This window comes from Myotis daubentonii, chromosome 1, assembly GCF_963259705.1.
Source record: "Myotis daubentonii chromosome 1, mMyoDau2.1, whole genome shotgun sequence".
NCBI classification, from domain to species: Eukaryota; Metazoa; Chordata; class Mammalia; order Chiroptera; family Vespertilionidae; genus Myotis; species Myotis daubentonii.
Window position 1 is genome coordinate 201,086,646 of NC_081840.1, and position 71,901 is coordinate 201,158,546.

Genomic DNA, 71,901 nt, shown 5'->3' on the forward strand with positions numbered 1-71,901 from the left:
GGGAATGACTGGTCACTATGACACACACTGACCACCAGGGGGCAGACGCTCAATGCAGGAGCTGCCCTCTGGTGGTCAGTGAGCTCTCACATGGAGGAGGTCTGCTCAGCCACAAGCCAGGCTGATGGCTGTCAGTACAGCAGTGGTGGTGGGAGCCTCTCCTGCCTCCTCAGCAGTGCTAAGGATGTCCGACTGCAGCTTAGGTCTGCTCCCCGCTGGCAAGTGGACATCCCCCAAGGGCTTCCAGGCTGCCAGAGGGATGTCTGACTGCCACCTTAAGCCCAATCCCCTGGGGAGCAGGCCTAAGCCAGCAAGTGGTCACCCCCGAGGGGTCCCAGACTGCGAAAGGGCACAGGCCGGGCTGAGGAACCCCCTAACCGCGAGTGCACAAATTTTTGTGCACCAGGCCTCTAGTAAGTAACTATAAGTCTGTTATAAACTCTGAACTTCATGTGAAGTTTTAATTTCTATTTCCCCACCTTTGACCTATTAAAGAAGAAAAGGCTGCAGTTATAAATGTGGTCAATTTCTTCCCTATTTTCCACAACTAGAACTTTTTTCCCTACTACTTTCTGACTTACTTTGTTGCCATTGGTCACTCCAGGGTTAATGGGAGTGTGATATGGGGAAGAAGTAAAAAGATAAAAGACTTGACTGGTGCTCTCTTGAGTTACCAAGAGAATCATGAAGGAACTGAGGATTTTCCTACTTGTAAGGTAACGAGTTAGCCTGCCACAGGTTCATGGATGCTGACAGAAGACCCCTGCTTTATTATTGATTGCTTTGCATCAATAATAAAATGAGTCAGACTCCTGAGTCAGAAAGAACGGACTTCACTACTCATGGTACAGTGCAAGCATGAATTTTATATTTATGTCAGTTCTCTCTGTCCCCTAAGCTCTGTGCGGGCCATGCAAAGTGGCCTGGGTGGGAGTACACATGCAGTGGTTCTGTGTCACAGCTGAGGAAACCTAAGTAAGGAGACCCCATTTCTCTATATAAAAGCCTAATATGCAAAGTGTCCCCTCTGGAGCTCGACAGACCAGGAGTTAGATCACTCGCTATGATGCGCACTGACCAACAGGGGGTGGCATAGAATGAAGGAAGACCCTGGCTGGCAACTGGCAGCTGCTAGGGACCCTACCTGTGCACGAATTTGGTGCACTGGCCCCTAGTCTTTTATAATAGCCTACAAACACATCTGACCAACCTTTGTCTCAGAAGGAGACATTGTCTTTGTTACACTGGCCATCAACCAAATATGCCCTCTGCTCTAGCAAGAGACTGTCTCTATCCTCCATGATGTAGAGATCTTGCTGTTTTTTTTAATTTCTGAATATCAGAATCTAAACCAGTGTTTCACTACAAACATTGAACTATAGAAGGATGAAAGTTGGGAAGAATGTATATGGAGGTGGCCATGGAAGTGCCTGGAATCAAGTAAGGACAGGGAGCCCAGGTAGCAAGACCACCCAGTCAGACTACCCTAGCCTTAGCTCCTCATTCTCAAATGTGTCCTCTGGTTGCAGAAAAGCATTAGTGTTATCAGGAGGCTCCCATAAGTTATACTCCATGTCCCACTCTTTTGACTTTTGTTGCTCCCAAGTAAGGACCTTGGCCTCCTCCACCTACCACCATTTTCTGCTCTGTGCTGCTTTGCTCTGTGACGTAATGCTCCCCTCAGGTGATTAGCTGGTTGGAATCAACTCTGCCGGCTGCCTCAATTAGACTTAAGCATTTTAGAGACCAAGTAAACAAAGAAGAGGCTGTTCTCTAATAAATATTTGTTGAAGGAATTCATTAAAAAAATGACTTTCTGTGGCGGGATCGCTGCATCGTGTTCTCATGCATTTTCTCCATTTAGGAAACCAAACCCCAGCCTTCCAAGGGAGGGAGAGAGGGTGTCTGATCACCTCAGGCTAATGAAAGATGCATCCGCTCCGCAGTTGTCTTCGGGCAGCAGATATTACCTGCCGCCTCACGGGAGAGCAAGCTGAAGAAAATGAGAAATGTAATGGGGTATTCAGGACGGGGAAGAAAACGGTTTTCTTCATTGCGAAGAGTTACTTAATTCCTAATCAAGTCTCCAACTTTGACCCACCAAACGATGTGCGGCTTCAGCGCCGCGCAGAAAATACTGGCTCCGGGTCTGTGTGGAGCAGTCAGCATGAAATGTAATGCAATTCAAAATAGACAGGATACACATGCTCCAGAGGGAAGTCATTAATACCCATGAATAATGATAAAGCAAAATGCCATCTGCCAGGATAATGTGGCAAATCTTTTTAAAATTCCAATTAGCCTATAAACCGGGAACAGCGAGCAACTACGCTCCCCCTGCCATGCGAGACAATGTGTCCTTGATGTCTCCATCGCTTCATAAGGAGACGAAAATGTGAGGGACGGAAACATCACCCATGTGTGCATACACTTAGGAGGACGCATTCATTATTCTTTAGGACACGGGTGCTGGTTATGGAACCTGGCGGAACAGAATGTTACAATCTGCTAATTAAGGCCGCATATGTATTTTCATATATATTTTAATCGCGGGGGTGAATTGTGTCTGTTATAAACACAGTATATTAATTTCACTGTAACAATGTGGTTCCTTTTCGTTCTGATATGTATTTGGAGTCTGAGATAATGAAGCATTTCTATCGCTCTGTTATCCCAGGGAAAATTGCCTGGTTTATGATGGATTCCAGGATTCAAGCCATCTTCCTGAACTGCATTTTACGAAGCACATTATAACTATTAAAATCATAATGTCCATTATTAGAACTGTTGTGGTATGGCCTGCAAAGAAATTGTCCTTATAACAAATGCATAAAATAGTTCTACAAGCCAGCTAGTCCATCACTTGTCTCTTGAAATATCTCAAGAAGCAAAGCAACCTATTTCTGAGCACTGACATCTCCCACTGGCTCTTGCTTCTGCATGGCTTAGCCTCATACATACAGAGCGCTGTTTGGCATTTCTGATCCCACTGCCCTCATTAGTCAGTCGGATGCTTTTCAGACATCACTTGGTTTCATTTATAAATATCTTCCCGGCTTCAAAGCGCTATTGTAAGAATCAAAATAAGTCCATGTGAAAAGTATCTTCGAAAAAGCTTTAAAACCCTCCCGAGGTAAAAGTCACTTTTTATTATCATGATGAGATAAAGGAGGCAGGATCATCCACATCATATTGAGGTGAAATTATACTTTAAAAAGAAGAACAAAAAGATCTCTCCCCAGGCGTGGAGCACAGATTTGATGCTAGATTAGGCCGCTATTGTTTAAGCAGCAGGATGATCTGTCTTCTTCCCAGGATAATGCAGCAAATCTTTAATAATAATAATGAGGCCAAGCCAATATCCCACCAGTACCCTCCTTCCAGCTTTAACTCCAAGGAGGTGCGCTTGAATACAGGCTACTTGAACTTGGATAACAGGAGTTAGGTTGGAAGAGGGTGTTGCATTCCAATTATTAACAACACTAGAGCACGATGCATGAAATACATCCAGAAGGTCATCTGGAAGGTTGTCTGGACGGTTGTCCCACTGTTCAGCCATTCAGTTGATTTGCATATTACGCTTTTATTATTATAGATAACCAATTTCCAATATCCAGCTGTTGAAAAGGGTAAGTTGTTTTATTAAAAAAATATAAAATCCTAAAGTCCTTTGATTCGGCATGCTTCAGAATGCAAAAACCCACACGCTCCGGCACATGCCACATCCCAGTGAGCAGTGTGCGGCAGGCAAAGCCTAGAGCTGCCGGTGAGCTGCAGAGCAGGTGACTCCCGTGCAGACCGACAACATTTACTGCACCAGTCACATCGGAAGACTGGTGCTCAATAATAATTGACTTGTGCACACCCTTGGGCCTCGTGATTTTATTTCTGGGAAACTATCCTAACAAAACACTACTCCAACCCAGCCGGTGTGTCTCAGTGGTTGAATGTCAATCTATGAACCAGGATTCACAGTTTGATTCTGGGTTGCAGGTTCAATCCCCACTGTAGGAGGCGACTGATCGATGATTCTCTCTCATCAATGATGTTTCTATCTCTCTCTCCCCCTCTCCCTTCTGCTCTGAAATCAATAAAAATATATTTTCAAAAAGCACTACTCCATGTGCACTTTACTAGCAAAGAACTGGAAAATATAAATGCATTTAATAGGAACATGGCATAAAGTATAGCATATTACATAGTGGGATACTATGCAGTGGATAAAAATGAGGGAAATATATATATTTGTATATATACTTTTATATATATACACACACACATAATTTTCACAGAGATCTTTAAATATCGCATTTAAAATACAAAGCACTGTGGATTCTGGGGATAATGATGTGCTATCAATTGCAGCACACGTGCCCCTCTTTGGGGGACAGTGAGAAGGGGGAGGCTGTGCATGTGTGGAGGGCAGGGGCTGTGCCTTCCTCTCAATTTTGTTGTGAATCTAAAACTGCTCTAAAAAATAGACTATCTTTAAAAAGAAAAGAGAAAGAGAAAAGCATATCACAAAGCATTATCTAAAGTACAATCCCTTCTATGTTAAATGTAAAGCAAAAATAACTTTATTACACTTCACAGCTGTTGTGTGCTTTTCAAATTAAAGGAAAGACCTTACACCAGCAAAATTACGACTCACTTTATTGTGGTGGTTTGGAACCGAACCCCCAATATCTCTGAGGTATGCGTGGGTATGTGGATCAGCAGATGCACAAAAAGAGGGCTGCAAGGATACAAAAACACTCACCGAGTGACTCAGTCCTGCCTCTGGGAGATGGGACAGGGAAGAAGATGTGGTGGAAAAAACTTTACTTTGTACTTGATGCCTTTGTGATGTTTGAATGCTGTCCAGAGTAAATGCAGTCCTGTACTCTTCATATTGCACAGGAAAACATGACACAATAATATGCTATTATACACACAGAGCAGACTGGTGGTTGCCACAGGGGTGGGGGTTAGGGGACTGGGTGAAAGAGGTGAAAAAATTGAGAAGTACAAATTGGTAGTCACAAAATAGCCATGGGATGTAAAGCATAGCATAGAGAATATAGTCAATAATATCGTAATAAGTGTGCATGGTGCCCGATGGGTACTGGAAATATCAGCCGGGACCCTTTAAAGTATATGATTGTCACCTGGCCGGCATGGCTCAGTGGTTGAGTGTCAACCTGTGAATCTGGAGGTCACAGTTCAATTCCCTGTCAGGGCACATGCCCAGGTGTCGGGCTCGACCCCCAGTGGGGGGTATGAGGAGGCAGTGGATCAATGATTCCCTCTTATCGCTGATGTTTCTATCTTTCTCTCCCTCTCCCTTTCTCTCTGAAATCAATAAAAATATATATTTTTAAAAATGTATATGATTGTCTAACTACTATGCTGTACACCTGAAATCAATACAAAATAATAGACAGTAAACTAATTGAAAACTAAAAATAAAAAATTTAAAAACAATAATATGCTATTCTAACAAATAAACAAACAAAAATAGGCTCAAAGGCCCTAGCTGGTTTTGCTCAGTGGATAGAGCATTGGCCTGCAGACTGAAGGGTCCCGGGTTTGATTCTGGTTAAGGGCACATGCCCAGGTTGCAGGCTTGATCCCTAGTAGGGGGTGTGCAGGAGGCAGCCAATCAATAATTCTCTCTCATCATTGATGTTCTATCTCTCTCTTTCTCTCTCCCATCCTCTCTGAAATCAATAAAAATATATTTAAAACAAATAGGCTCAAAGATTAGGCAAGTGCCAACCATCTTTAAGTCAAATGCTGAGTCTGAGAGCTGACTAGCTTAAATAATGTTTACATCTTAAATTTTCTATTGGTTTCATCAAAACCATAATACAGAGTCCTACTGAAATGTTGCTAAGAAAATAAATTGACTAGGATTGCTTTAATTTATATGATTAAACTAAAGACAAAAATATTGGAATCTTAGCATACCTTTAAATTATATATATATCTCATTTATTGAAATATAAAGATCTTCATTTACACGTTTAAAAACAAAAACATGAACGGGGACTTGCAATACATTTTGCACCGGTAGACCCTTCCTATCGAGTTAGTTCTTCTCACACATTCACCACACCACTGTTTCGGGAACACTTACGTATTTTTCTCTTTATTATTTCTAAAATATAAATTTTGGACATTCAAAAGTGCAACAGTTAATGTGCCTGTGGGGAATATCACAGTTAAAAAAATATAAACAAAGGCAGTGATACAGCTTGTCATAAATGTTTTGGCAGTATTCTCCAAGTCTATATAGAAATACATATATACATATTGATGTATAACATCATTGTAGCTTACGTCCCTCTTCACAAAAATAGGACCATTTTGTTACAGGTTGGCAGACCACATTTTAAGGACATCATAGATCATTTTAAAAGTCACAAATTTTGTTTCTCAGGCCAGCTTTGATTGTCTTCATAAAAACAGAAAGCAGGAATGATTGGCAAATTTTCATCTGGGGACTTTGCAGTAGGCCATAAAGGAAACAAATCTGTGATACACTGAAAACACTGTTTTTTTACAAGACAAAAACAACAACAAAATGCAATTACACACAAACTCCGGGGGGAGCATTTGTTAGGACTGGAACCTGCTGGTCTGAAAGTCTTCTCCAGCCTGATGATGTCACGCAAGACTCAACGGAGCATCAAAATGCAAAGTAGCAACAAAAGAAGGCTACACACGGGAGAGCGAGTGATAAACAGAATGCTTGAGCTGTGATTCTAGAAATACAAATGTATTTCAAGTCTAATTGGCTCTACAGGACCTAGTTAGGTTTGCTTTTTAATTGGCCAATCTGGCTCAGTCTTCACGCTATGAAAAAGGTGGATAAGAAAGTTGGAGCTTGCACTGAGATTACACCAGTAGGTAGTCAAGTACCTTGTTATCGCTTTTACTCTTTCAGAGCATCACCTGTCAGGAGCGTATACAGTGATTGCAGTAATCACAGCCCATGTTTCATTCATATGGTGGCAGAGATTAAGCGGTATTGCAAAGAATGCCAATGAACCCACGCCAACCAGTTTGACAGTTTGGATTGATGTGATAATTTGTCTTCCCATCTAACCCCAAACTATCAGAAAAACTTTTCTTTTTTTCACCAAAATATTGGCCTGGTTCTAGAGACTTGGCACATGAACCTGCATCGTTTTTGTACATGCATTTTGGGGCTGAGGGAAGGGGGAGTTCAGCTCCCCCATGCTGTGGGCAGCAGTGCCTTTACTTTTAGAAGACCTGCCAACCAAGATTTAGCACGGTCAGCCTCAGGAAAGACTGAAAAGTTAAATTAAGGATAGCAATTGCTAGATATGTGGCATTAAGTGGCACTGACCCGAAGCCAAAGATTTCAACAGCAGCCCAGTTCCTAATTTCAAATTATTTTTTTCCCATGGCTGTTTCCTGTAACCTACGTTGGTTTTTCCAGGCCCGGCTGATCAGAACAGCCAGGGTGTTTATAAAAATACAGGCTTCTGCTCCCCCAAGATTTAGTCATTCAGAATCTCTGGGACGAGGACTTACCATCAGGGGATTCTGGTTGCCAGTTCCGTTTGGGAACCAAAGATCCAGATGAAGGCACACACAGCCTTCACTAAGCAATGCCTTTATGGGCTCAGAGTTTCAAACTATTTCTCATTGGGGTAAGAGAAGAAGAAAAAGGGCTCATATTCAGGATATTCTTCTGCCTCTTTTAGGGTCTGTAGAATTTTAAAAACATATATGTTGGGATCCACCAAAGTTATCACCAGGCATGAGTAAAATCTCTGCAAATGCCATATTTTTGCTGATGATTGTATTTTCCATAAGAAGTCATGTTAGTCATAGGCTTATGCCTTTATATTGAGAATATTTAGGATTCAAAGGTTTTGCTTATTTGTATCCAATCCCATCACTTCCGAGGGTAGTTAATTGTTTTTAGTACAATGGGTTAGGGGACCTATTTTGTACATAGGTAAAAACTCTGACTTCCTGGAAGACACTACTTTTACTTTGTTCTCTATGTTCAACTAAATTTAATCCACTAAAGCTATTACCATATTTTATAGAGAAACATATGTTATTTAATATAAATGTCAAAAACTGTCAACCTACTTAGTAAGGATTTCTTTAAAAAATTGTGCTTTCTTTGTAGGGAAAACGTGTTACATATTACACATTTAGCATTACTGATAACAGTAGTATTATTATAAACATAGATTACAATATAAAAATGAGATGTTGGGCTTCTAAATGACCCAAATCTATTAAACAAGGTTGGTTAATCATTAGCCTTTATCTCTTTAACGCTAAAAAAAAAAAAAAAAAAAGTAAAATGCTATAGTACCAGTACCTTTTAAGGTTCAAAAGTGGTTTTGCATGTACTTCATTAGAAAGTTCAACAGCAGCTGATACCAGGTTTCAAACAGGAAGTACATGGATGGGTTGAGTGGTCGGTCTCTTCAGAGGTCCAGAGCAGATAGTTAATACAAAACTAAACACATCCTTGGTTAGAGTTATTTACATAATTACAATGCTGGAGTTTTGTTGCAACAAAACTTGTGTATGTTGGAATCTCACCAATGCCTTGAAACACAAAGTTCGTCTTGTGTGGTCCATTATTTCCTTGTCCAACTACCTCCAAACTTCACACGCTGAGATGCTACTGAAGCATTGCAAGAGGCAATGCTGAAGAAGTTCATTTCAAAATATCCCATTCACTCACATGTAGAGGGCTCCCGGAGGCCCTGGGCTGGGAGCTTCTCTTTACACATCATCCAAGTCCTCCTCTCAAACTTTGCATTGCAATAAAGTGGTTTTCTCAATAGGATCCACGGTGGCTCCGGGAGTGGAAGGTACCCCTCGAATCCGCAAGTTAAAGGAAGCTGTCCTCCACCAGGTCTGAGGAGTCTATGCCAATGTCATCCATCATGTCGATGTCCTCAATGGTCTCATCCTCTCTCTTGATGAAGGTGGAACTGCTGGAACCTGTCTCAATGGCACTCTCTTCAGAGGTCTGCGAGCTGGGGAGAAAAAAGAGGAAAGGTTACGGCCACGTACAGCCCAACCTGACCATGGTAGCGTTTCTAGGGTGGCCCCCAAAGGCAAAGGAGCTCTTCCTGCAAGACCCTTAGCATTCAAACTTGGGCTACCCAGTTGGGCAAGATTCTACCACCAAGCCAGACAGCTACTCATCACCCATCACACTGCAGTGGGCCACCTGGAAAATCAAGGTCCGCAGGTCATCTCCACACTTCAGCTTTTCTTCTCTTCTGCTAAACCTTTCATCAAAGTTGCTAATAAGCTGAGACAATGTCTACTTTCCTAACTCAATCCTCCTGGAAGAGAAAATAAGCAATGCCTGGTCAAAAGGCACGGGGGAGGAGAAGCAGAGGGATGGAATCAGGGGCAAACTGCAGCCAGACCAGTCCCTTGCTCTCCTGAAACCTCCTGAATGTGCCAACTGTGTTCTCAGGATGTCGCCCCACTGGCCTGGAATGCCTTCCTTCCCCTCCTCTTGAAGGCCAGGTGAAGGCTCTTTACTTACTAGAGTAGAGGCATAGAGGGGACATTCTAGAGGCAGAAAGTGTCAGGTCTGGAATGGACCACCACCTAGTAGCTATGGGACTTCACCTTAGTCACTTAACCCCTGAACTTGTTCCCTTAACTGTAAAATGGGATGACAATGGTGCCTGACAATATTCCTGTTTGTTAGGGTGATTAAATGAGGTAATAACCGTAAAGCACTGAGCCCAGTGCCTAGAACATAATAGGCGCTCGATAAATGTTAACTGTTATTATTATTGCTAGTATTCAAACCCTCACCTGAATTGAATAGGGCCTAGATATTAGATGATATAGGGAAATAGTTTAATTTTCTTATGGGTAATCATGCGATTGTGGTTATGTAGGAGAGAATCCTTATTCTGAAGGGATGTGTGCTAGAGTTTCAAACGATTTGGTTTTAAACGATTTTGCAAGAATAAAAAATATGAGTATGTATGCATGTGAAATACTCAACACCTATTAGATAGATAGATAGATAGATAGATAGATAGATAGATAGATAGATAGAGCAAGCAATGTGGCAAAATGTTGACAACTGCTAAATCCAAGTGGGAAATATATTCTCTCAATTTTTCTAGACATTTAAAATTTTTCACAAAAGTTTGGAAAATAATCTTCCCTAAATCAGCCTGTCATGATTCCCTGTCTGTCCTTCCTTCTCTGAACTCTTAGTATTTTGGTTCTCCTGCCATGTTTGCTAAATGTTTATGTATGTCTTTTAGCTCTAAGCAGATTACCACCTGCTGACAGGCAGGAATGGTCTCTTCTCCTCACTGTGTGGCAGCAGCACTGCTATATACACAGCATCTAAACCACACTATAGGCTGATCAGCCAGAAGGAGGAGGCTCACACACACCACAGAGGGGCTCAGCCCGGTTGGCTGTTTCCTGCCTGTCAGCCCAGCCTGATTCCTCAGCCTCTGTCCCCCCCTCTCTCCATATCATTTCCAAGCAGAGAACCGAGCCTGGCCCAGTAGAAACCTCTGGGGAACGGTTTGCTGTCCTGCACCCCAAGGCCCCTGTGGCCTGGCGAGCACTTAAAACCAATGGGGCTACTAGACTGAAGTTTCCCTTCACAGCCCCACAGATTGGGCCCTTTCCTCTGGTGAGCTTTTGCCTCGGTGACTAGTTTATATTCCACCCCACACCCCCACTTACACCCTGGTCCTGAACCTCACTGGGAACCCCAGTCCACTTGATAACCATCTAGTCCTGACATCCCCTCTTCCCTGGCAGGCCAGAGTGTTCCTGGGCCTTGCCAATGACTAGGGGCCTGAATCACCCCTTGGCTATTGACCCAACTCAGCTGGGGCGTGCATTTATGACACTTTCTTGGATGCTGTGATTTGGACTGCTGGCCCCCTCCTTGAGGGCAAGCTCCACAGAGAGTCTGTCTCCCTGGAACTGGCCCTCCTGGGCCTGGCATGCTCCTCTCTCTGACAGGCCATCTCCCAGAGAGAAGGCAGAAGTGTGGGCACAGAAGCGAACTCCCACAGAAACTCAGCACCACACCATCCCTGCTGCTCCCCAGGCTTCACGGTGGGTCCTAGAGCTGATGACTGGGATTACACCTGGATCCCGAGCCACAGTGCCCGTCTTACAGCCCAGGACCTGGCTCCCAACAGTCTCTGACCAGAATTCCTGAAGTCTCTACAGCAAGGCCCTGTCTTCCTCCTGCCCTCTCCTCTCCTGAGGCCAAGCATCCTGAGCCTGAGGAGAAGGTTCCTCAGGACACCACGCTGACTCTGCCTGCCTACACGCAGAGCGCCCCAGCTCGGGGATCCCCTCTCTTTTACCGGCTGAATTGTGTGCCCCCCTCCAATTCATATGTTGAATTTGAAATCTTAATATGACTGTATTGGGAAATAGAACCTTTAAAGAGGTAATTAAAGTTAAATAAGGTTATGAAAGTAAGGCCTAATCCAGTAGAACTAGTGTTCTTATAAGAAGAGGAAAAAACACCAGTGGTACTTGCACCCAGAAAAAGACACAAGAAGCCTTGGCCAGTGTGGCTCAGTGTTTGGAGCGTCGACTTGTGCACCGTAGGGTCTCGGGTTCAATTCCTGGTCAAGAGCACATACCTGGGTTGTGGGTTCTCTCCCTGCCCCTGGTCAGGGTGTATGTGGGAGATAACCTGTCGATGTGTCTCTCTCACATCGATGTTTCTCTCTTTCTCTCTCCCTCCCCTTCCACTCTCTCTGAAAAGCGATGGCAAAAAATATCCTCAGGTGAGGATAAAAAAAGAAAGGAAGAAAGGAAGAAAAAGACACAAGAAGAAGGTGGCCATGTGCGATCCAAGGTGAGAGGCCTCAGGAGGAACAAAGCCTGTCAACACTTTGATCTTAAACTTCCAGCCTCCAGAACAGCGAGAAAAGAAATTTCTGTTGATTCACCCCCAGTCTGTGGTACTGTGTTATGGCCACCTGAGCTGACACCATGCTCAGCCCACTGTCAGGACCAGAGTCTCATCGGACCTTGTGTAGTCATTTGGGACTCAATCTGCGTGACTCAAAGGAGGCCAAATGTGTCACCTTAGCAGACGTTCTCATTATCTAATGCGACCACTACCTAGCAACTAGAATCGTTCTCTCTGTCGGATATGTGTCAAGTTCTGCAGTCTAGCCTCCTCTACCCCTAGAAAAATTCTGGGGACACCTTTCTTATGTTATTTATCTCAATGTGACTTTCTAACTTTATTTAGATGCAGAATCCTTTTTACAACAGAAATATTACTCAGAGTCCCCAAACACACAGGAACCAAATAGATGACAGAGCTGGGAGTGTGCCGAGACCCCCTGCTCAGCCTTCCCCCACCCCTGAGAGTTCTACCACAGATCCCCAAAACTTGGACAAACACTGCTTGCTAAAGGAATGTAAACACATTTTGTCCTGAGCAAAGGACAAGTAGAACAGTAAGTCAGACAGACCACTTTGCCCCATCTCCAAATCTCATTTAAACCACACATTACAAAATCAAAACAAAACTCGTTCTTTTAAAATTACCTGGTGCACGCAAATAAACAAGGGCTATCTAAACCTCATACCCCAGCTGGCTGGGAGCGGTCACAATCATAAGCCTCCCAGATAGTAATGCCTGTGCTTCAGTAATTGTATGTAGTCAACTGAATGAGGAAGAAGGGACAAATACTGCGAAGAAAGAGGGGGAAAAAGGAGACTCATAGCAACTTGGACCTTGAACAAGGGGCCACCATCACCTTCTCCTGCCTCTGCTCAGAGGCTGTGCAGGGAGAGCGTGGTTGGGGCATTCCACCTGGGCTGTGTAAACCAACGGTTCTAGTCCTGGCTGTGCATTTGCATCAATTGGTAGTAAAGTAATGGATCTAGGGGAGGATCACCAATGGCTGCTAGTGTCACAAAAGGGGACACATCTGGACAGTAGGCACCTCCTGACAGAAGTACACAGCACCTTCGCTGAAGCATACTCACTTCAAAATCTAACCTGAGCTAGATCAAGTCTCAAGACGAGCTACCAGTTTACAACAGAAATATGAGGCAGAAGCACATGGTAAAATACACTACAGGATGCAATCAGCAACATTTTGAATGTGAGAATTCTACAGGCAAAGGCTCTGGTTTCTTCACAAATAACATGCTAGGAGCAAAGAGAGGCAGGACAAACCTAGAGACATAGCCACTGTGTGACTCTTATTTGGGTCTTGAATAAAACAAACCAAATGTAAAATAATATTTGTGAGGGGATCAAAGAAATGGGAATACTAACTTGATATTAATTTATTGTCAATTTGGGGGGGGTGAGATAATGATATTAGAGTTATTTTAATAATTATAGTTATTTTTAGAGATGGAGCCTTTATCATTTAGAAACCCATACTGGAATATTTGTGGACGAAATGATATGATGTCTAGGATGTGCTTCAAAATACTCCAGAGGGGGCAGAGGTGGAGGAATAGACACAGCCAGGCATGCAGACTGGCCATGAGGTCGTAAACATTGAAGGGAAGTGATGGATACCTGAGAGTTCACAATACTGTTTGAATTGTGCATTTTAGAACTCTTCCATAATACAAAGTTAAAAAGAAAACACAGCCCTGACCGGTTTGGCTCAGTGGATAGAGCGTCGGCCTGCGGACTGCAGGGTCCCAAGTTCGATTCCTGTCAAGGCCATGTACCTTGGTTGCGGGCACATCCCCAGTAGGGGGTGTGCAGGAGGCAGCTGATCGATGTTTCTCTCTCATCGATGTTTCTAACTCTCTATCCCTCTCCCTTCCTCTCTGTAAAAAATCAATATCAGCCGAAACCGGTTTGGCTCAGTGGATAGAGCGTCGGCCTGCGGACTGAGGGGTCCCGGGTTCGATTCCGGTCAAGGGCATGTACCTGGGTTGCGGGCACATCCCCGGTGGGAGATGTGCAGGAGGCAGCTGATCGATGTTTCTCTCTCATCGATGTTTCTAACTCTCTATCTCTCTCCCTTCCTCTCTGTAAAAAATCAATAAAATATATTTTTTTAAAAAAATCAATATCAATAAAATATATTAAAAAAAGAAAACACAAACCAGCCAGAGCACACTTGAGCCCCACTCCCAGAGATTCTAAGTCTTTGGTCTGGGTGAGGCTTGTATATCAGTATTTTTAAAAATCTCCCCAGGTGATTCCAACTGGCAGCTAGAGTTATAAAGCACTGATGTGGCGTCGAATAGCCCAGTCTAGCCTCTCTCGCCTTTCTGGGTGACTAATTAAGGAAACAGCAGAAGAGGCCTATAGCATCTCAATAATCTCAGTTGCTGTGTAAGTTTGATCAAATTACCTGAGGGTTTAGGTCAAAGATTCTCCACCGGGGAAGCACATCCTTCCCTGTCCTATACCTCCCCCAGCCCCAGGGGGCACATATTAGGATCTAATGGAAGTGTTTTCAAAACTGGGGGTTCTATACCCCTTGATCCCCTAAAACAGATTCACCACCGGGAGCCTGATCATCTGGGCAACAGCTCCTGTCTTCAGGTGTGCTGGGGCAGGGGCAGGGGCAGGGGCAGGGGCTGGGGCTGGGGCAGGGGCTGGGGCTGGGGCTGGGGCTGGGGCAGGGGCTGGGGCAGGGGTAGGGGCTGGGGCTGGAGCTGGGGCTGGGGCTGGGGCTGGGGCTGGGGCTGGGGCAGGGACAGGGGCAGGGGGAGCGCTGCTGGAAGCTGAGGCCACACCCACATCTACCTGTGTCTGTTCCTCTTGCCCAGGTCTTCCTCCTCAGGAATGGGGTCGATGTCAGGCAGAGGGATGATGTAGCCGCTGTCAGCACTCAGCCTCTGCTCGTCCAGGCCACCCTCCCAGTCCTTCAGCTTGTCCTCCTCGTTTTTGTAGGTGACGCCAATGTAGGCGTTGTCAGCATCCACGCGCATGCGCGCCACAGCAGGATGGTCGCTCTTCAGGAAATCCAGGTGAACCTTTTCATAACTCTGCAAACATTCATTTCACATCCTTACTGGGGTGTTACTGACCAAACTGCAGATATGTATTTATTAGTTTTAACTGTCCATGTTTCCAAATTACCTTACAGATGTGGGATTTAGACAACTGAAGGAGAGTCAGATATCAATTGTCCCCAGAGATGAGGGACATGAAAAAAGGGCCACCACCTCTCATGACCACGTCAAAATTACAACTAAATTATAGAACAATCAACCTGGAGAAACACCTGAAGACTAGCTGGAAAGAGGTCCTATAACTAAGGATACAAGGAAGAAGCCGTGTAGGAAGGGCACAGATATGAAACAGGCTGGCCTCACACCCATGCGTGGTGGTTACAAAGCAGGAGGGATATCTCAGCTTTGGAGGGCCCCCCTGAGAAGCAAGGGGTCCCAGCCCAACCCTGGGCTCCTCAGCCTAGAGCACCAGTGCTGGGAAGAGGAGCCCCCATAACATCCAGCATGAAAATCAGCAGGGATTCCAGGTTATCTGGGCGAGATGGAAGGCTGCTAGAAACCCAGGTTCCTCTTAAAGGGCCCACACACTCACACAGACTTAGTTTCAGGGCTATGGAATCAGCATTATTTTTAATAGCCAAGACATGGAAGCAACCTAAGTGCCCCACTACAATTGGATAAATGTGAGATATATATATATAATGATTATTTGGCTATAAAAAAAGAGAATGAAATCTTTCCATTTGTGACAGCATGGGTGAATCTAGTGGGTATTATGTTAAGTGAAATAAGTCAAACAAAAAAAGACAAATGCCATATGATTTCACTTATATGTGGAATCTAAAGAACAAATAAATGAACCAGCAAAACAGGCTCATAGATAGAACAAAAGGTGAAGTACAAGTTGGCAGTTACAAAATAGTCCTGGGAATGTGAAGTACAGTAAAGGGGAAACAGTCAATGTAATAACTATGCATCGTGCCAGGTGGGTACTAGGCTTATGGAGGGATCATCTCATAAATTATATAAATTATATAAATTATATAAATTATATAAATGTCTAACCACTATGATATACACCTGAAACTAATATAAAATGTCAACTGTAATTGAAAAAATTTAAGGGAAAATAAAGGGCCACCAATGGCAGAAATCTCCTGCTGGCAGGTCTGAAAGCCCCTTGTCTGAGTCAGTAGCTGTGACTGTGTCCGTCTCCACAAACACCCCCTCTCTGGGACTAGCATGGACACTCTGCCTCATCACATCCATACTCTCTCCACGGCTTGAATGGGTCCTGATAAGAGGTGACAAAGACTTCCACAGGGAGCGCCATCCCTGAAGCCATCCCTAATCATTTAAGAAATCTAACTCAAAACTTAGGAACTTAGATCTAAAAAACATCCTTATTTCAACACTAGTTCCAGTCTATTTCCACCAACATATCTTTACCGACCGAAGCGTCTTTGACCTATGATGAATTCCCTTCTGGTTCCCCAGTGCCTCACTTAGGGGACTTGCCATGGGCAGTGAGATAAAGCAATAGACAAAAGTATTTCACTTCCAGGTCAGTATGCAGCCTCCTATCACTGCCCCTCCTTGAGAAGGAGAAAGAGAAGCAAAAAAGTATGGAAAGTCGATATGGTGACTAATCTGAATCTAAGAAATCCAGTTTATTTTACATGTGTGCCTGGGTTTCCTTCTCAGCATCTCAGCAGAAAGTTGTTTCATTCATTAACATATCCTGCTTGGTTCCATGAAATTACATTTGTTCCTTTGAACAATGTTTCCTATTCCACACAAAAACCAGCTGGAGCCACAGATAACAGCTGAGGTTGCTCCTTCCAGTCAGCTGGCAAAAGCCAGTTCTGCATGGATTTCAGTGCATTCAAATTAGCACTGCAATGGCTGTGGATGCCCTGAGACTAACTGCACAGTAGCTTCAGATACCCAAACATCTGGAGAGTAAAGTGCTTACAGGTGTTGCACCCTTAAGATGAAAGGGGAGCCCTGCAGGAAGAGGAGGGTTTTCATTCACCATGGCAACCAGGGTCCTGGGGAGCACTCCATGAAACCCTGGCCACTGGATCACATAATCTTTCTCCTTTGAAATGTTCCTTTAAAACAGTGTGGAACAGTGCTGCTCGCTCACTCACTACCAGCGTTTGTCTTTTCCCTTTGCTCATTCCTTTCCACCCATCCTAAGGGGCCCAGACAAACCTTTCAATTTTTAAATGATTTTTTCTTTTTCAATTACAGCTGACATACAATGTTACATGAGCTTCAGGTATGCAACATAGTGATTAGACATTTATATAACTTATAAAGTGATCAACCCAATACAGCTAGCACCCATGTGACACCATATCTAGTTATTACAATATTCCCTATCCTGTACTCTCCATTCCTGTGACTGTTTTTATATCTGGTAATTTGCACACCTTAATCCCTTCCCCTTTTCCACCCAGTCCTTCAACTGGCAACCATCAAAATGTTTTCTGAATCTATGAGTTTACTTCTGTTTTTGTTTGTTTATTTTGTTGTTGTTTAATTTCACATACAAGTGAAACATACACCATTTATCTTTCTCTGTCTTACTTATTTCACTTAGCATAGTGCCCTCTGGGTGCATCCGTGGTGTCCCACAGACAAACCTTTTTATACTGTCCAGGCAGCAGGTTCTCCACAATCTCTCTCAGGTGGTAAAAGGAGGGTCTCTTCTCCGGCTCACTGTTCCAGCACTTCACCATGATCTCGTAGCTGGAGGAGCACAGAACACATCATGAGCATAGGGAGGAGCAGCAGGTACCCCTCCCCGCCCCCACCACACACACACACACACACACACACACACACACACACAGGCCCACTGAGCATGAACACAAGGCCCACGGGATGGAGAGAGGCTCACATTTCACTGGTGGCGTGGTCAGGCTTGGCCATCCGGTACCCACTCTTGATCTTATTGTAGAAAGTAGAATCCACCATCATGCCAGGGTAGGGTGTGCCACCTGAAAGCCAAAAAAGAAAGCAACCAGAATTAACAAGTGTGTGGTATGTTTTTGAAACAGTTGGGATGATACAGCAGCTTTAGAAAACATTTGGGGATTCCCGTTAAGTGCTGGTTCTACCAAGAAAATGAAGTGTTATCTCCCTGCCCAAATCTTAAATTTTAGCAAGACTTCTAGGTTGGTCAAGTCCAGAATCCCTAGGCAAAAATTCTGTGTCTCTTAAAAAAAGCTCAAAAGTGCTTTTCAATGGTTCTGACTACTGGATCTATACATACAAAGCAAAATAGAAAAGCAAAAGAATCATGAAGGCCACAGTGAGTCATTTTCACCAGAAATGTTCAAAAAAATGAAAGCAAATGTCAAAATTGGGCCTTGAAATACTGAGATAATTCTCTGCTTTTAACAGACTACGCACACTGGGATGATCCACAGTGGCATCGCATCCAAGGAGGGAGAACTAAGAAAAAGGGGGCCAGTGCTATCATAGCAGAGTAACAGTAAATTCACATGTTTATGGCCAAGGCCAGGTCAAGTTTAGTCTCCTCTCTAAAGCCTTCCAAAACCACTCTAGGGCTCCTTGCTCCTTTCTCAGGACTTCCCGTAGGATTTTAAATCAGGACCCAACAGTTCATCACTAAGTGTATGAGTCTTGGCTCCCTGGATGAACTGTCTGGAGGTCAAGGTGGTGAATCACCCCTCTCTCAGAGCCCTCACCTGGCAGCGGGGGCACCAGTGTTGTTCAGCAGGTGGTGACTGACTGACTGACCAAGCAACTAGGTTTCTCTCCTCCACAGTGATGACCAGGAAGGGGAGCCACACCACCTTCCACCTGAGCATCCAGCACCATGATGTGAGGGAGTGACAACTCTCAACTGGTGAACCCACTTAACCCAAAGCCCAAAGTGAAAAAGCAGCTGATGAGTGGGTGTCATCAGGAGCATTTCCACTGGGAGAAAGTCACTCTGCCGTAGCCCAAAAAAGAGGGGGAAAGGCCAGGGGTGAGGGCACAGCTTCCCAAGACCACCATCTCATCGTGCATGGGCACACACCAGACGTCACACATGCACAATGTGCCATCTAAATCGGCTGCAGTGTGCTTGACTCACACCAGGTGTCTTAACAGTGATGACATCCCAGAGCCTGGAGAAACACAGCGTTTCCCTTCCAGTGTTGTTCTAGAACAGCCCAAACAAATAGAGATGTCAGGCACATACCCAGGGAAAAGATCTCCCAGAGCAGAATGCCGTAAGACCAGACGTCGCTCAGCGTGGTGTAGAGGTTGTCGAAGATGCTCTCAGGAGCCATCCACTTCACAGGGAGGAAGGTCTGCAGGGAAGAGGAAGGATATTAAACCCAGCGTATGCACCGATATCTACAGCAGCAGAGATAGGAAAGGGTTCTCTTTCTATTGGGCTTAGAATAACTTGCACTAATAACATTGGCCCACATGAGCGTCCTCTAGTGTGCGATTCGCTGCTGTACTCCTGGCACTCAGAAGAGTCCCTGGCACCTGGTGGGTGCTCAATAAAAATTTGACGAATGATGGAAGGTCAGTTTGGCCTCTTATGTCTTTCCAAAGAATAACATCCAAAAATATTTAATCCTGAATTTTTACACCAAAAGTGTGAGCCCTGAACGGACCTGTCCCCTATTTTCAAGTGTTCCTAGGAACAAAATTAAGAACAGACCCAGGGATCTGAGAGCCAGGTACATTTTTGAACTTGAAGAAACACTACAAAGAGTCTGACATAATGATAATTTTGCAGCCTCTTTTGTGAGGTTGTCCAACCTTCTGTATAAATACCGAACTAGGCAGATGTATCAGTAGCCACACTAGCATCCTTCAGCCCCCTAAAATCTCTGGGGAGATAACAGACTCAGAACCTTCTTGAACAGACCTTGACTCCACCAAAGTCCACTGGTTTCTGTCAAGGGGCCTGAAGCTACAGGTCACGATCACAGAGCGCACATAACACGCAGAGCCTGGACAGAGCTGTGTCCTCCCGGTGGATGCAGCAGCCCCGTGAGCAGCCTCACAACCAGTGCGGTGGGGTGATTTGGATTTGTACCTACAGGTGGCAGACCTGTCCCCAGCTACTCCATCCACTTAGAGGTGCAGGGGATGGGCAGAAAGGTTCAAGTGTTAGATAGAATGACTCTCTTTAGGGAAACTGTGCCTCTAAGATATATCACCCCAAATGGTTTTAACAGTTTAGGAGTCATAAATGCCATTTGAGAAAAGATCGAGATGCTCTCCTTAGAACTGCATGCAAGGACACAAGTGTGCACAATGTACACATTAATAACTAACACTTACTGGGTGCTTATATGTGCCAGGCACTGTCCTAAGCATTTTACATGAATTCACTGATTCAATCCCCCTCAGCAACCCAGGAGATAGGTATTATTGTCACTTCCCTGCTACAGACAGGGAAAGTGAGGCACAGAACAGTCAAATAACTTGCCCCAAATGCCAGTAAGTGCTGCAGTGGGGGCTCACACCCAGGGCGTCGGCTGCAGGGCCTGTGCTTTTCATACAAACTCTGAGCCCCTTCATGGGACTTGTAGGCTCCATGTTGACATTATGGGCACCCAAATGGCCGGAAGCAACACCTGATTTCAGAGATGCAAGTGAGGGAGGGTGAGCATGCCAAATGGGGCGATGGGGAGAGCACTTACGCTGCCTTTCGATACGTAGTTCGAGTCATGCATGATGTCTCTGGCCAGGCCAAAGTCGCAGATCTTCACGATTTTCCCTTGTGCCAGGAGGACGTTGCGAGCAGCCAGGTCCCGGTGGACACACTGCACAGAAAGAGAAGAAATGGTGTCGGTGTCAACCCATCTGCCCCTAGACAGCATCACCCCTGCAAGACTGGCCGTGTCAGGGTGGCGCGGAGCTGCCTGGTGCACCTCGGAGAGGCTGTTCTGGCATAAAGAGCTCGCCTCCAGGCTCCCATCCCAACCGCTCCCAAGAGCAAGAAAGCGCTGGAGGAAAGCAGACACCTGGTGATGTCGGGCTCCCCACTCTGCTCTGGGGAAGAGAGGAGAGCAGCAGCCATTGCTACTGGCCTCTCCAAGACCTATCTTCCCCGCGCACCTCACTCAGATCTGCGGCCTGGGTCCAAAAAGGCCCTGTCCTGTGAACACACTTACATTCTTTGAAGCCAAAAACTCCATTCCTCGAGCAACTTGATAGGTGAAGCTCAACAAATCCAACAAAGTCAGGCCTTCCGCGTTATCATCCGAAAGGAGGTTTTTGACTTCTGAGTCTGCAGAAAAGGAATGGAGAGTGTTGGTGCTGGCACGAAACTTCACCCTCTGCTGCTCCCACGGGCTTGTCCAAAGAACATGTAAAATGATTTTCTTTTTCTTCTGTTTTCTTTTTTAAATTTCAATCACAGTTTATATTTAATATTATTTTGTATTAATTTCAGCTGTACAGCATAGTGGTTAGACAATCATGTACTTTACAAAGTGATCCCCCTGATATTTCCAGTACCCATCTGACACCATACGCAGTTATTACAATATTATTGACTATATTGCCTATGCTGTCCTTTATATTCTCATAAAAGGATTTTCTTATAGAGTTTCTAGACCTTACAGGTGGGTATCTAAATTATGCAAATTCTAGACAAAATACTTTGGAATTTAGGAATGAGCTTTTCGATGGAAGTGAAGATCTGTTAGGAACTTGACTAACAGGACTAGACTAAAGATATGAATATAGTCAGACATGATTAAAATATATGTTACATATTTAAGGCTAATGACTAAAATGATATAACTGTAGATTTAAAACAAAAAATTAAATACTATGCCAAGGCTCTATCTTTAAAAACAAATATATCAACAGCAACACATATCTGGTTAAAAATATTATATCTGAGATATATATCTCCATAAGAGAACCAATCTAATAGGTTCTCACACATATTTTGTTGTTTGCCTCCCAAACTTTTTATAACCTCAGCAAATCACCTCAGCCACCAATAAAACAAACACACACACTAAAATCTTCCATAATGAATACACATGTGGGCCTTTTGAAAAATATCTTCTAGGAATTGCTTTTTTTTTTTTTCCTTTTTAAAGCCACCTTCATAGTACTTGGTTTATTTGGTGAATATAGCCAACCAGTCAGGCTAGAGGTAGCAATCTTAAAGATCAGTGCCAGTGACTTTGCATTTAATTCCCTTTGTAACTTGTCCACTTTCCCTGGTTAGTCCCATCTGGACCGGTCCCAGGGTTTTCGAGGAAGGAGGCAATCTAGGCCAACAGCTCTCAGTTCTCTCTGAAAATGTTCAGGCAGTGAAGAGTAGCTGCAGCCATTCACACTTTTCCAGCCAGCTAGGGGCAGGCCAGGAAGCAGCGGCCTGCCTGCCAACAGGGCCCGGGCTGAGCATGAATCAGGTTCCCCTGACATCCGGAGCCAGGTCCAGCCTGGGAAGCAATGTAAACTATTTTTAACAATGCAGGAGTGGAGAGGAAGCGATGATTCCGACAGCCCTCACTGGCTCATCTTTAAAAAGGGCTTGGAAGTTTACCCATTTGGCAATGGGGGAATGAATGGAACTTGGAACTGCAGCAATGGAAAATATCATTGTGTACTGAGTGAGCTTTGCAAAATGAGCACATCTTGTTGTAATGGATTGTACCTTTCACTTAAGAACTCTGAAAGCATTCAGAGCATGTTAGTGGTTTTCAAAACAATTTCCATAGCAGCTCAATGTTGTTGTTTTTTTGCATTGACCAATGGGAGGGCTCAGACTCGATAATACAAGATCACAGGACAAGTCAACATCAGGCCCATCTCGTAGCCTCCTCTGCCTGTGATTAGACTGGAACCCTGGAGGGGCCACCCCAGCAGATGTGAGGTGGTCCATCTGGTCTGGGCATGGCTAGGCTCCCTGGAGTTTATAAATCAATTCAACCCTGCCACGTGCCCATCTGTTTTGAAACAGGCAGATCTTCCTTCAAACATTCAGCAGAAATACCCAATGCCCTTGTCAGAAAAATATAACCTCAAACTGTCCACTTTCCAGTTTCTATCACAAATGGGATATTAGCAAAGCTAAAAGCAAGAGCTATTGAACCCATGGTTATCAGAGACTTATATAATTAAATTTTTAAAATAATATTAGAAATCAATATAAGATTGCTAGCTTTTAATTTTGCCAAGTAAGGGCATTGAAAAAAAAAAGTTCAATATCACCATACTTATGTTAAAAGAGAGATAGATAGAGAGAGAGAGAGAGAGAGAGAGAGAGACATGTTAACACCAAGAAAGATCATTATATCAGAATAAACAGTCTTTAAATGATTATATTTAAAGTCTAGAAAATTCATTACATTAGGTCTGTCTATTCTTTTTCTTCTTTTCAATGTACAGGCTGGGCTGTGCAGACCTACATTTAAGGACCATGTGGCCTGGCAGCTCTACTTACCAGGCCTGCTCACCTTCTTCCGAGTAGTTTAAATGTCACATTGAACCCCTGGAAGAGCACAACGCCAAAGAGCCAGCACAGACACTTTTACCTAACACAGACTTCTTCTTGTATGAGGCCGGGCGGTCATACAGCGATCTCTGGATGTCCGAGTATTTAGAAACCTCTTTCCTTTCCAGCATGGGGACGTACTGTGTGGTGTCAGCTTGCTTCATGTCCATGTAGTCACCATTGTTTTCAAAAGATAAAACAACATAACTGTCAAAACAGAAAAAAAACCTTATCCAGAGGCCCTCGAGAGTGGAACATTCAACATTCAGTCATCGATGTGCAGGTGCCTACAGTCTGCAAGGCAGAGTGGTGGGCATGGGAGCAGCAGGGGAGGGTAAAAGCAAACCCATCTGCACCCTCCACGTGGGGTAGTCTAGGCGGGGACGGGAGCATTAATCAATAATCACACAAATACACAAACCATCTCAACTCAGGTGTGCCTGTCTTTATTCTGTTTTCCACTCCACAGGTCATAAGCCTATGCCAGTGGTTGGCAAACTCATTAGTCAACAGAGCCAAATATCAACAGTACAACAATTGAAATTTCTTTTGAGAGCCAAATTTTTTAAACTTACATTATATAGGTAGGTACATTGTTATTAACTTAATTAGGGTACTCCTAAGGCTTAAGAAGAGCCACACTCGAGGGGCCAAAGAGCCGCATGTGGCTCGCGAGCCGCAGTTTGCCTACCACCGGCTATGCCATGTGACCATGTGGCTTGTGCAGACAATCCCACTACTCAATAAATTTAGCACCAATTTGGTGTCCATCGAGTAATTTAATATGAAGTGAACTCATTGTACTTCCTGATGTTACAAAACTTCCTACCTACAGAGATCTTTATAGCCACTTGTGGGTTTCTGCAGTGGGGATCACTGTCATTGGTTTAATTTATAGGCCCAGGTTCAGCAAGGACCAGTATCTTATGCTTTGAAATCCTCAGTGTCTCTCAAAATGCGAGCTCTGAGGCATCCCTGGCCAGTGCTGCCTTTGATAGGTGTTCAGTGGACCACATACAAACAGGATAATGGCTCCCAGAACAATTCCAACTCCTTGCTTTCATTCAAACCTATCAGCAAGGCTCCCCATATGACATCCTGATCCAAAACACCTGCAGATATCCTGTATCTATCGGCACTGTGTCACGGGTGATGGGCTCTAAGTCTTGCTACCTCCGGGCACAGAGCCTGCAGACATGGAGTTGGTCAGGACATGGGTTCTCTCCATTGGTGAGGCTCCTAAAACAATGATTCACAGCAACTCACCTCCGTGTGCTTTCATCAGTAGGATTTAATCCAAAGATGTCCAGCTCTTTCTTTGGCTTCTCTGGGTGGTGGCTCAGGAAGCTGTCCCTATTCTTATGCAAGTAGTTGACCAAATCCCCATAGAAGCAGTATTCAGTGATGATGTAAATGGGGCCTGTGGGGACCAAAAATGGTTAGGAGATGGGTATGAAAATGAAGAACAGAAAAGCCGTGAATGGCTATGTTTGCACTGGCAAGAGATGCTGCTCAAAAACAATGAGCTTTCATCGATTCAGTGGAACCCACTCCACTCCATTCAAGAGATTGATATTCGCTGGCATGGTTGGAGATACAGAGTGTGGGCTTAGAAAGCTGGGTTCCATAGCTTTCACAGTCAGAGGTGTTCTATGAAAACCCGCCCGCCCAGGCCAGGAAGCCTACCTGACTTGGTACAGGCGCCCAGCAGGTTGACAATGTTTAAATGCGGCCCCAGGTGGGTCATTATCTTTAGTTCAGACATGAGAGCTTGTTTTTCACTGGATCTGGCTGTGGCTGTTGAAGAAAAACATCACTTATCAGTTCTGAGCCACCTACTTCCCTGAAAAAGCCAAAAATGTGGCTCATCCTGTGCTTGGATATTACTTTGTTGACCAAGAGTCTAAAAGAGAAAGAGAGAGTGCCTTGGTCTAGATTCTAATACCAGATCCCCAGGCTTGAGGGCAGGAGTGGGGAACCATTTTCTGCCAAGGACAGAAAATGGATATTTGGATATTTATAAACATCATTTGCGGGCCATGCAAAATTATCAACTTAAAAATCAGCCTGCTATGCCCTAACCGGTTTGGCTCAGTGGATAGAACGTCGGCCTGCGGACTGAAAGGTCCCAGGTTTGATTCCAGTCAAGGACATGTACCTTAGTTGAGGGCACATCCCCAGTGGGGGGGGTGCAGGAGGCAGCTGATCGATGTTTCTCTCTCATCGATATTTCTGACTCTCTATCCCTGTCCCTTCCTCTCTGTAAAAAATCAATAAAATATATTTTTTAAAAATTAGCCTGCTATATTTGATCAAACATTTAATTAACTCAGCCCTAATGCCCTGGCAGGGCCAGACCAAATGATTTTGCGGGCCTTATACGGCCACAGAGCCGAGCCAGACATCCCCTACCCCTGCTTTAGGGTAAAAAGAAGTCATTGAAAGTAACAACTCTTGATTTTCCAACACACAGACAACAAAAACAATGTACATAAATCTAATTGACAAAAGAGTCTAAATACACATAAAGCCTAGAGTCCAAAGAACCAAGATCCAGTCCTAAATTTGGCATTTACTCGTTCTGTGATTTGGAGCAGATCATTTAATATCTCCATGTTCAAAACAACCCCCAGGAAGGGACACTTACGTTTGAGCATCTTCACTGCTACTTTCATGACCGGTTGGGACCGGCTTAATCCGTAGGCAGTTCCTTCAACCACCTTCCCAAACGCACCAGATCCCAGTATACGACCTGTGGGCAACCAGAACCATTAACACGCAGACGTCAGGCGGCTCATCAGCTTTATTTACCACAGCCAGCGCCCGTGGGTGCACAGCTGGGTGGTGTTTCCCTGCACGGAGGAAGCATAATGATTCCTCCAAGTCATCATGTCAAGGCCAGAATTCAGCCCACAGGGAAGGAAATTAGTATAATTGCTTTTGTCAAGTAACATTTGCAAGGGAAAGGAAAACACAGACGGGAGAAAGGAGGCTGCAGCCCTCCCCGGTGGGAGCACTCTGTCTACCAGCTCCTGTGCTGAGCGAGACCGTGGGCTCCATTGCACTTGTTTTCTGTGGCTCCTACCCAAACCCCTGGGTTCTCTGCCCTTCTATTTTCCACATGCAAACCGAGGCATCTTTTTTGCATCAGTAAGTCCTTACCCACTGGAAATACTTCAGTATTAAAGATGCCCCTGACTGCTGTGAGTGGCGAAGTGAACTATAGGCTGTCCCCCTGGCTGCCTGTTTGTCAGGAGGACCAGGAACCGCACAGGTAAACCTGCATGGGAGCCCAACACCTTGCTGCACGTTGGGAGACACAAAAAGAAATGGAAGCTGTGGCCCCCACTCTTAAAGAGCTCACAGTCTAAAAGGGATGCTTCCCAGAGCGGGTGGTCTCCGCACATAGAGCCAAGCCTGGTTAAGACTCAGCTCTGGAAGGACACCAGCAACCGACACTGCCTGTGACCGCGGGTCTGCGCTGCTGGAGACCTCCAGAGAGCACTGCGCACCAGCAGCATGGGGACCCACAGGAGCAGAGAGATGCAGAAGTGTCCCTTGGCGCATTAGTGGTGTTGGCTTCTATTGTGTTATGACTCTTTAAATTCCCTCAGCTCCTTGTCCCTTTTTATAAAACAAGGGGAAATATAAGTTTAAAAAGCTTAGTTCCCAGGCAAAGTGCTTGGATTGGGAGTAGCTAGGACAGTGATGGCGAACCTTTTGAGCTCAGCGTGCCAGCATTTTGAAAAACCCTAACTTAACTCTGGTGCCATGTCACATATAGAAATTTTTTGATATTTGCAACCATGGTAAAACAAAGATTTATATTTTTGATATTTATTTTATATATTTAAATGCCATTTAACAAAGAAAGATCAACCAAAAAGAATGAGTTCACGTGTCACCTCTGACACACGTGTCATAGGTTCGCCATCACTGAGCTAGGATGTCTCGTTTGATTTCAAGTTGAATAATTCTCTAAGAATACCTAACCTTGCTGTATTTTGAGATCAGACAAGTGGATAATTAAAACTACCTTTGACATCCTCCAAAGTACATTGGAATATTCCTGATGACACATCTCTAGGTCTAACTTTCATTTCTTTGTCCTGTATTCATTTATTCAGAATGCAATTTTTTTTTAATCCCCTGGACTAGAGCTTCATGTATTTAGACCCACAGGGAAGGAAATTAGTAAAACATTTGCAAGGGAAAGAAAAACACAGATGGGAGAGGGGAGGGTGCAACCCTCCCGGGTGAGAGCACAAAATTGTGAATTAGAAAAAAGGATGGGTAACTGGTGAATTGCCAAAGTCCGAATGCACCAAAGCTTAACTGTATTTAGTCTCAGCCCAAGATTAAAATATTTGAAAAGCCTGTGATAAATTAGCTTGATTATTCTTACATGTTTTCCTTTAAAATGTACCCATAGTTTTATATTCTATACTCTAAATATATATTCTAAGGAAATATCTAATACATCCTCAGAATGTAATGGATCAAAATATATTTTGTGATGATTCTCATTCATTTTTCATCTGTTCCTTTTTAGTCACAGAAACTCATCTAGTTTGCAATTTGTGTCATTTCTAAAGAAAAAGCATTTTGATGGGTATCTTTGGCAGATTTCCTCATATTCATTTATTTTATAAAATGTTCTTTAACCCTAGACAGTTTGGCTCAATGGATAGAGCATCGGCACAGGTTTCATTCACGTCAAGGGCACATGCTTGGGTTGTGGGCTCAATCCCCAGTAGGGGGAATGCAGGAGGCAGCCACTCAATGATTCTGTCTCATCATTGGTGTTTCTATCTCTCTCCCCCTCTCCCTTCCTCTCTGAAATCAATAAAAATATATATATTTTTAAATGTCCTTTAACCATAATTTGCTATAAAATGAGATTTTTTTAAAAAGCAACTCATTTTTAAGACAAAAAGTATTTCTGAAGGCCAGTTTCTATTGCCTCACTGTTATTAAGCACAGCTCATATCCCTCATTCCTCATGGGCCTGTAAAGAGCAAAGCTATGGACACATCAAAAGGGAGACTTGGGAGATCACCCCGGTGGGAGCTTACCCAGCACTAGTCCGTCTCTTGGAAACTCCCATCTCGAGTCATAAGGCAGCTGCATCGGGTCCACATAAATATATTCGTGTCCATCAGGGCTGATTGATTCAATGACCCTCCAGCGAATTTCATACCTTGGTTTCTATAAACGACCAGGACAGGTAACTGCTGAATTACCAAAGTCCGAATGCACCAAAGCTTAACTACATCAGCAAAGTGGCTGGAAACAGTAACTCAACACACAACTACTGAGCTCCTTCTCTGTGCCAAGTGCTAAAGTAGGTTGCTCTTCTCATTATTCTTACTGACTTCAAAGATTTTCAGTTCTTTGAGAAAAATATCTACCTGTTTCCAAATGACAACCAGGACAATCAGTGAGATGATCACAATCACCAATAGCACCAGGACTGCGGCTGCCACCGTGAGTTCGGAACGCAGAGCTAGAAAAGAAAGGGAGAGGCATGATGGGAAATGTGCACGAGCACACAGGACGGCAGAAAGGCGGTGCAGCTGTGACTGGGACAGAATCCCTGACTCTGGGGAGAAGCATGAGGGCTGCCACCTCTTTTCAGGATGGGCAATAGGACACAACTCCAACTCTTCCCTTAGAAAAAAAAGGGGCAAAATTCAATCAGGGGAATGCAATACTTTCTCTAAAGGTGCTTCAACATTAACCTGGACAGAATGTGGACTGGAATCTAAGGACTGACAAATGAGCTTGAATTAAGTTCATAAACTTAGGTTCTGTTTGTTTTGAAAGGTTGCATTTTGTTTATATTGCTTTTGGCTTCGTTAATTTTTTTTCTTGAGGAATTCAACCTGTCTCAATTGTTGTAAGGAGCACAGGGCAGAGCAACCTTCTTGCCCCCTCCATTCCCACACTCAGGCTAGACAGACTGGGGAGCTACACTGTTAGACAAGCAAGGGGCCTCTGCAGGGTGCAATTTTGGAAGAAAGGACTCCCTACAGATGCCAGGAGAAGGCCCTGCATGAGCGATCAGAACTGACTTTCTGCCTGGGGACCCCATCTTGAACTCAAAGTTCCACCTCAGGAAGAAAGGACTTGGTTGATGACTTAGACTTGTCCCCACTGACGAGCAACTCACTGGGAGCCACCAGCTTCAGCTCTCGGTTCTCAACACCAAGGAGATTCTTAGCCAGACATCGAACCGCAATGGTCTCCTCCACTTTGGCGAACGTCACCCGGCCCTCCACCCTACTCCTGTCCTGGCGGTAGACCTCCGTGATGATGTTTGAGATGTTGTTGGCCAAAATCGCCCATGAAGTCTCATTATTACATCTGGGGGAGAAAGGACACAAACATAGAGACAAATACAATCAAACATAACTACCAATCCCAAGCCTTGAACAGGAGCAACACAACAGTTTTTTACTTCAAGAATGTTTAACTATCCCAATTTCCTACCCCATCAAAAAGGCCCAGAGCCATTCCTTCTCTCTATCTACGCTGTGAAGAGCCTCCAAGGTGTCATAGGGTTGGAGTATCACCTGGCTGAGTTTTGGGACCTAGATTATAGCTCCTGTCAAGATCCCAATCTGGTCCCTTTGCTCTTAGAAGTGGGTAGGTCTCAGCCTTTAGGAGAAGCAATAGAGGCTTCTACACACAGCCAGTCACCATAGGTGGAAGTGTGAACATGTTGTTTGTGTGCCCATTGGAGAAGGCTGGTGAAGGAAGAACTGGTGAGTTAAATCCCATCAAATAACAGGTAAGCAAATGAGGTAGTGAGCAGTGACATGGGCAGTATTTTCATTTATGATCACATGCCAGTCTAGTTGCCAAATAAAGTTCACCATATAAGAAACGTGAGGTGAAAATGTGGCTCGGGGTAGCTAAAATCCTCTTGTAACAGGAGCTCTTTAAATTAGTTTTCTTTTTAAATGAGAGATTCTTGGAGAATGTGATGAAAGCCATAGACTGTCTCTCACATAGTCATGAACACATAGGTGCACACGCGCGCACACATGTGCATGTACACACAAGGACCACATTTAGAATCCTATCTTGTAGTTTATGAGACTTGGGCCAAATAAGAATCTCAAATACAAAAGAAATAAAATGCACTTGAGGTCCTTTGCATCAAGGAAGAAACATTCAGCCCACAAATGAAAAAGGAACATCTGGTCTCCATACTTCTTAATATCCTTGCAAATCATCCACTCAATTTCAGGAAGAGGTGTCCCTGCAGCTGTGCATCTCACGGTCTGTCCCCCCGTGGAGCCATGGTGGTCATCAACCAAGTCCAGAATAGATGCAGGAACTGCAAGCAGTGGAAAGAAATCAGAGTTGGATGATTCCTGACCCCAAACTTCTGGAAACTACCACATGGAATATGAGCTCAGAACTTGCTCATGGGGCATCCAAACCTACAAATCAGGAAACCACCCGAGAGGAGGTTGTGTGCATGATAATACTCCCGTTTGCAAAGACCCACTTGGTTAAGAGCACTTTCATAGTTTCTGTGTTTGGGGATTTGTGCCCCATAGTGTTTTAAATCTAAGAGTGAAGAAAGCAAAAAGCCCCTGTGGTTATTTGGCTTGAAAGGCAAAGAGGCTCTTAAAATTAATATAGCTTGGGATTCAACCAACGGATTCAGCTCAAGTGGAATCTAAAGCAGCATTTACCAAAGTACATCAGCAGAATATTATTAGGTTTTAAAGATTTTTTTAAACCTATGAGCAAACAATTTAAAAATAAATATGCTACTGCTTGTGCCATAGCTTTACTGTGAGGGTAAAATGAGCCCACCTACGACAGTACCTGGCACATGGTAGGAGCTCAATGAACAGGTGCTAAACCTGAATATAAAAGGACTCAGGCACTCCTTACTGTTAAGGGCCACTGGACCATGTCGACAGGGAAGCTAAGTAAAAATGCCCAAATGCTTTGGAACAATCTAAGGTCATCTAGGCCAAAAAGTATCATTTCACTCTTCCCAAAACTGTAGGTGCCAGATTGAGAAGCTGGTGGTAAGGAAGCGGCTGGAGCTTAGGAATTTCCAGTGAGACTGTTCCAGAGCAGTCTGAACCCTCCCAGAATTACTGAATGCTTAAGTCCAACAAAGCTATCCTGACATGTGACATCTACAGCCCCTGCTTCTCCCCTAAATGAGCGTTTCCCTCCCGGACCTGGGAGAAAAGTACCTGGCTCTCCTCACAAGCAATATCTTCAGACTGCCCTCAACATACCTTGAGTTAAGAGTTCAAAAGTGTAGCTCTTCATGTCGTCTTCATTTTGAACTACAATAGTGTAATGGCCACTGTCTTCCTCCTTAGCACGGATCAGCTTTAATCTACTTCGGTACCTTAAAAAGAAAGGACTTTGTTTGAGCAAGTGGCAGCCAAATACATTCCAATTGCTTCAGCAATTACCATGTTCAATTGAAATATCTTTTTTTTTCTTATCTGAATCATTGGATTTCCAACACACTTTGTACCTATTAAAGGTCTGAGTTCTAGACGCATAATCCTTACACAGAAGATCAAACATTTGAGATGAGCAATGGCTTGTGTGGCTCCAAGAGTAATTAGTCCTGGTAAGACCTGACTTCTGAGTGGGAATAAACATGTCCCACCAACTTTCCTTTAAAAAAAAAAACAACCCTTGATTTTTACTTTTTTTTTTAGTCATTTAGATGGTTTAGCCAAACAATGAAACACCAATGAAAAAAAGAATGAGGCTCTCTACATATTGATATGGAGAGCTTGTCAGGATATAACGTTCTTCTTGGTTGCATTTGCTTTAAAAACAAACAAACAAACAAAACCCTGGAAGGTTTCATAAGAACCTAGCAAAAGTGTTTCCCTGTGGGTGGGAGAAGGGGTACTGGGCAGGTGGGGAAAGGAGTGGAAGGAGTCTCTTACAATGCACCCTCTTTAAGTGCATGGCTTTAAAGCACAGGATTCCATCACCTATTCAAAAAAGTCAAAAAGAAAAATATATTTCTTCATATTTTATTAAAGCGCAGTTTCCCCAAAAGATTCTTACACATGTATATTACTAAATTTGGCCATGCATGTGTGTGTGTGTGTGTGTGTTTGTGCGTGTGTGTGTGTGTGTGTATGTGCATCAACATAGCCTTTGCCCATTTGTCCATCTTTATAAAACATCACAGATGGAAAAGCAAGTAGAGTGGAGAAGAGCACTGGTCAAGGTGAGCAGCCTAGGCTACTCTTGAAATTCTCATGGTGAGCAGATCTTGGGCATTATTGAAATGGCTCAGTTTCCTTATGTATACTAGTAGCATAGAAATATTGTTGCATAGCACACAGTCCTTTAGAGACTTAATTAAATATAATTATATGCATAGAAGCATTTCATAGACTCAAAAGTGCCCTGCAAATTGGAGTCTTCTAACCCAAGATGCCGGGCACTAGGATCTTGATGAGAGCATATGGGGTTGGCTTCTCCTCAGCTGCACCCTACTGGACCCGCTCCAGGGCTGGATTTCCATAGAGAGAATCCGTAGGCACATCTGGCTGCTGATTACCAAAGGCTCTTCTGTCTTTCATTTGCTATACTGTTCAGCCAAGAAGGCTAGTGGACCCACTAGTTCTGAGCTCCAGGAAGCCAGACACGTCATCCATCGTGTTCATCTCTGGCCCATAGTGGGAACCAGAAGAACACGTGCTGAAGGAACTCCGCATCAATTTCACCGGCAGTTTTGCGGAACCACTCAGTTGTCATTACTGCTGATTGTCGCTTACAGACAGGGCCCAGACACGTGTTTGAAGTGCTGGCTGTGCCAGGGCGGAAAAGGAACAGGGAAGGGAGGACTATTCCTCCTGGCCTCACAGCCTCGTGCATAGTGCAGCACCTCCCACCTCTTCGTGCACCTTCATTCTGTGACATCGGAAAGCCTCCCAGATTCAGTTTTCCACTTCTTTTTCCATCATCATCTATTCAAGGTCATTTCATTTCATTTTTTCAGACACTGCTTCTCAATTATATGTGGAATTTAGTTCAGAAAGAAGAACGCAAATCCTGAGGTTAAGTGAACTGATGAGAGAGGTTTTGTCTCCTCCTCCCTGGTGGCTTCAGGCTCTTGTCTCTGTGGATAGTTGCTGACAAGGGCCCGGGGCTGGATTAGCTGGGTACCTTCTGCTCCTGGATTCTAATCAGAGCTTAAAACTGCAAGAGACCTCAAATATCATGATCCAGTTTCTTGCCTTGATGGACAGAAGGTATTATTAACCCTACATTATAGATGAGGAAACTGAGGCTGAGGTGTGACTCACCCAAAACACCACCAGTTAGGGGATGAGAGCATTCTACCACTCTCATCAGAGGACAGGGATCCAAACACTTCATTTTACCTGTTCTCCTAACCAAACGTAACCAGACTCCACTCTTACTCCCCGTGGAGGTCTCCTTTGGGCAAATGTGTCTCAAACTAAGTGAAAACGTACTTTATGTCAGTTTATGTGATAATTGCCTGGCACATCAAGGAATATATTCAATCCAAGTTGGTCCAATTTTACTTTATTTCTTCCAACCCTCACTGGAAACTGTTTTCACTGGGGGACAGAGCGTTTCAGTTCTTCTTTCTTCTTATTTTGTCATTAAATACTTACCAACATCCTCTTACCATGATGCAATGTTATCATTAAAGGTACTTGATTTCCAGTACCTCCTAACTCAGATTGGTAGTTTCTAGACTGACTCCTGGTGTGGGTTGTAGGCCGCACACATAGGCCCCTGGCTATCTGGCGACACACAATAAAAAGAAAAGGCCTTCGTGGGGACGGTGCTCCTTTACCTGATCTCCTGGACCTTCTCTATGTCGGTGGTGATCTCGGTGAGGTTTTCGATCAGAGTCAGGTTGTCCTTCAGCCAGGATATCCTGGGCGGCGGGTAGGCCTGCACGTCCACCACAAAATGTTTGACTTCATGCAGGTTGACAGCTTCCAGCTGGCTGAAGCCGGGTTGGATTTCGATGAACCCTTTCTCTGTACAGGGAAGAGTTTCCGTTAAACAATGATTACCGCACAGTGGCTCCCGAGCAGCGTGGACGCTGACAGTTTAGAAAGCAGAGTGTACCGTGGACAGCAATGGTGACTTTCTTCATCTCTTTGACCTCCCTGGTGGCCAGGCGGGCGATACATTCGTAATCTCCACTGTCTTTCACCGTGGCCTTGGGGACCATCAGGGTGTGCACCAGTTTCATGGATGGATCCTTGATTTCCTCCAGCATTACGACCCCTTTGTTTTTCTGCAGCAGAAGGAGGAAAAGCGACTTTAAGAAGCTAGCCCCCAGGAGTGACCCCTCTTGTAAACTAGGGACGGTGATGACAATGACATGACAATGTAGGTGCTAACAAATGCACCACCTGTGGGGATGGTGAGAAGAGGGGAGGTTGTACATGTGTGTAGGGAGGAGGGATCACTGTACTTTCACTCCTTTTTGCTGTGAACCTTAAACTGCTCTAAAACATCAAGCCTGATTTTAGAAAATTGTTTTTAAGCTCACTCCTTAGAAAACCATGTTTTAAAAGGACAGTTAATGACATAGTAAGGTGTCTGTGCTATATTGCCAAAGGGAAAAGGGTATAATGCAGTACTGAAGTATAATGTCTATTAATTATTAAACATTTCACATATATACAAAGTATTTAAAGGATTTATCTCCCTAAAATATTAATGGTGATGCTCTGGGAAGTCATTTTTTCCTGTTTTTCTATATTTTATGAAGTTTCAACAATAAACCTACATTACTTTTATTATCGGACAAAAAAAACTTAATTATATACTTGTATATTTGGGAGCCAAATAGTATGTACTTTGGTTTGGGGGGGAAATGTCTATCTCTAATAATTTTTCAATTATGTTTTAAGGATTAAAGGCAATCACATCTAAACAGAAAAACTGAATAACTTCCTATTTCAGGGAAGATGTATAAAAGCAGAAATCTGCATATCAGGAATAAAGGGGGAAATATAAATATGCTAGTATCTGGGTTTTGTTCTCTGAGGCTGCCGTATTAAGCAGCTAATCATTTCTGCATTGGACTGTCACTGCCTTTTGCACTGAGTTCTCTCCTGCGTGTACTGCAATGCATTAGACCCTGTGTGTAAGTCCACGGTGACCAGGGGTGGCACAGCGGCACCCCTTCCCCAGCTGCATCTCCACGCCTCCCTCTCCCTCCTTCTCTGCATGGCTGGCTTCCAGCAGAAAGCTTGGGGTTTAGCAAACATCCCTGAACCTTTGCTGCGTGATTACTAACGCCTGTTCACTAACGCTGAGCCATGTGAAGGAAGGCCAGGCAGGTAGGAGACAGAACAGCATCCTGGGTGGCAGACAACAAGGCAGAAATGGAAGGGGTTCAGGCAACCACCATTTAGTAAACCCCCAAGACATGGGAGCCAAGAAAGTAAGAACTAATGACTGTTTCAACAATTAGCAAATTTTAAAATCCATTCTTATTTTTTTTTTGCTTTTTCTAGTATTTTGGTTGTTATATTAAACTTCCCTATTTCTCTCTGACTTAAGAACAAGAAGGCTCAGTGTACAACCTTGCTACACACTGAATGTCCTTTCAAACCCTCCCACTGCTCAAAGCACCATAAAGTCATCCAGCCAAATGTGCCCGCTGCAGAGACGGGAAGCCGAGGTCTAGAGGAGCTCAGCCGCGCCCGATCAGTGAGCCCTGCTCCCCGCCCTGCCACCAGGAGCCCCGAGGGTACGCACCACTTCTCCAGGGTACGTCCACTGAAAGTCAACCACCTCGTTGTTCAGGACGATGCAGGTGAGCACAATGGTTTCCCCTGCCATGTACACAGTTTTCGGGGCCTCCAATTCTAGATCGAGTTCTGATGTTGCTATTTAAAAAACAAACAAAAGGACCTAAATATCCATAGTACAGTTAGGATCTTAGAAGGTTTGGGGAGTTCTTTGTTTTTTAAGGAAACTATGAAAAATAATTTGCAAACCAGTTTGTTCTAGATAAAATGTTAAAAATCTCAGAAGCCTTGATTTTGAGTTGGCATATAGAACTTGGCATGCAGTTGTAATACAAAATAATACACACACATAAATAATAACAGCAGTAAAAATAAATTCCAACTAAACAGAACATCATGTTCCCAAAGCATTTGGGTTAACTGTGGCCGTACTTGTTTGCAGTCCCCTGTACTGGCACATGGATTCACTTAACCAACCAACCCTTACTGACCAGCACTGCTCTAGGCACTTAGCTCCTATCCCACCAATCATTCTCTTCTTCTCGCCTCCTCTGCTCCCAGTTATTCCCAGCACTTTTCCAGAGACTCGCACAGTGCCTGGCATAGAACAAGCCTGTAGTAAGAGTTGAACGGCATAGTCTCGCTGCTGCCATACCTACAGGAAGAGTTCAATCCATCGCTGACACGAGCATGTATTGCACTTTTCCATTCTCATTAAACCCCACATCAAAGGGATGAAGTCTACAACTACTTTCCTCAAAATACAAATCTCTTTTCTTCAGTTACTAAAATTAATCTAGGCACCGAAAGCCTCTCGGTGTGTGTGTGTGCTTTTAGGGCCTCTGTAGTCAGGAATGTGAATAAAACAGTAAGAGGCTTATACAATAAACAAATTCCTTATAGTATTTTGAAGTCAGCTTATGAAACTCGAAGTCTTACAGGGGTAAGAAAGTTTTTACCTTCAGTAAGGCTAAGCTTCGTCTGACTATCGCCACAGAGGTCAGCCTGACATTGTATAAAAAAGGTAAGGCCCCAAATGCTCAAGTCAGAATTCAGGCTCTCCATCACCAGGGACTATACATTTTTTAATACTACAGGCATGCGATTATTTTGCCTGTAATCTCCTTTTTTAATTTAAAAGTTAATGTACACTATTATATTAGTTTCAGGTGTACAACACGGGCCTGTAACTCTCATTTAAAGGAGAGAGAGGGCACAATTACCTTTGACAGAATAAATGTTAAATGGAATGGAGTGGAACTTCTTCCCCCTGACGATGGCCTCGCAGACATAGGGCCCACCCGAGAAGGTCCCGTTGAAGCCCTGCCGGCTGTCATAGTCGGCGAGGACCACCCCGTCGCTGCTGAGCAAGGTCACCGGAGTCTGAGGATCAGTCGTGCGACAAGGTATGATGGCAAAATCGTCGTTCTCCACAATGACTAAATAGTCTGTCATTCCCAGAGGCACGAAGACTACATCTGGGTCTGTGGTTAAAAAAAGCAAAAAAGCACATTAGGCATTAAATTCACCTTGACATATACATGCAAGAAAAATGGATCCCACTGGCAGTAATCTTATTAATTCACCTTCACACATATGTCCAGGAGCTGTCACTCCACTAATATTAGTCATCATAATAGCTAGAAGATGATGTTAAAGTATGGACAATGCCAAATTGCATGTACCTTAATTAAAAATACTGAGGATACATACAGTAGCCAGGAATTGAAATCAAAATTTAAACTATTAAAAACAAAACAAAAAACGGACAATATAATAAATAACTCTGTTGAAAAGCTAAAGAAAATAGTCATGATTGTTAAATTAGGAAATGCTTCTTTCAAATCCCTACCCTCTATAGTCATCTCATGGCTAAGCCTAGCCAATCAGAGTGGTGCTGTGAGAAAGCACCACACCCCTTCCTCCAACCAGGGGAGCCAGGGCTGAAATCCATCACAACCCAAGGCCACGCCCTCTGGGGCTGTTTTCAGCCAATGACCATGTGGAACTGGGGTTCCTTAGGCTGGAGGACTCCGGGGCCTTCCTTAGAGGTCTAGGACTCATCTGCCTCACCTTGCCTTCACTCGGGGTCACACTTACCATGCAGTCAAACAACTCTCCCAGCCTCTGTGGGATTCCTCCCCACCGCCCGCCTCCCCCCCATTTACTCACAAAAGCCTCTCTCCTGATAAAACCCTGGCATGCTTAATCCCACCTTACTCCTACCGTGGCATCTGCTTCTCAAAGGACAGGAGATAAGATCATTACTATTCGATTTGCCCCTAAATTGTATTTTTTTTAATGTTTTTATTGGTTTTAGAGAGAGGAAGGGAGAGGGAAAGAGAGAAGCATCTATGAGACAGAAACATCCTCCTGCACACCCTCCCACTGGTGATCAGCCTGTAACCTGGGCATGTGCCCTGACCGAGAATTGAACTGGTGACCTCTCAGGTGCATGGGATGTGGCTCAACCAACTGAGCCACACTGGACAGTCCTTGCCCCTAAATTTTAATTAAAAACAAAAAAATATCCCTTCTAATTCATCAAGAGTAGATACATGTTTTAGTGAATTTGAGAAAAAGTTTGTTTATTTGTAAACTATAATAATGAGCGATGGGCAACACCCAGATAGGGCCTACCTAATTAATTTGTGTCCCCAGCACTTAGCACAATGTCTGACACACAGGAAACGCACAGTAAGTATTTGTGGGACTTGATTGAACTGAATAGGAATGAGTAGATTTCAGATTCTTTGTGTGTAATACCAATAAAGGTATGCCACAATAAAAATAATTTTTAAAACTTATTACAGTTTCAAAATGTTAACAATGAATTATTTCTTGATAATGACATTATAATGATCAACTTAATATTATGTGTTTGCCTGTTTTTTCCTAATTTTCTCCAATAAATATTTGTTACTTTTAAATTTTTTAAAATCATGTATACAGCTCTAGCCTGTTTAGCTCAGTGGATAGATCATCAGCTCATGAACTGAAGGGTACCAGGTTTGATTCCGGTCAAGGGCACATACCTTGGTTGCAAGCTCGATCCCTTGCCTGGTCAGGTTGTGAGCGGGAGGCAAACAATTCTCTCTCTGTGTCCTCCCCACCCCCCCACCCCCCACCCCCCCCCGTCACTTCCACTCTCTCTAAAAGTCAATGGGAAAATATCCTCCAGTGAGAATTAACAAAACAAAATCTCTTATACAAAACACAGGAGAGACAGGACAACAAGGTTGGTCCAAGAAACCCATCCAGCTCACCTGGCACGTAGATGTAAATGTGACTGCCTTCAATCTCGTTTTCTTCTGTCTGCGTGTGGTTGTAATAGCAAGTATACAATCCCGTGTGAGCCGCCGAGGCGTTGGCCACTTCCAGCACCGTCACAAAAAGGCCGCTGTTGTTCTCCTCGTTTCTGATCCTCACATTGGGGTCCTCATCAGACATGGGGTACTGCCAGGTCACTTCACTCTCCCCAAAGCATCTCAGAGAAAAGGATGAATTCAGCGGCACAACCTTTTCATTTTCGTTTGGGAGGATGGAGGGGAGTGAAAGCTGGCAGAGGATTAGGCTCGGCCCTGTAAAAGGAAACAGGCTCTGAATAGGATGTGCCCAGAAGCAACAGTAGCCGCTTATATGAACAATGACCATTTCTACCCAAAACCCGTCAGCCTGGATGCCCGTGAAAGGCCCCCCATTATAAAGCCACCGCATCTGCTGAGAGCAGCAGTTGCTCCAAAGGCCTCAATAGCCGCACCAAGTCCCTCAGATTCACCCTCCAAACACTCAAATGGATAAAGGACGTCTGATTCCAATTCCATATTTCAGACTCTTATGTGTGGCCATAAAATATCCCAAGATGGCATAGGCTCTAGCACATACGGTTCTTTACTGCCCACATTCTCTGCAGAGGTTTCCCTGAGTAAGAAAGGGGAGGAGAGCAGGGGCAGGGACACTGAACCACGCACAAAGCAGATTTGTGCAGAAGAATTACACATCGTCTGTTTCGTACAAGACTCAGACAGGCCTTCACTCTAATGGCTTCCAGAAACCAAAGTGGAACCGTGTGAATATTCATTCAAAAATAAGAGTAAGGCCCGACCAGTGTGGCTCAGTGGTTGAGTGTCAACCTATGAACCAGGAGGTCATGGTTCGATTCAGGGTCAGGGCATATGCCCAGGTTGTGGGCTCAGTCCCCATTGTGGAGTGTGCAGGAGGCAGCTGATCAATGATTCTCTCTCATCATTGAGGTTTCTATCTCTCTCTCCCTCTCCCTTCCTCTCTGAAATCAATACAAATATATTTTTAAATAATAAGAGTAAGGAAAGCCCAAGAGTGAAAAGTCTATCTTAGAACCTGAAATTTCAGTCTAGCTTCTCCTCTACATAAAACTGATAGAAGAGATACTATGCGTTAATTATTAATTAATGACTTAAGGCAGGTAATTTCCTGGACAAGAACTTTTCTTTTATTAAAAAGAAATTATTTTTTTAATTTCTCTGATCCACCTCGGCTGGAAACCCATGTCCCAGGAAAAGGAAGAGGCCAGTGGGTGAGTTTAGACTATTATTCCTAACAATATTTCAATGCTAGGGTTGACATATACTAAAACTGCCCCTGGAGAACATTCTTTCTGAAATAGGGAACTGAAGGTTTGTGGTCACTGTAGATCATGTCTTATAATTTTCCACTTCTCTTCATTCCTTTGGTCTGTACAGGTAATATGCCCGGAGCACAGAACTTAGACAGCAAGGCTTCCCGCAGGGTAACAAGCGGAGAAGACCAGGACCCATACCTGCGAGGAGACAGCCTAGGGCCAGGAGCACCAGGTGGGAGGTCCCCATAGCTCCGGAAAACTGAAAAGGTGCAAAGCAAACAGAACCAGTGTTAGCCAATAGAACAACCTGGGAGCCCCGTTCCCTTTGTGCTTTGAGCTTCAGAACATGTCAACAGCATCATTTTAGTAAAACATATCCCAGTGTAAGATTCATGGTTAAAACAAGAAGATGCCCAAGAAGAAAGACTCAAATCGCCTGGTGGGGCCCCCGGGTCATGACAGGAGCCGTCTGATGCTGGAACCCTTTTTGATTGCAGGCAGTTTTCAAATTCTGGAAATGTCTCGCTTTATGGTCTTGGAATGTGTCCAAGAGTACAGGAGAACTGTTCCTTTTACACCATTTCAATTAAGAACGTGAAAAACAAAGATGTAAACACGTATTTATTAGATCTGATCACATAATTGAATCGATACCCCTCTCCTGGCCACTTCACAACGGACACTCCCTTTCACTTAGACCCCATTCCACTTGCTAAGACCACATTCCACTTGCTAAGACCATTATCCTTCCCCTCTGGACCTTCCCAGGATCCGACCTGCACAGAGAATTCTCTGCCCAGGAATAAGCCCGACCGGAGTCCTTTAAAAACCTCTGACTCCCCATCTTTGGGTGCTGGCACCATTTGGGGGCTCAGCCCATCTGGTAACCAGGTGGCCTAACACACTTATAATCCCTTACCACTGTGGCCTCATGCGTTCCTCCTTCGGCGACCCGAACAGTATTTACGCAAATTTCCAAATTTGAGCTGTTTTCACTCAAAATGGATTGTGAGTTGCTGTTTCACTACAGAAAGTGTATGAGTTCACATCCTCTAGCACCTCGGGAAAAAAATGCTTGGCTGGAAAAATGTCTCATTCTCTAAGAGCCATTCAGATCTAGAGGGTTTGAAAGTCCCACTAATCAATGTCACTTACAAGATGAGTCATTTGTGATCCAGAGGCCAGTACCAGGCTCAGACCTGGGCTCCCAGCCCAAGTTCTCCCAGGACCTGCCGCCCTCACAGTCTAGCTAACAGAGGGCAGGCAGCCCAGGGCATAGGCATGGAAGGAGGGTTGGTAAAGAAAGTGAAGAAGGGAGAGGAAATGGGAGAGGAGAGTGTGACTAAATCCCTGTGTCTCAGGGGACGCAGTAGAGCACAGGATAAAACTTGATGGAGACCAGGGATTCATTTGCATGTGAAGGTTATAATAGCAGCTACAGAAACCAAATTCTGGACTCTGATTCTTGCAACACAATCTGGGGAATGGAAGAGAAATGAAGAGAGATATTGAAATTAAACGTCCACAAGATACAAACAGGGAAAGCATTGGGTGAGAAGGAAGGAAAGCATGATAAATAAAATTAAGGAACAGAAAAATTAAAGAGAGGCCCATGTTGCCTTTCCGTAAAAGCCCTGATCTGGTCAACTCTCTGAAAAGGCCCCTTTCCTTGATCTTTGTCTTCTCATGCACACTCCCACTCGATTTTATCTCCCCCTGCACTTCCCACGCGATAAAGGGGTCTTACAGAAGGCAATGAAAAGAAACTCTAAATGAGCTTGCTTTAAAGTGGCAAGGTGCATAAATAAGATTTCTGCTTCATTGAATTCTACCAAGAAAACGAAGGAAGGAGGAGGAAAGATGAAATGTTGGTAACAGGGAAGGGAATGGGGTTGGACTGGAAAAATGATCATTGTTTTTCCCAAGGCAGGAATGAGAAACCAATATTGACTAAACCAAAGTTTTCATGTGTATGCTGTGGCCTACTTGATTTTAAGAACTGGCAGTTGAGGCTCAGAGAGGGTAGCAAATGACCAGAAGTCACACAGCTGGCGAGAAAGCAGGTTCCTAACACCAAGTCTGCGTGATGCAAAAGCCATGCTCTCTCCCATCCACGATATGGTCAGTGTCTCCGCCAGGGTGTTCCCCTTCCCCGCTCCCAACTACCTCCTAATGCAGATTGGGGCCCTGCTTCTCCTCTCTGCTCACCACAATGAGAGAAGCAGTGCTGTGAACCCTAATGCAATTTGCATGATGCTGGCTGAGGGCGGCCAAGGATCCTGGCATGTGCGCGGGCTGCAGGGTTTCCACACGGCTGCTGCGATGGGCGCAGCGGGCCCCCGAGCCAGGATGGCCAGCCTGATTTACCTCCAATTAGCAGTAAGGGCTTGCGTGTTTGTTCATATATATGTCAGCCTCCCACTGATAATCCACTTAGCCAGCTTCAAAAGAGCGCTCCAGAGCCAGCTTGCTGTCTTGGGTTTTATCACATTTATATCCTGTATTTCTCTAGCAGGGCTTGCCAACAACGCATCTTTAAAGCATTCCCTGGCTTAAGAGGGGGTTTGCCGCTTTTACAGGGCAGGCTCCGAGCATCGTTTTGCCCTGGCCAGGCCCCACCAGATTTCCTTCTGTGCATCCAGATAGAGTGGACCCTCTGCCAGGCGGGATACTTACTGACATACAAAGTGGGCAGCGAAAACAAGGCCTGGGAGTGAGCGATAATGATGCCAATACTGGAAATCAACATGTGTTTGCTTAAGATTTCAAACTCCCTTCTCTGATAAGAGTGGTTGCCTGGCTGGAAATCAAAGCGGATTTGTGAAGTTTCATGTCATTACTCATCAATTTACTGGTGAAAAATAGCAGTATTTACCCTACCGGGAGGTAATGGAAAACAACCAGAGAGGATGGAAGGGCTTCCCTGCCTGGTGGCCCTGGAGTGACAATCTCTAGGATTGTTGCTCTACTGGGCACTTTTCTACTCTGGGAGTAGAAGTTCATCCTTAATCAGTAACCCCTCTCCTGAAGCTCATCCAAAAGCCAGTTGTGCAAATATAAGTAATTGACATTACAGATTCAGAGAAACACGGCACGTTATGAGTCAGCAAGTACAAATCACTTTGCGAGGAGGAACAATAAATTTCACCCAGCCCAGCCAATGTGGCTCAGTGGTTGAGTGTTGACCTATGAACCAGGCAGTTCAATTCCTGGACAAGGCACATGCCCGGTTGCCGGTTCAATCCCCAGTAGGGGGTGTGCAGGAGGCAGCTCATCAGTGATTCTCGCTTATCATTGATGTTTCTATCTCTCTCTCCCTCTCCTCTGAAATCAATAAAAATGTATTTTAAAAATAAAATAAATTTTCACCCAAAGCTTTTTAAAAAAAAATCACAATCATTTCTCTCATGCCAACTATATGTTGGACCTTGATCTCAAACCTCTATAATCACAACTCAAAAACATGTACCACAAGTTAGAGAAACAACTGGTAAAACAGATCCCCTCTGCATTCAGTTCCAAGCAAGGACTTGGGATCCTCCCACAATGCCCCCTACCCCACCACCCCACACATACACCATTTTCTTGTCTTTCTCATTCCTTCTCTTAGAAGACATGATGGAAATCACATTGGACTAGGCTCTGATCCTGTATCTTACACTTAGTTCATCTCTAAGTCTCTTCTTCTGTTACCCAGGGATAATCAGTCACACCTGACTTGCGAGCTGGCCTTACTACCCGATTGTAAAGATTAAATTACAAAGATTAAATTCCAATTGCTTTGGAAGCTACAGCGATTGGTTGTCATATTGACTCTTTTTTCTGCAGAGTCCTCAGATGTTTTAGATGAGAGGAACGTCAAGACTGGGTACTTCAACGTCTCCTTCCTGAGAAAGGCAGTCCCCAGAGGCCAAGTCACTTGCCCTGCATCACTGCCTAGTGGAGGAGCTGATCTGAACTCAGACTCTGCCCAGGCCTGGTGTGGCCCTCCAGACTATTAATAAGTTGAGCCAATATACTGTCCCATAAGCAGAGAAACACATCTGTTTGCAGTCATGAGTCTTTCTCTTGAACAGGTTGGCCTCTCATCCCGCAAACAGAAGTGCAGAGCCATTGAGTGTGACTCCATAACCAGAGGCAACATGCTAAGCCTACAGAGTAAACAGAGCAAGCAGTGCACGGACCCTATTTCCAGAAGTGAGAGTGCACTGTTATTCCCATGAAGCCACAGAGCTGGCTTCCCGGTCACCAACTGCACCAGGCACCCACTGCGGAGCCCATGAGTATCGAATGTCACCCCACCCTGGCATGATTAAAGACCACGGGAGACGCTCTCACAGTCCCAAAAGCCACTGACGACTTCAAGATTCAGATTTTCGAGGTTTAGTTAATGTCAGCTCTCCTAAGTTAATTCTAACTGTGAAAATTGTATATCCTGTTTGTTTTTTTTCACTGTGACAAATGCTCTACTCAGTCTCCTAACGTCAGTCCAGGCAATCCGAGTGCCTGTCTACATTGGTGGTAACTTCAGGGAGGGTGTGTTGACCAGGATCTAAACCCCGGAGAGTGTGTTTTGTTGTTTTGATCTCCCTATGCTCCAGTAGACATTCCAGTGATGGGTGGAAGCTGGAGCATTTTTGCATGGAAGAATTTCATGGGACAATATGAATTCATAAATCTCTCTGCTCTCCCTGCACCAGATATTTAACCATGGAAACTAACATGATACTTCCTTTCAATTTCACCAAACTGGTGTGCCTCCTAATGGGATGACCCTTGAGCTGGAGATTACCAAGCTCAAGGCACTAGGGCTTCACTCACAAAGGAAAATGCAAATTCTGCTCTGATATGCCAAGAAATAACTAAAGCAAAATAACATCACAAAGACCTCCAAAATAAAGTCTGACCGCCCACTGGTTCTTGAAGCTTTATAGGAAAAGGTCATAAGTCATCTTTCACTTGGTCCTACCGGGCAAAATATATATATATATACATTTTCCTGATGCCAGGACTTGCTTAGAACAGAATCTCAGCCAAGTCCATTCCTGCCGAGGGTCACTGCAGTTCTCTAGTGCGGCAGCAGATGGCAGTGTTGGTCCAAGGACGTGCGTCCAGGAATTCCCTGGAGAAGCAGACGCCTCTGCAAATTCTGTGCTAAAATGTCTCAGATCTTAATTTCCAATCTTTTCCTTTCATAAATTGTACTTTTAGCTTTCGTAGTGGCAGTAGTTCAAAGCCCGCAGAGTGGACGCAGGAAGGGGGAAACTGCTCCTGAAACTCCCCGCGGGGGCCTGGGAGAATTCAGGGGACGGGCACCATCACCATCATCGCTGGGAGGAGGGACAGAGCCAGGACCTCGGAACCCAGGAAACGACTCCGCCGTCCCGGGCCGCAAAAGTTCAGCAGGAAAAGCCACTCGAGAGAAGGCTGGGTGGTTCAGGGTTTTGTTTAGCCAGCGTTCTCCCCACCTCAAGGAGGGAGGACACCTGGGTCGCGCCCGGTGGGGGCCGCGACGCCTGAGCCGGCCCTGCGCTGCCCCATCTGTTCTCAGGCCAGTGTCACCCTCGCCAACCCTCCTGTCGGGGGGCCGCCGCGGCGCAGCCCGGGAATCGCGGGCTGATTGGAGACGACTGTTCCCGTTACACCATAGCCCGGGGTCGTAAAACAAACTGCAACAGGCCGCCTATGTGGCTGGGGAACTTGCGAGGGGTTGCAGTTGGAAAACAGAAGTCGGGGACTAGCTCCCCTTCCTCCCTGCCCCGCATGAGCGCCCGGGACCCTCCAACCTCCGCGGTCCTCCGCTTCTCCCACATTTAATTATTATGACGCCCCATTCTCATCCCCGAATTCGAAGAACTCCTCTCCCCACCGCCCACCCCATGCCTGCGAAGCATCTATTCGAAGCCTCCAGGAGGAGGGAAGGTAACCCGAATTATTTTTTGAGGGGTCCCCTTGGTCCCAGCGGGGCGTTCGGACGCAGCTGTGGCAGCGCCGGAGGCCGGCGGAAAGCAGGACCGCGCTCCGGGGGGCCGCCAGAGGGCGCAGCAGCCCCGCACATCTTACCCGCTGGCGGGCCGTTCCCCGTCGGCTGCTCAGGCTGCGGGTCCCGACAGCGCTGCCCCGACCGCGGCTCGCCCACCTCCGCCCGGGAGGTTCCGTCTTAATAACTCCGTCCGGGTCCCTACCCCGCCACATCCACAAGTACAGGGAGCCGGCCGCTCCCCCTCCCGCCGCCTCCACGCCCTCCGCAGCTCGGTCACCTGGGGGGATGGTGGCCACGACCTCCTGCTCTGGGCTTCTGCGCCCCGGCCCGCCGCGCTCCCAGCCTCAGAGCGGCTGCAGCCGCTGGGCTCCAGGCAAGATGCTGGGCGTTTGCATTGTTTTCGCTTGAGACCTGGGAAGGGGCCGGACCGGGTGGAGGGAGTGGGGCCCGGAGGGGTGGAAGTGGAGGAACCGGGGGTTTAGGGTTACAGGCGCGCGTCAGCGCCTCCTATGGGCCCGAAAGCGACACTGCCGCGCGCCGCGGCTCGCGGAGAAGGCCTGGGCGATCGGTCCTACACGGCGCCCCCTCGGCTTTTAGGAACTGAACCTCCCCCGGTAACCTCCTCGCCCGGCGCTCGCCTTGGCCGCGGCCGTCCAGCGCACACTCACGCCCGCCTGCGCCTCTCGCTACGCTTTCGTGGGGAAGGGAGATGGCACTACGAAGAGAAGGAAGCTCCCCAAGGCGGAGGTCTTCTCTATCCCCTCCATTCTACTTCTCACCGAGCCCTGGCTCACTGTTCAGTTTTAAACAAAAGGAAATGCCGCCGAGCAAATCAGCAAAAGGCTAGCTCTGGCTGAGCCCGGACTGGAACGCAGTGCCTGCGTCCCGCGCGGGGCCGGAGCCCACAAGACGTCCGAGCGTCACCCCCGACAGCTGATGCTGCTCACGGACCCCGCGAAACCGGACCCGAGAGACGCTGAGATCCGCACCTTTCGATCACCGCGCAGCCTTTTAACTCTTCAGAATTGCTACTTTTCCATCAGCAACATGTAAGCGTCTCGCAGGTCCAGGGAGGCCAGAAGAGTCCCCCACCGCTGGAGTTTGCGGGAAGGCGCTGACCACCGGGTCCCCAGGACGCGTCCCAGCGCTGCGCGCCGCCCACGGCTGGTCCCCAGGAGGCACAAAACCCGCCCGCCTCGGCGCCAGACGCGTTTGCAGCTGGAAAGCCAAGCCCGAAGCCCCTCCCCTTCCACCCTTCCACCCTTCCCCAGTCCGCGCCCTGGGAGGACCGCGGACCTGGGGCCGGGAGCCGGGAGCTGGGGCTCTGCTTGGGGTCCTTCTCGGTCTAGAGAAGGCTGGCGCAAGAGCAGAGGGTCAGCTACAGGTTCCTTACTGGTGTCCACTGCCCCCACCCCACCTCCCTCTTCTGCTTCCCTCCTCGACCTCAGGACTCCAAATCCTACACTTGGGTCAAACCAAAAGCAAGACAGCAAGAGCCCGAAGCAGGGCATCAAGCGAGGCTGGTCGGCCCTCGCCTGTAGGGGAGCGTTGGAAGGGCCCCCTTTATCGTGAGGATTGTGGAAAAGAGGAAGCAGAGTGGGGGAGGGAGGAGGGGAAGAGATGCAAAGCAGCAGCACCACAGACCGAAGGGTCAGATTGGGGATGGGGGGAGGGCGGGGGGAGGCGCGTAAAAACCGGAGCCTAGGAGGCAGCAGACGGCTGCGCACGCCCGGGGCGCCACCCCCTCCCCTCCAGCGGCCCGTGGGCTCTCTGGGCTCGAGGGTGTTCGTCCCAGGAGCTGTGCGGCTGATTGTCGCGCCCATTTGCCCTGAATGTCTCTTCCTGTTCTAAAAAGCTGCTTAGTTCTGGTCGGGAGCGACCGCGGCGAGGCGAGGCGGTCCAAAACGTTGAGCAATTAGGCTGTGGAGCCAAAAAACCATTTCCCACACCGCCCAGCCCCAAGCTTTTCCAGGCAGCCCGGCCAGGCGCGGGGCAGCCGGACCTGATAAGGGCCATTCATGCTCCCTCTCCAGCCGGGTTTGCCTCTCACTCTCGGGGATGAGTGGCAAGTTCTCCCAGACCCTCTTTATGTGCAACCTAATGTCTTAGTGGGGCTCGACGGGCGCTCTGGCTGCGGGAGGACGGACAGCCGACAGAGAGACAGCCCAGAACTTCCCTCCAGGCCGAGACCTTTGGCTGGGCGACTGGCAGCTCCTGCACACCTGGACAGGCAGTCGGGGCTCCTGGCCCCTCGGGCAGCCCTACGCGGGTCGGGCCACACTCCCTCTCGCTCTGAACGGGCCGCGACCACCCTTTTCTAACAGAACCGCGAGCCAAATGGACGTCACCCGCTCCCCTTGCGCTGCGGGGAAAACTTAATCTCTCGTGTAAAAGCCGATTTCCATGGGGATAGACGGCAGAGGAAGAGAGGGAGCAAGGAGACCGCTCCGCAGCCGAGAAGGAGGCAGAAGGCCCGCGCAGAGAGCGCAGTACAGATGGGACCCTGGCGAGGACGCAGCAGCGCGGGGCTCGTGCAGGCGGCGAGTGCCACGCACCCCCGCGCGGGAAGGGGCAGGCGAGGGAGGTCCAGGGCTTCGGTGCCCAGCGGTAGGTGGTGAAGGCGGCTTGCCTCCCTCTGCCTGTCTTACCTGGAACCAAGCTTCTCCATTCCGAGTCATCCCTAGCTTTCATGCAAAAAGTTGGGCACTTTTCCGGCGACCTACTTCTTTCCTTCCTGTGGCCGGGACTGGGCAGCAGCAGAGTCGGAGCTTTGCAGAAGCGGGTCCACCGAGGAAGGGGGCGTGCAGAGGCCGACGGCGGTGGGGAGCACAGCGCAAACCAGGGCCCCTTGGAGCGCAGTCGAAATTCCTCAAACCCCAGTCGCTGGAATGCCAGGCGACGACTTCTTCACTCGGGGCCAAATGTGTTTGTCATTACTCCAGACCTCCCGCCCGCGCCGCCGTCGCCCCCGCGTTACGGCGCTCCACTCCGGGCGCACTGCGGGGCTGGCGCCCGCTCTTCTCGCGCTTCGCGGGTCCCACAAACCGCTGGGGAGCTCCCCAGGCCCCCGCCCAAGTCCGCGCCCCCTCTGCTTGTCTTGCAGCCGCCACGGTTGCGCTAAGTCTGGCCCCAGCTCGCGGCCCGCGCTGCGCCGTCCAGTAATTCTGCGCCCTGAGACGTCGCCGACTGCACCAGGCGGGCACTCAAGGTCCGGCCTCCTCCAGCCGAACCCTTCACTCCCATCCTCCCCGCAACTCCTCCCGCGCCTCCCTCGACACTCTCCTCTCCCCACCTCTCCCGGTGTTCCAGCCGTGCTCCGTGCCACCGGCTGCAACGTTGTCCCGCCAAACCGCGAGCAAAGAATGAAAATACTCATTAAAAACCTGTCGCCTTCCAGAACCCATTGCCAAAACGAAGGCCAACACCTCTGCCCCCACTCCCAGCATTACTTGGTGCTCGTCCCAGCATACACCAATTCCACCCCAACCCCAAAAGAAACCTCAAAAATGTAAGCCTAAACAATTTCTTTGGGAGGCCATACAGTTGTTAGAAAAACACTGCTTTTAAAAATAGGTCTGGAAAATGTGTGTGTGTTTTTTTTTAATTCGCTAGACTTTCTAACTCTATGGTTATCTTCCCTCCAAGTGAAATTTATTCAAAATAAATTACTGTCTGGACACTCCGCTGGAATTCCACTCCAATTTTGTTTTGGGGTTGTTGTTTTTTCTCATTGCCCAAAGCTTGAGTGAAATTACTTCACTTCTGCCCAGAAGGCCTGACAGGGACGTCTTTTAGAAACAAAAATCATTTTTTTTTTCTTCTCCCTTACCTTCTCCTCTTATGTCAATTCGGAATGAGTATCCTACATCTGCAGTAAAAAGTGTGTCCACGGCCTCCAGTCCTCCCTGGCAGTCCCCTCCTCTGTTTCTCTCCCTCTAGCTCCAACTGCAATGGGCTCAGAAACCGCGTTTTGTAATTGATTCAATGTTATAGTCCATCCTTCTAAAACTAATCATTTGCTCTAAGTAAATAGCTGTCAGGAAATGAAGCCCCACCCCCCTTGGCTTCTTCAAAATAAAAGTTTCCTCCAATCTCCCAACCTTCAGATGGTGTTCGCCCTGAGCTCTTACGCGACCAGGGGGTCCTGCCCCAACCCCCAGACTTCGACAACAACTGGGGGGGCGGGGAGAAGCAGACCAGATGGGGTGGGGGTGGTGGGAGGGAGGAGGTGTTGATGCTCTGCCGGGAAAGATGTTCGTGAAAATACAAACTGCCCATCATTTCCAGAATGAGTTTGCCTCCTGGTTTGGGGGGCATCACCCTACGCTTAGTCTTCGCTTAGAAAGGAAGACAACCGATACGTAAAAATCGCACGCAATGCCCAGAGGGAATATAAGCCTGGGATGGAGAAGGGCCCTTCGGTAGCCGCTCCCGGCCCGTCTAGAAATAGGGCGGTTTCGGAGAGGTCTCCGAGCGGTTGCGTGTCTTGAACCTGGTCTGTTAGGAAAAGGGCCCTGTAGTTGCTAATCCTTTAATGGGATTAGACAAACTGTTGAGTCCCATATGAAGACGGTGGGGTTTTTGTTTGTTGTCTTTTGTTGCTGTTTTGGAAACTGGCTTGAAAGAAAGAGGGCACAAAGAACCCAGGGTCTGCGCGGGTTTGGGACGTCCTCCGAAAGGACGACCTTTCCCTCCCTGGAGCCACTTATCTTGTCGCGCCTTTGTTTTCGGGGTTATCTGTGCGAGGTGGCCCTGGCTTCCATCACGTACGTTAAAGGGCCCGGGCTTGGCGCTGCGGGGTCGTCCTCGACGGCCCGCCACCTCCGCGTTCACTGGGAGGGTGCACTTTTCCCCTCCCCGAACTCCCTCCCGCGGTGCTGGTTCTGACCCTTCCAAAGTCGGGGGAGCTAAGAGCGGAGCCCCAAACCTTATTCCCAAGGCGCGAGGCAAGACGACGATGCTGCTCGCGAAGGAAAGGGGGCGCTGACGCTCCAGGAACTAGACCTGGGTGGAGTGGGGCTCCCAGGCGCCGGTGGGGGAGGGGAGCGTATTCGTCTCCCCGCCTACTCCAAGTTTGAATTCTCTGGTTCGGTGGAGGGGGAGGCACCCGTTACCCCCATCCCACCACGCACTCTCCGAATTCCCCGGGCCAGTTTGACACTGGAACGCTGGCCAACCACCCCCTTCTCTCTCATCAGGAGCGTGGACCCGGGACACAGGCAGAGGAGGGTCACGAAGAAGTGCTCCCAGGGGTGCTGTTTAAGAGGGGTGGGCTCCCAGGGTGTCAGGCTCGGGAAGCGCCTGGGGCTGGGCCAGGGCCCCAGCTCGCAGCCCTCCTGCGCGCCAGCCTCCCGTGCATCTTCAGCTCGGGTGACTGCACTGCTCACTATTACTTCCACATGTTCCTTCAGGAAATCATTGAAGGCAAATATATGAACAGCCCCTTGTTCGGAATGCTAACAGGATACCGTAATGTTTGTAGATGGCGAACGGGGACGAACGGCCCCCATAGAAATCAGAGTGCGGAATCATGGGGGGAAGCGGGTGCTGGCTTTCATGCTCTCAATACAGACAAGTTGAGATGCAGGTTTCAGAGCAAGTACTCAAGAGGGGAGAAGCCGAAGCTAGGAGCTGCCCAGGAAGGCCTGCTCTGCTACCGAAAGCACCAGCCCTGTCGCACCAGAGTCACCTGAACGCAGGACCCCAGGGCTCCCGCCTACAAATAGCAACTTCCCAGTTCATTTCGGAGTCGCTTAAGGGGGCCCGAAAAGGGGGCTCGCCCGGGGTGTCTTGGGGCCCTAACTCCTCGCGAGTTGAAAGCAGAGAGCCTGGATGAGCAAGTGCGCACCCAGCTGTCCTTCTGGTAGTAATTACCTGCCTCATTTGAATGATGCCTTTGTGAAGATCATTAACAAACATTTGCTAAAGGTTTCCATGTGTGACATTCCAGAGGGTTGAAAGGCCTGGGGAGCTGGCTCCTGGGATGGCGCACCGGTGGGGGGTGGCGCAGGGCAGCAAATGGCTGGGGGACGCCGTAGCCGAGTCTCGGCCGAGCAAAGAAGGAGAGAGGTCAACATCTGCCGTCCCTGCAAAATCAAAATAAACCCGGTGGTCAGGAGCCACCCCCGGGCTGGAGGGAGGCGGTCCGTTCCTCACCACCAGCCCAGCCCGCAGCCCCCGCTCGCCCGCCCCTCCCACTGCTCATAGGCGGGTTTGAATCCCGCCGTCGGCGCTCCGCCGCGGCTCCCCAGCTTCGGGTGTGCGCCGGGCAGTGGCCCGGGCGGGGTGGGGGTTGTTTTGAGATCCTTCCAGATTGTGTCCCCGACGCCGGGGGGTCCCGGAGCCCCGGGGGTTGGGGGGGGCGGCGGGAGGAGCAAGCAGCGGCGCCTGGCCAGCGCGGACTGCGAGGTCTGTTCTCCTCTCCGTCGGCTGCTGCCCAGGCCACCGCTGGGTACGAGGCCGCCCTGTGCGCCTGGAGGGGTGACCTTTGCCGGCCCTCGCAGCTGTTCGAAGGTCCCAGCCCGCATTCTTGTGTGTGTGTGTGTGTGTGTGTGTGTGTGTGTGTGTGTGTGTGTTTCTTGAGAAATCATCATGGGGTTAAGAATGAAGGTTTTCTCCCCAAACCGGGACTCTGGGAAGGAGGCCCATCTCCGGGGCTGAGCTGGGCCGGGAAGTTCGGGGAGCGCGGCGGTGCTGGCGCGGCCTCGCACGTCTAGGCCCGCAGGCGACGTGAAATTGGATGCGAGGGCACAAAGAGATGTCGTGGAGCCAGCCTTCTAAAGGAGAGGCCCCCGCAAAATTTTTACAACCAAATTAAAATGGTCACTGAAAACAAAAACCAAATCTCCGCGGCCCCGCCTCCCAGACTCGCTCTTTGTCCCCCGCCCGGCGGTCCCTGCGGCTGCAGCTCCGGGCGTCCCACCTTCGGCTTTCGGGGGCGTGGGCGTTCCCCGCTGCGTTGGCTTTTATTTCTACCCCACTTCTCCCCGGCTGTCAGCTCCACCCCCGTTCCCCTTTCCTCGTAGAATTCCGAGCGTCCTTTTGCCTTAGAAGACCTAGGATTGTGGCCGTTATCAAAGCCGTTCGTTCGTTGTGAAAATCACAGGGAAACAAACGTGTGATTTTTGTTGGGGTGGGGGCACACGTCTAGCCTCCCAACTTGAAAATAAAGGGCCCTTCCCCTGACCGGTTTGGCTCAGTGAATAGAGCGTTGGCCCGAGGACTGAAGGGTCCCAGGTTCGATTCCGGTCAAGGGCATGTACTTTGGTTGCGGGCACATCCCCGGTAGGGGGTGTGCAGGAGGCAGCTGATCGATGTTTCTCTCTCATCGATGTTTCTGGCTCTCTATCCCTCTCCCTTCCTCTCTGTAAAAAAAAACCAATAAAATATATTTTTTTAAAAAGAAAATAAAGAGCCCTTTGGTGATTTGTCAAAGAAAACGGCGCCAGCTGCCCATTCCCCCACCCGCTTCAATTCCTGAGTGGGAGCTGCCCCCCTGTGTCGCGCCAGGGATTCTTCGTGGGGAAGACTCCGAGGAGGCTTGTGGATGTGGCGCCCAGATGTGGGGTCCCTGGGGGCAGACCGGTGGGCACCCAGCCCTTGCCTTGGATCTGAACCCGGGGGAGGCTTGGGAGTTTGCTCCAAGCCTCTTTACACACTCGGAATTCAGAGAAGCCCACGTCTTCGAAAAGGAGGAGGAAGAGTTAGTTCTCCCAAAAGGTCCCCACTGGCCTGTGTAATTTGAGGTGACAATTCTCTCTCCAGACTTCCTCCCACACCTCCTCTTCTTCCTCAAGCTGCCTGGACCCAAGGGTGCAGCGTCTCTTCTGGGTTCCTTGGATCTCTGTCTGTCTGCCTGTCTGTCTGTCTGTCTCTCATCTTCAGGGAGAAGCAGAAAGCATTTTCGAGGTGCAGGTGAGCAGCGGCACCCTCTCCTAGGGTTCCTAACACCATGGCTGCCTAGAGACCTCAATGAGGACCAGAGGTTGCCAGCTGTTTGTGGCCCACCCAGCTCAGGAGGGCCTGCACTCCTCAGAGGTGGGAAAGATGTGGCTCTAGATCCAGCTTTTAATACCCTTTTCCTAGGGAGAGAGCCCCATTTCCTTAACATCTTTGTGACTCCTCCTCCCCTCTCCTCTGTAGCTCTCAGTTACTTTTAATTTGAAAACCACTGGGAGGGGAGGGGCGGGGGGAAATGAGGAGATTGGGAGGTCTGCTCTCTATTAGGAGCCCCAGCCTCCAGCTTTCCAAGACACAGCTGTGGCTGGGGAGGGGAGGGAGGGCTGGCTCTGTTTCGGTCAGCCTGACTGAAGAAAGGACCTTGTCCTCTATGAGTCCCCAGAGTACAAGTACAGCAGGGCTCTGTGGGGTTAAAAAAAAAAAGAAGAAGAAGAAAGAAAGAAAAAGAAAGAAAAGAAGAAGAAGCTTCCCCCAGAGAGGCTTTGTGGGGTGGAAAGTCAGCGGTGGAACCTGGGCTCCACAATGGCTTTAATTATAGTACGTTTGAATATGAGCCACATTATTTAATCAGTGTATTATTTTATTTAATCCCCCAAACAACCTCTGGGTTGTACATGATTATCCCCATTTAAAGGAAGAGCAAACTGTTAGGTCTGATCAAATCGATACACCCTCCCCTGGGAACTGACCTTTAGCCCACTTCACAACCGACAATCCCTTTCCCTTAGACCAGTGGTCACCAACCGGTTGTCCGCGGACCACTGGTGATCCGTGAGGTCCAAAAGGTTGGCGACCGACCTTAGACCACCTTCCATTTGCTAAGACCATTATCCTTCCCCTCCAGACTTACCCAGGATCTGGACCACCCAGAGAGTTTCCAGCCAGGAAAAGCCCTCCTAGAGTCCTTTAAAATCTCTGACTCCCCATCCTTGACACCATTTGGGGGCTCAGCCCATGTGGTTTGCCCATGTGGCCTCGTGCGTTCCTCCTTTGGTGACCCTAACATTTGGTGCAGACACCTGGGAGGGTTCCATGGGGAAGGGGAGCCATTGCCCTGGCTTCAGCCACCCCAAGTTTGCTACTTGGAGAGCAGTAGGCAGTGGCAGCTCATCCTGGGCTTACCTCCAAATCCTATTCAGGTGACATGACCCACGGCCTCGATTAGGCCTCCCTCCCTTATGGGCCCTCCCAAGCAAGCCAAGGAGGACCTCTCCTTCTCCATTGCTGTCCCTCCATCCAACATCAGCCAATCTTTCCCTTGTCTCGAGTTCTCTGCCCACTTACTCTCACTGGCTTCAAGCTAGTCCTCTTGTCTCAAATGTCCTAGCGCAAGGCCAGAAGACTCCTTAGCCATTCGGCTTCTGGTCTTTCTGGACCGGGGACACCAGTCTGGAGGGTTACCCCTTGTTTCTCGTGGTGATTTGTTTAGCAGTGGGGAGCCTGCCCTAAACAGCCACCTTGTGGTCTGTCACTCACCCTTCCCCTCACTGGCTACACTTATTCTCCTTACCATGGAGAACACTCCCTCTGCACCCACTAAAATGACCCCTCTTGGCTATCTGCCATCAGGGTGGGATAGCACTTTTAAAATTGTGAATATGGATATTATATCATCCAAACACCAAATCAGAATAATTTATAAAACACTTTTCCTATCTTTTTTCATTCAATGAACTGTATTTTTCTAGAAAATTTTATATGATCAAAGCAAGTCATAAATATTGTAAAAAAGAAAAAAAGCCTTAAGCCAGGCCAGTGTAGCTCAGTTGGTTGAGCATCGTCCCATGCACCAATGTCAGGGCACATGCCACTGTTGCAGGCTGGATCCCCAGTAGGGGGCATGCAGGAGGCAGCCAATCAATGTTTTTCTCTCTTCAATGTTTCTATCTCTCACCCTCTCCCTTCCTCTCTCTCTAAAAAAAGTCAAGAAAAGCATATTTTAGTAGAAGAAGCAGAGGACCGAATTAGTGAGTTAGAAGATAAAGTACAGAAACAAGCCCAATCTGAACAGCAACTAGAGAAAAAAATTAAAAAGCAGGAGGAGAGCCTAAGGGAGCTTGGGACAATGCAAAACAAAATAACATACGTATAATAGGGCTGCCAGAAGGACAAGAAGAGAAGCAAGGATTAGAAAATTTATTTGAAGAAATAATGACAGAAAACTTCCCTGATATGGGGAAGAAAAAAGTTACACAAGTACAGAGAGTCCCAAATAAGATGAACCAAAAAAGATCCATACCAAGACATGTCATAATTACAATGGCAAATGTACAAGACAAAGAGAGAATCTTAAAGACTGTAAGAGAGACACAGAAAGTTACCTACAAGGGATTGCCCATTAGATTATCAAATGACTTCTCAACAGGAACACATCAGGCCCCCTACTAGACTTAATAAATGAATTCAGCAGTGTAGCAGGATATAAAATTAACACCCACAAATCTACCACTTTTTTATACACCAATAATAAACTCACAGAAAGAGAAACTAAAAAAAAAAAAAAAATCCCATTTACCATTGTAACACAAAAATTAAGGTACCTAGGAATAAATTTAACCAAGGAGGTAAAGGACCTGTACTCAGAAAATTACAGAATGCTGAAAAAAGAGATAGAGGAAGACATAAACAAATGGGATAATATTCCATATTCATGGATTGGTAGAATCAACATCATTAAAATGTCCATCCTACCCAAAGCAATCTATAGATTCAATGCAATCCCCATTAAAATACCAATAGCATACTTCAAAGATCTAGAACAAACACCAAAAATTCATCTGGAACAAAAAAAGACCCCAAATAGCTGCAGCAATCTTAAGAAAGAAGAACAAAGTTGGAGGGATCACAATACCAGATATCAAGCTATATTACAAAGCTACTGTTCTCAAAACTGTCTGATACTGGCACAAGAATAGACATATAGACCAATGGAAATGAACAGAGACCCAGAAATCGACCCAAAACTCAATTAATATTTCACAAAGGAGGCAAAAGCATACAGTGGAGTCAAGACAGTCTTTTCAATAAATGGTGTTGGGAAAATTGGATGAATACATGCAAAAAAAAATGAAACTAGACCACAAACTTACACCATACATAAAAATAAACTCAAAATGAATAAAGGACGTAAACGAAAGATGGGAAACCATAAAATGTTAGAAGAAGCCATTGGCACCAAAATAGCAGACATTTGTTGTAGCAATATCTTTACTGATACAGCTCCTAGGGCAATGGAGTCTAAGGAGAAAATAAACAAATGGGAATACATCAAAATTAAAAGCTTCTGCACAGCAAAAGAAACCATCAACAAGACAACAAGAAAGCCCACTGCATGGGAGAACATATTTGCCAATGTTATCTCCAATAAGGGTTTAATCTCCAAAATGTATAGGGAACTCCTACAACTTAATAAAATGAAGATAAACAATCCAATCAAAAAATGGGCAAAGGACCTAAATAGATACTTTTCAAAAGAAGACATAAGGAAGGCCAAGAGACATATGAAAACATGCTCAAAGTCACTAATCATCCAAGAGATGCAAATCAAAACAACAATGAGGTAACATCTCACACCTGTTAGAATGGCTATCATCAACAAATCAAGAAATGACAAGTGCTGGAGAGGATGCAGAGAAAAGGGAACCCTCCTTCACTGCTGGTGGGAATGCAGACTGATGCAGCCACTGTGGAAGACAGTATGGCATTTCCTCAAAAAAATTAAAAATGGAACTGCCATTTGACCAGTAATACCACTTCTAGGAATATATCCCAAGAAAACAGAAAAACCAGTCAAAAAGGATATATGCACTCCTATGTTCATAGCAGCACAATTTGCAATAGCTAAGATTTAGAAACAGCCTAAGTGCCCATCAGCAGATGAGTGGATTAAAAAACGGTGGTACAGCCCTGACCTGTTTGGCTTAGTGGATAGAGCATTGGCCTGCAGACTGAAGGGTCCCAGGTTTGATTCCGGTCAAGGGCATGTACCTTGGTTGCGGGCACATCCCCAGTAGGAGGTGTGCAGGAGGCAGCTGCTCTATGTTTCTCTATCCCTCTCCCTTCTTCTCTGTAAAAAATCAGTAAAATATTATTTTTTAAAAACACACAAAAAAACAGTGGTACATCTACACAATGGACTACTACGCTGCTGTAAAATAAAAAAGGAATTCTTACCGTTTTCAACAGCATGAATGGAACTGGAGAGCATTATGCTAGGTGAAATAAGCCAGTCAGAGAAAGATAAATATCACATGATCTCACTCATTTGTGGAATATAATGAACAACATAAACGGATGAACAAAAACAGAACCAGAGTCATAGAAGCATCGAATATTGTCCAACCTATGAGGGAAGCCGGTGGGGTGAGTGGGTAAGAGATCAACCAAAGGACTTGTATGCATGCATATGAGCATAACCAATGGACACAGACAAGGAGAGGGGTGCGGTGGGTGAGGGCATGTGCTAGGAGTTGGGGGCGGCCGGGAGAGGTCAATGTGGGGAAAGGGAGACTTATGTAATACATTAAACAATAAAGAATGTAAATTAAAAAAAACATATGGCATGTGCCAATCAGAATTTCTTCTCAGCTTTGGAGAGTTGCTTCACTGATTCAAGAAATGTTCATGGAGCATCTACCTTGTGTCTGGTTCTATATTAGGTATTAGGGATATAGGAGTAAGCAGAATGGCTATGGTCTTACCTTCAAGGAATTTGCTGGAATACTCTAGCCACTGGGGTTTCCCCCATTGCAGTGTCACTGCTGAGTATTGAGAAAGGGTCCAAAGGGACAACACTCATTTCTTTGTGAGACTCTCATGAAAAAGATGGCTAGAGACGGTAGACCAGGTAAAGTCTTGAATCATGGGCCAAAGAACCTCCCCAAACTTTGCAGAATATGTATAACTGGGATCTCCAGTGTGGGCTGAGAGGAGCTTGTCTTAATCCAATGGAATTCAATACATACTTCCTGAGCCAAAGATACCCAAGACTCTGTGCCAAGTGCGAAGGATACAGCCCTGCCTGCATAGGGTGTATAGACTAGCTGAGCAAATAATCAGGGAAACATGAAGTTGCAATATAGTGCTGTGAGCAAGTGTTAGAGGAGGAGCCTAACTCCAACTTGTGGGGCAAAGAGGACATCTTAGAGGGAAGAGACATCTCTGTGAACCCAAGAGAAATAAGAATCTTGTTGGGGAGGAATCTCATGTGCATGGGCTTAAAGATGAAAGAGAACACGAGGTCATCAGTCGTAAAAGAAGTTTGGAATGGCTGGAATTTGGAATTTGTAAAGGTCCAGATGAGGAGGAGCAAGAGAGAGGCCAGGTCATGGAGCCTTTCAGGACATGTTGAGTTTAGATTTAATTCTTTGAAACTACCAGAGTTAATTTAAGGAGGGGAAGGACTGGGGCAGAGTTGAATTTTAGGCAAGATTAATATGGATGATGGCGGGAGGCATGGAGGTTCCCACTGTAATCCAGCAAGGTAGGGTGATTCCCTGGCCCTGGGGCTGATGGCAGGGGGTTTAGAGAAAATGAAACTGAGAGAAGGAAGTAGAATGCATGGCACTCTTGCTTGAATGTGAGCTGTGAGGAGGGGTCTCTAGCTTAGGCCAAAATTGGTGCTTTTAATTCAGTTGGGGGACAAAAGGAACACAAATTTGGGAAATCAAAGGATGAGTCTACTCTTAAACATAATACATTTGGAAAAGCTCAGGGAGGAAGGATGACAATGAGGAGAAAATCCAGAACAGAATCTAAGTAACTCCAGCATTTTCTGGTGGGCAGTAAAGATGCTAAGAAGAAATGACCAAGAATCTTTATCTCCCAAATCCTCAACTGTTGTCTCTGAATTCATACAATGGGAGTTAGTTACATTTAAAGAGCAATCTACAGTAAACATCTAAGTTCAACATTATAAATCTCCACCAGACATATCTAGCGATTTTGTATGTGTGAGTGATTACAAACATTCTATGAAAACATGAGAGCTTTAATTATTATGTGACTGGTAATACTAGATTATTTTTTCCTCACTCATGCTCTTAAGTATACATTTGTATCCACATTTGGATTTCAGATCACCCAAAGACCCAAGTGGGGTGGAAGCCAGATCCTTGTCCTGAGGATATTTTACTAGGTCACTATCACCAACCTTCACCTTGCACTGGAGAGGTTGAGGCAGGTCTCACTTTTAGGGAATGAATATATATTATTGCAGTGACAAAGATGGCTCATTATCCTCCAGTAATCATTCTCCTTTCTTAGTAATTGAGCCTCTGGTTTGGGGAGGTTTGTTTGTTTGTTTTTGTTCCTGGAACAAAATATTTCACAGTCTCTCTTGCAACTAGATGCAGTCATGAAGAAAACTTCTGGCCACTGGATGTAAGCAGAAATTGTGGGTGCAACTGCCAAGAAGCATCCTTAGTAGTAAAGGGCACATCCTTCTCAATCAGTCTTTTTGCTGCATGGAAAGCAGATGTCTGACTGGATCTTCAGCAGCCATCTTATACTATGAGGCAACCTTTAAAAAGGAAAATTGTGTAGACCTAGCTGGTTTGGCTCAGTGGAGAGAGCATCAGCCCCCGGACTGAAGGGTTCCAGGTTTGATTCTGGTCAAGGGCACATACCTGGGTTGCAGGCTTAGTCTTGGGCCCTGGTCAGGATGCGTGCGGGAGGCTACCAATCAATGTGTTTCTCTCACATCAGTGTTCTCTCTCTCTCTCTCTCTCTCTCTCTCTCTCTCTCTGTCTCGCTCGCTCTCTTCTACTCTCTCTAAAAATTAATGGAAAAATATTCGTGGGTGAGGATTAACAAACAAACAAAAAAGGAAATTGTGCACAATCCTATATAATAAAAGGCTAATATGCAAATTGACTGAACGGCAGAATGACTGGTTGCTATGAAGTGCACTGACTACCAGGGGGAAGATGCTTAATGCAGGAGCTGCCCCCTGGTTGTTAGTGAAATCCCACAGGGGGAGCACCGCTCAGCCAGAAGCCGTGGCAGCACTAAGGATGTCCGACTGACAGACATCACCCAAGGGCTTCCAGACTTCGAGAGGGCGGACTGAGAGACCCCTCTCTCCCCAAGTGCATGCATTTCGTGTACCAGGCCTCTAGTGCTGTAATAAAATGGAAAGTCCCTGACCCATGAACCTCCAAACAAACCCTGATAACCAATTGTCTTCTTGAAATAAAGGATAAATAAAATTATATCTTGTTAATCCTTTTATTTTTAATTTTTCTGTTAGATGTAACCAAGCTTGATCCTGTTGGACAAAAAAGGTGCCACATACTACACACCTGAATAGCTCAGGGGAGGCCTGCATGACGGGTCTTACAAACTCAGACACCAAAATAACCACAGAGGATGATCTGAACATAAAAATTCCTAACTAAAAATGGATAATAGTGATAGACATACTCTAGGCCTGTAGCTTCCTTGACAAAGGTCAACCATTACCTTAAGTGAGCCTGTCTGTTGTCTTTTTGCATCTAAGGTAACATACCCTTGGGATGTCAGAGTGATCTGCTTTTCCAGACCATACAGGTCACACCTACCCCACCAGAGCAAGAGACCACAGAACCTTCAGGTTATCTTGTTCCCTGAAGACCGTCTCTATGTGCTGTACATGTTAACTTTTAACTAAATTATACCCACCAATATAAAAGAAGCCTCTCCATTTTTATCCAATCCCAGAGATTTCCCCACTTTGCTTTCTCCCATCCCCTTAATCTACTACCAATGGATTTTGTGTGGGGGCAGGGTGGTTCAGAAGGAGTCACCCCAAGATATGTCTCTGTAGTAGGCAGATTGTTTTGCACAAAGGCAACTGTCAGCCAGCTCAAGAGAAACTTCTTCCCTTCCCTTGACTACCCAGAAGAACTTGAATTAGGGGCCTTGCCCATAATGGAAGATTATCAGAGATTACCCCTTAGTTCTGTCTATAGGGTGGGGCGAACCTAGCTGCTTTTCTTATCTCCCACAATGAGTCTTTGAAGCTCCTAAGGCACCTTACTTCCTCCCTAACTCAGAATGTCTTATATATCTGAGCCCCCATTCTAACTCTGAACCTTTCATCCCTGTGGGGTCCGCGCCTCTCATGTATGCAGGGTTCCCATACGTATGTATGTATTAAATTTGCTTATGTTCTCTTACTAATCTGTCTTGTGTCTATTTGATTATTGGACCAGCCAGAGGAACCTTGAAGCTAGAGGAAAGTTTGTTCCTCCCCCACAGTTTCCTGTGACTCTCCTTAACTTTCTCCTCCTTTAATTCTAATACATAAAATAAACTGCCAAACTGCCATTCTCCCAAGCATTTTCTCAATCCGTTGAGATTTTTTATTTAAAAAAATATTTTTATTGGTTTCAGAGAAGAAGGGATAGAGAGAGAGAGATACAGAAACATCAACGATGAGAGAGAATCATTTATCAGCTGTCTCCTGCATGCCCCACACGGGGATCAAACTGCAATCCCTTGAGATGTTGCTTCCTGACAATTGCTGTCATTTTGGCTCACATAAACTCTTTATTACTTTTTCTTAGGCTGGATGTTCCTTCGTGGACATTTGCTTGGCATAGTGGACAGGATTCCAGAGAAGCCCAAGGACCACCCTGCAGGCTTGGACCCAGTGTTAGGGGCCCGTTGTGCCCAGCTCCCCACTTTGGGTGACTTTTTATTGGGATTCTGGGCCTCCCTTTTTAAAGTAAGAGGCTCAGACATTATCTGAACTGTTCTTTAAAAAAAAAAAAAATCTCGGGGTGGTGGTGTAGGTGGCGGAACAGCACCAGGTGTTAGACCCGTGGGGTCAGACTGGACCTGTGTTCAGCAACCTCGATGCTTGAATTCTGGCTAAGAAAGAACTCAGAGCCAAGACTCAACCTGTAAGATAACATTTATTTATAAAATCACAGAGGTAGAAGGAGTAATTAGTAAAAAAAAAAAAAAAGAAAGAAAGAAAGAAAGAAAGAAAGAAAGAAAGAAAGAAAGAAAGAAAGAAAGAAAGAAAGAAAGAAAGAAAGAAAGGGAGGGGGAGGGGGCTTATAAAAATGGGCTTAGGACACAAGTTATAGAGAAAAAAGAAGTTTCCTTGGAGCTTGTAAGTGAGGAAAGTAATGGTCACTCACCTGGGGGAAGGTGGGGAGAGGGAGGGAAAGTGCAGGTATGCTTCCTAGAAGGAAAGGGAGACTTGCTGGGTCCTCCATCTTAAGGGTCTTAAGGGTCAGTATGGTCTCTATGGATAAGCTTTGATTCTCTTTACCCCAAATAACATTCCTAGGTTGTCGAATATCTAAATATAGGCTACTAATTAACCCTGAAAGACTCAATATCCTTTCCTTTTCTAAAAACAAACAAACAATTAACAGCTCAGAATGTTCCTAGGTCTGACTGGATATTGTCACAATTCGATTCCAAATTTTTCATTAATGGTCCATCCTCTATATCAGTGGTTCTCAACCTTCCTAATGCTGCAACCCTTTAATACAGTTCCTCATGTTGTGGTGACCTCCAATTTCATTGTTACAAATTGAACATAATTAAAGCATAGTGATTAATCACAATAACACAACAAAACCAAGATGGGGACATAGGTTAACGCCGGAGTTTGCTGCCTCGAACAACCACTTCAAAAATACAACTAAAAGGCGGAATGGACATCATCCAGAACCACAGGAAGGCTGGCTGAGTGGAAGTTCTACAACTAGGAGGAAAGAGAATAGCATACTGAGACTCAGAGGAAGCACAGTGCTGAAGTAAAATACTAAGGTGCGGAGTGCATGCAGAGTGGGCTGGTGGCGGAGGGCGCGGTTGTCTGTTTCAATTGGGAGGGAGCCTCAAACTCTGAGCTCCAGATCCAGGCGAGTCTCTAGGGACCCAGACTCAAAAGGGACTGTCTGGCTTTGGTCGGAACTCGAAGGCAGCTTTCTCTCCAAGGTTTGCAGCGGTTGCTGGGACTCTGAGAGGCAGAGCCCCTGGGGACGGGACTGAGAGCAACCATAACTGCTCGCTCCGCCCACCCTGTAGATCCCCTGGGACCCGCCCATCCCAAGCCCTGCACAGAGGCATTTGCCAGATAGCCTTAGGCAAAGGCTATATTAGCACCGCCCTAGAGGACAGAAGTTCTCTTACTGCAGACACAGCTGATCCTCATAGCCAGTTGGCCTGGAGGTCAAATCACCCCCAGTATTACCGACAACAATCAAGGCTTAACTATAACAAGACTGCGCACAAAGACCACAAGGGGGTGCACCAAGAAAGCATAAAAAAATGCGGAGACAAAGAAACATGACAGAAATGGAGGATATAGAGCTCAAAATGCACTTTTAAGGTCTTTCAATAAATTTCTAGAAACTGCTGATAAACTTAATGAGATCTACAAGAAATCTAATGAGACCCTCGATGTTGTGATAAAGTACCAACTAGAAATTAAGCATACACTGACTGAAATAAAGAATATTATACAGACACCCAACAGCAGACCAGAGGAGCGCAAGAATCAAGTCAAAGATTTGATAAGCGAAGAAGCAAAAAACACCCAACCGGAAAAGCAAAATGAAAAAAGAATCCGAAAATACGAAGGCATTGTAAGGAGCCTCTGGGACAGCTTCAAGCGTACCAACATCAGAATTATAGGGGTGCCAGAAGAGGAGAGAGAGCAAGATATTGAAAACCTATTTGAAGAAATAATGACAGAAAACTTCCCCTACCTGGTGAAAGAAATAGACTTACAGGTCCAGGAAGTGCAGAGAACCCTAATCAAAAATAATCCAAAGAGGACCACACCAAGACACATCATAATTAAAATGCCAAGAGCAAAAGACAAAGAGAGAATCTTAAAAGCAGCAAGAAAAAGACAGTCAGTTACCTACAAGGGAATACCCATACGACTGTCAGCTGATTTCTCAACAGAAACTTTGCAGGCCAGAGGGGAGTGGCAAGAAATATTTAAAGTGATGAATACCAAGAACCTACAACCAAGATCACTTTATCCAGCAAAGCTATCATTCAGAATTGAAGGTCAGATAAAGAGCTTCACAGGTAAGGAAAAGCTAAAGGAGTTCATCACCACCAAACCAGGATTATATGAAATGCTGAAAGGTATCCTTTAAGAAGAGGAAGAAGAAGAAAAAGGTAAAGATACAAATTATGAACAACAAATATGCATCTATCGACAAGTGAATCTAAGAATCAAGTGAATAAATAATCTGATGAACAGAATGAACTGGTGATTATAATAGAATCAGGGACATAGAAAGGGAATGGACTGACTATTCTTGGGGGGGAAAGGGGTGTGGACAAAAATCGTACACCTATGGATGAGGACAGTGGGTGGGGAGTGAGGGCGGAGGGTGGGGCGGGAACTGGGAGGAGGGGAGTTATGGGGGGAAAAAGAGGAACAAATGTAATAATCTGAACAATAAAGATTTAATTTTTAAAAAATCACAATAACAATATGTAATTATATATGTGTTTTCCGATGGTCTTAGGCAACCCCTGTGAAAGGATCGTTCGTCCCCCAAAGGGGTCGCAACCCTCAGGTTGAAAACCGCTGCTCCATATATCTTTTAAAAATCAGATCAACCTGACCCAATTCAGTGGAACCCAGAAGGAAAACAAGCTATAAAAGCTCTAAAGAAAGAATTATTTAAAGCTCTTTCTTGGGTCATCTAAAAACACCTTTAGGAGTTTTTAACTCAAAACCACAGAAATCATCATAGGATGTTATAGTCAGCAATTAGACTTAGTAGGCAAAGGCTCCCTTCCTGCATGACAGCCATCTCTGCTACAGCCATGTTATACAAACAAACAGGAGAAATATTTATGGGCTCTCCTTTAGTTATGTTCTTCATTCTGTTAATGTAAAAAACCATTGAAACCTGTAAAGAATTATTGTGAGTTTATTTGAGCCAAACTGTCGACATATGCCAGGAAGCAGAACCTCAACGAATTGAGATAGTGCTCCGGAGAATGGCAGGGTTACATCCGTATTTATACATGAAATTCATTGGTGACAGATTTAAGGAGGTGGGATTAAGCGAAGTGGGGAAACCTCTGTGATAGGATAAAAAGTAAAATGATGGACACATACTTAGGTGGGTGCAGGAACAATTAACATGATAAATGAAAGAATCTGCTGCATCTGTCCTGGGCTCAGCACACCTGGTTGTGCCCCAGGGGCTCCATAATAAGGGAAGTCACAAGTTACCCAGACATCCCAAGGACATGTTATCATAGATGCAAAAAGACAGATAGGCTCAGTTACGGTAAAGGTCGACCTTATCAGTGAAGATATCGGCTTAGGACGTAACTGCTTTTAGTTAAGGTTTAATTTCAGACCATCCTTTGTGGTTACTTTAGGTCTGCAAAACTGCCATGCAGGCCTCTCCTGAGCTTGTCAGGTCAGCATGTGGCCCCTTTCGTCCACAATTCTGTTGAATCTCTATGAACTTTCATCACCCTCAACACTTCCGTCAGTTGATTGGCTTCTAATGGCTTATTCTTGCTTTCTATGCCTAACATTACTTTCACTTGATGGAACCGTATTTAAAAAACAAAACAGGCTTAATTCATTTTATTTTATAAAATTATGTGGTAGCCACAGCTAGAGCCTGAGTCCTCTGCACAAAAACTCTGGGGAGGCTCTTTATGGCTGCTTAGTGAAATCCTGATAGGGAGACTTGGTGAATATAGTCTGTTTCCAGAGGTTGGAGCGAGGTAGTTGTAGGTCTTGGAGAAGGCATCAAAGGCGGCCTTGGAGATGTTTCCCAGGGTGGCAGTGCAGTCCATGGCTAAGGTGTAGCAGTTGTCGATACCGACCATCAGCAGCAGCTTCTTGGGCACAGGGGCTGAGATGATGCCAGTGTCCCTGGAGGGTGGGGATGAGGCACACCAGCACAGAGCCTCAGGGGTTGGTCACCTTTCAAGGCACGGTGTGGAGCTTGCTAATCTTGTTTCTCCTGTAGGCTTGCCACACAGAGACAATAGAAAGCTTGGCCAAAATGATGACACCCCCCCCCCCCGCCCAGATGGCAGTGGCTACCTTCTTAGAGCGCTTAACAGCCAGACCAACATGTCCAGTGTAGTCTCCAATGATGATAAATGCCTTGAACCAGGTCCTCTGGCCAGCGTGTCTGCTTTTGCGTAGACATAATCTTTAAAACCTCTTCATGTCCTTGACCACGTGGCCCAGCTTGGTGCTGGAAATCCCCTCCTTGTCCTTGGCCTTACCTCTGTGAACTCCACGTTCTTGGCCCTGGCCTGACCCGGCCACAACCTTTTCCTGGCCAAATCCTCCAAGGAAGCCGCTGTCGCATCTCATTCCAGGATCCTAGGGCCTTCAGGCCTTCCTGCAGTCATCTGTCATCTGGTGTTTTTTCCAAGAAGAAGAATGTAACAATCTTAACCCATCAACTTTGCTACCTTCTTTGCAGGATGAAGACATCCAACAAGTGTGTTTTGCTTACTGACCACTTTCTTGTTCCTAGGAATGATTTATAAAAACTCTTATTGACTAGAGGCCCAGGGCATGAAATTCATACACTGGTAGGATCCCTAGTGGCTGCCGGCTGCTGGCTGCAGACTGAGACCTCCCTCCCTTCCCCCAGCCCAGCCCCACCCTCTGGTCAAACTCCCAAACTCCCGGACAAACTCCTGGTCAAAGGGACAATTTGCATACTATGCTTTTATTATATAGGATAATGCTGCATAATTTGGTTTACAGATGGATCATATCTGAAAGATGAACAAGAACATTGCCCAGATGGATATGCAATAACTTCCACGATGGACATAATTGAAGGTTGTTCTTTACCTGAATAAGATCTGCCTAACAGGCTACATTAATTGCTCTAACAATAACTTGAACTTGTCAATTGGCCAAAGAACAAAATCCAGTATTTACATTGATAGTTAAATTTGGAATTTAAATTTGAATTCTGGCTAAGAAAGAATTCTTATTAATTACTAATTACTTATTACTAATTACTTATCAATTCTACTAATTACCCCTCTGTGATTTTATAAATAAATGTTCTCTTACAGGTTTCCTATGCCTTTGGTATAGCTCACAACTTTGGAATGTTATGGAAGCAGCAAGGCTACTGAACGTCCTCAGGGCAGCCCATAAAGAATGAAAAACAGGTTGCGAAATTGTTAGATGCCATACAGCAACTGAGACAATTGGCAATCATCAAAATGTCAGGACATTCTAATGCTGCCATCATGGAAGCAAAAGGAAATCATTTAACTGATGCTACAGCTAGATAGGTAGCATTAAACAGCCAAGTTATCCAGACCCGAGAATTCTTGCTTCCTATTAAATCAATAAAAGATTGTCTTTTACAGTGCCAACTGATAGCTACAGAAGATGAAAGGAGGATATGGCAACAAAAGGGGGAACTTTGGCCCAGATAAGCAGATTTGGTTTTGACCCAATGGGAAACCAATCTTACAAATAGGGGCTCAATTACCTAAACTTCAACAGGTACATGAGCTAACACGTTGAGGCCCTTAGAAGATGATTTCATGGAGTAAACAATATAGGGTGGGGGCAAAAGGAGGTTTACAGCTGTTCATGTGGAAAATAATACAATAATTAATAAATAATAATACAAGATAAACTCTGTGTTTATCATACAACTGTAAACTTATTTTTTTCCCACCCCAGTATTACTGGAAGCTCCTACTGTAGCTCATAAAGTCTATTGTAGATGTCTGTGTCCAAAATACAGCCCTAGAAAATCACTCCATGGGTCCCAAGGGCATTTCCTACTTCCTTTAGGTTAATCTGAAGTATGGTAATTGGATTTTATCCAAATGCCACCATCTCAAGTATACAAATATTGTTAGTTATGATCTGTATGGTTTCTCACTGGGTTAAGGCCTTACCTTGCAGAAAAGCAACAGCCTTAATGGTAGGTAAATTATTTTTGGGAGAAAATTCTCAATTGCGGAGTTTTCTCTGAGTTACATAGTGACCGAGGAATTCATTTCACTGGGCAAATAATGCAATCCATCTGTAACATTTGGCCTATGCTACAGCATTTTTATTGGATTAATTACCCCAGTCCTCTGGATTAGTGGAATGTACAAATGGTACAATTAAAACTCAACCAGGTAAAATTTTAAAAGCTTTTATTCTCCCTTGGCCAAAAGCTCTCCCTATAGTGATTGTCAACCTGAGATCTACTCCTTTTTGCAAACACCGTCTTTCTCCTCGTTAAATAGTCACGTGTCACCTTATGTATCTGGATAAAGGGGCATATGAACCAACCTTACTAAAAGGAGACATCCTGCATTATTATCAAGGACTTATTAACCAGCTTAAAGAAAATGATAAACTAGTAACTTATTCATTTCACAGTGTGCCCTGGGAGATGAAGACTTCAAAAACCATGACTTACAACACGGAAATATTGTCCATTAGAAAACACATCAATTAAAAATTCTCTCCAGCCCTGGCTAGTGTGGCTCAGTTGGTTGAGCATCATCCCATGCTATGAAAGGTCACTGGTTTGATTCCCAGTCAAGGCATTTACCCAAGTTGCAGGTTTGATCCCTGGTTGGAGTACAGACATCAGAGGCAACCAATCGATGTCTCTCACATCAGTGTTTCTCTCTCTCCCTCTCCTGTCCCCTCTCTCTAAAATCAATAAAAATATTAAAAATAAATAAAGACTCTCTCCAACCTTGTTGAAAGGGACCTTATTGGGTATTACTAACTAATCCATGTGCAGCTAAACTTAAAGGTGTTCATTCAAGGGTTTATATTTCTCACTTAAAAAAAATGTTTAAGGTGCCTCACTGCAAATGTACATCTGCCCCTGTCTCTGACACTCACCTCTGTCTACAGAGGACATCAAAGGCTCCTGGAAGACAAGAAGCCACCAACATCAGAGGTAAACAGCTATCCCAAGACCTCAGAAGGCCTGTATACCTACAAATTGATGGTGAACTTTGTTTGATCGTCTTTACCCATCTGCTAATAATATTACTCATTATAATAATTGTTCTTTGGACTTTTCTCAAACCTTGTTCTTATATAGCCCAACTATTAATAATTGCTAATGGTATATAAGATAATTTTTATATTAATAAGAATACTCTTTACAGTTTCTCTTTTGAAATTTAGAAGGACTATTATTACAGAAGAAGAAAAAGAGATGAATGTGTCTTCGAGAGAAATTAAAAGGAAGTAGTTTATCCTAATAAGTTGGTTATTTCTGAATGAGTAAAAAGACAAACTAAGAAGGACAAGGGGCATTGTAGAAGGTTAGTAGAAATGGAATCTTGAGAAAGGAAATTTACATATAAACTAGTGGCCCGGTGCATGAAATTCATGCACATTAAAAGGGGATTAATTAGAGAAAATACTTTAATATTGCTATTTGTCCTTTCTCTATGATAGAAGTGTCAGAGATGAAAGAAAATTAGTAAAATGTATATGAAAATCTTCCTCCTGTCAGAGTCTGGGGCATGCCACGGGACCCAGAGTCAAGTCCCCGCCGACCCACGTGCTCCTGGAAATCGCATGAGACCCAGACCCAGTCAGCCCCATGCCCACTGGGCTAGCTCCAGACACAGCTGGCCCCACCCTTGTCAAGCCCTGCCGAGCGGGGTCACAGCCTCAGGTCCCCTGGCCTGGCGCCGGGCAGGGGGGAGCAGCCTGAGGACCCCCGTCAAGCCCCACTGGGTGGAGGGCACAGCCTGAGGTCCCCTGGCCCGGTGCCAGGATGAGGGGCGTGGCCTGAGGCCCCCCAGCCCGGGCCGGGTGGGGGGTGTGCCTTGAGGTCCCCCATCAAGCCCCGCCGAGTGGGTGGCGCAACATCAGGTCCTCCGGCCCGGCACTGGGAGGGGGGCGCAGCCTCAGGTTCCCTGTCAAGCCCCACTGGGCAGGGACCCATGGCCTGAGGTCCCCTGGCCCAGCACCGGGGCAGGGCGTGTGACCTGAGGTCCTCTGTCAAGCCCTGCTGGGCAGGGGGGCGTGGCCTCAGGTCCCATGGCCCAGTGCCGGGGCAGGGGGCGTGGCCTGAGGTCTCCCGGCATGAGGTCCCCTGTCAAGCCCCATGGGGGGGGGCGTTGGTGGGGGCACAGCCTCAGGTCCCTGCTGATTGCTCGTTAAGGCTCGTTA

At 46.0% G+C, this 71,901-nt stretch overlaps 1 protein-coding gene and 1 pseudogene across 5 annotated transcripts; both read right to left on the minus strand.

Moving 5' to 3' along the window:
- Positions 1-5,946: 5,946 nt before the first annotated feature.
- PDGFRA (platelet derived growth factor receptor alpha) lies at positions 5,947-50,801 on the minus strand. 5 transcript variants are annotated; one of them, XM_059671077.1, is made up of 23 exons: positions 50,641-50,801; positions 41,027-41,087; positions 39,495-39,809; positions 37,452-37,712; positions 36,236-36,366; positions 34,589-34,760; positions 34,308-34,497; positions 31,738-31,853; positions 30,683-30,809; positions 29,637-29,830; positions 28,876-28,970; positions 28,540-28,672; positions 26,112-26,216; positions 25,151-25,261; positions 24,731-24,884; positions 23,505-23,671; positions 21,120-21,235; positions 20,646-20,768; positions 19,181-19,292; positions 17,867-17,966; positions 17,610-17,715; positions 14,750-14,991; positions 5,947-9,020 (listed from the first exon to the last, which is right to left on the minus strand). In XM_059671077.1, exons 2-23 carry the CDS (start codon positions 41,073-41,075, stop codon positions 8,873-8,875), a joined length of 3,267 nt encoding a protein of 1,088 aa, XP_059527060.1. In that variant the 5' UTR covers positions 41,076-41,087; positions 50,641-50,801; the 3' UTR covers positions 5,947-8,872. The 5 variants fall into 5 exon arrangements, with proteins under 5 accessions (XP_059527060.1, XP_059527051.1, XP_059527069.1 ...); XM_059671068.1 differs by lacking the exon at positions 50,641-50,801 and adding an exon at positions 49,460-50,047; XM_059671086.1 differs by lacking the exon at positions 50,641-50,801 and adding an exon at positions 47,801-47,943.
- Positions 50,802-67,357: 16,556 nt separating this feature from the next.
- LOC132240853 (small ribosomal subunit protein uS5-like) lies at positions 67,358-68,091 on the minus strand (annotated as a pseudogene).
- Between the last annotated feature and the right edge of the window lie 3,810 nt (positions 68,092-71,901).

Coding starts and splice junctions, on each gene's coding strand:
- PDGFRA (XM_059671068.1), bottom strand. CDS start 49,489: ATGACTCGGAATGGAGAAGCTTGGTTCCAG. Junction 41,088..49,459: donor ATGGAGAAGCTTGGTTCCAG/GTAAGACAGGCA, acceptor GCACCTTTTCAG/TTTTCCGGAGCTATGGGGAC. Junction 37,713..39,494: donor CATTTACATCTACGTGCCAG/GTGAGCTGGATG, acceptor TTTTAACCACAG/ACCCAGATGTAGTCTTCGTG.